A 72,089-nucleotide genomic window follows, 5' to 3' on the forward strand; every position below is an offset into this window, starting at 1 on the left:
GTCTGAGCGGCGTCCATCCCTTCATTCTAACAATGACTTACCATACGCACCGGGGTTTACAGTTCCCGTCTGCTTTGCTCCACAAATGTTTTGGTCGCCAGACAGTCCATGCTTTCTGACAGCTGTGAACTAGTCAACTCCACCTCACCAACAGGTGCAGACTCCTTCCAGCTCCTTTTCAGGCCTCCCCTACAGCTAGGTAAACCCGTTCAGGACCAATGTCTCCATAATCAGGGATAGGGGCGCTTTCCTACCCAAAGTCTTTCTGAGCCTCTGAATTCTGGGCCCCAAATGAGGATTTACCAATCCTGACAACACTGTAAATCAGTCCTCTCCTCTTCAGCCAAACTACGCCAGAACCAAAATACTCAAATGTGTTCACATCTGCCCTGTTAAATGGACCACAACTCAAATAGTCATGACACATCTCCTTTCCAGGCACTATCCCTGGTACATATCCCCCACTGCCACTGTGTGCCACCCTACAGTGTACTCTAGAGAGGGTACCTGCGTTCTGATGGTGCTTCCCTGCCCTATGTTCTACCAGGAATTTGAACTCTTGTAGGGTCAAGAACCATCTGCTTACCCTAGCATTTGTTCTGTCGTTTTAAAGTCATGGTCTGACACCAGACAAAACTTCCTGCCAAGGAGAAAATGGCATAGTGAGCCCAGAGCCCACTTAATAGCCAGGCACTCCTGGCTCCACTACAGAGTAAATCCACCCGGCAGCTGTCAACTTTCTACTAAGGAACACTATTGGGTGGTTCTCCCCATTAATCTCTTGGGGCAGAACAGATTCTATGCCTTCGCTGGAGGCATCCGTTTGGACAATAAATTTCTGAAAAAAGTCTGGAGCAACCAGCATTGCATACAGGCAAAAACCGGTTTTAAGCTCCAGAAAAGCCTCTTCAGCCCTATCATTCCACCTCACCATGACTAACGTCTTACCCTTCATAAGGTTAGTCAGTGGCACAGCAATAATGGTGAAGTTGGGGACAAAACAACAGTAGAACCCAATGATACCTAAAAATGCTAGGACCTGCTTCTTTGAGAAGGGGTGGGGCAAGGCCTGAATACCCTCTACCTTACCTTGTTCATCTGAGGTTTCACCAAACCCCTTCCCACAATGTACCCCAGGTACCTCATCTCTTCCATCACAATGGCACGCTTTTCCAAGTCCAACACAGCCTAGACTTGTGGAAGATGGAATTCCCAGTCTGTACTAAACATAACAATGTCATCCAAACACAACAAAGTGCATTTCTGAGGTGAGCTTAGCGTTTTGTTCATCACTCTCTGGAAAGTAGCCAGAACAGAATGTAACCCAAACAACATTCCTTTAAATTGTAAATGACCCTCTGCAGAGAAGAATGCAGTCTTTTCTTTGGCTTTGTTAGTGAATGTTATCTGCCAATACCCTTTGGTAAGGGCTGCAATAGTAATATATGAGGCTAGTCTCAAACTTAGTTCATCTACTTGCGGTATCGAAAATGTATCGCTTTCTAAAATCATAAAATTGCAAACTCCCCTTGGGCTTCGGCACCAACACAGTCATTCTTCAATGATATTGAGTTCAAGCATTTTCCCAATTTACTCCAATATAACTTTTCTGTGGCTCAGGAATGTGATAGGGTTTTGCACTACATAGTTGAAAGTATATTTAAAGGAATTGTATAATGTACAGCCAGCTTAAACAAGGAAAATTTTCTAACATGTCCACTCAACAGAAGTCTATTATTATTATATAGGATTTATACAGCGCCAACAGTTTGCAGAGCGCTTTACAAAATGAAGATAGACATTACAGTTAAAATACAATTTGGTACAAGAGGAAACAGAGGGCCCTGCTCGTTAGAGCTTACAATCTAGGAGGAAGGGTTGAGTTATATTATTATAATACAGTATTTATAAAGCGCCAATGGTTCGCTCAGCGCTGTACATTACAAAGGGGGACAGAACACGTGACAGAACAATACCAATACAATGCAAAACATGAGGGGTTCCGGCGCCCGTATGTCCCGACGTCACAGGGACTGGAACACGGAATCGGCCGGAGATGGCCGGGGACACATTGCGGGAGCGAAGGACAAGGTAAGTGCTGCAGGGACCCCCTGAGCAAAGCCGCATGGTAAGCCCGAGTGTAGCTCAGGGTTACCGCTCTTGGTACTCAAATTTTACCCCGAGCTACACTCGGGAATACCGCCAGGGAGGTTAAAAGAGAAAGGTTTTCAGGGATCATCTAAAAGTGGATAGATTAGGAGATAGCTGAACAGACTGGGGTAGGGAGATCCATAGGATTGCAGAAGCTCAGGGGAAGTCCTGGAGGCAAGCATGGGAGGAGGTGATACAGGAAATATGAGCTCAGTTTTAGATAGATTGAGTTTTAGGAAGTGGCGTGACATCCAATCTGATATGTTTGTTAGTAAATAGGTGATACGTGAGAAAACTGATGGGGTGAGCTGAGGAGTAGAGAGATAGATTTGTGTGTCATCAGCATAGAAATAGTATTGGAAACCATGGGAAGCTATCAGCTGACCCAAGGAAGAAGTGTAGATCGAGAATAGGAGAGGTCCAAGAACAGAACCTTGCAGGACCCCAACAGTAAGAGGAGCAGGAGAGGAGGAAGTAGAGTTGTAAGTTCTAGGAAGAAGAGGAATGGTTACTAGATTGTGTGGATTGCATCTGCTGTTAAGAGGATAGGGGGTGCTGGGTGTGTTGATCAAAGGAAAAAGATGGCGGTCCAGGATTTGGGGAAATGTCTCCAGATGATTAAACCAATTTCCGTTATGCAGGAACTGCCAAGAGGACCAAAATTTAGCTAATCCCTGCTGAACTGGCTGTATTTTGATCATACAGCTAGCTTTAGCCCTGACTCACACGTACAATTTTGGCATTTGCCAGTAATTCACAACGCACATTAAGGGTATTGGTATTTCTAGGGGGCCCCTTCACACCTTTACGTTTCTCTTCTGTGTGTCTCAGAACAAATGGCTGCAGCTCACATGTACAATTCCTACCCATTTCAATTCACTCCCTTCCCCAGTGCTCTGACCTTTACCCACCACACTCCCTATCTACACAACACGGTTATGGTTGCTAGTCCTCTGGGTAGCAATGGCAGCCCCCATAGACCTCTTAGTGGTTGTGTCCTTTAAGAGACTCCTCACAAGTATGTATGTATATTAAAAATAGAACTATCCTTCATGACCAACAGACTTGCAGCTCCGGTTTCAATTAATGCCAACTTCCCAACCAACCACATGGATCGTTGAGATTTCTCTCCCCCACATTGCTAGTCCTCTGGATAACAATGGCAGTCCCCATAGTCCTTAGTGGTTGTGTCCTTTAAGAGGCTCCTCACAAATATGTATGTAAATTAAGTCTAGAATTATCCATCACCAACCAACATGCAGCTCTGGATTCAATTAAAGCAAACTTCCTAACAAACCACGTGGACCTTTGTGGAGACTTATCTCCCCCTCATTGCTAGTCCTCTGGATAGCAATGGCAGCCTCCATAGTCCCCTCAGTGGAGACTCCTCACAAGTATGTACATTAAAAATAGAATATCCCTCGCACCAGCCAACGTAAAGCACCGGTTTCAATTAAAGCCAACTTCCCAGCCAACCACGTGGACAGTTGTGAGGCGACTTCTGTCCTCCTCATTGACCCGCATTCCCCGTCCTATTATCGACAATAGTCTGTACTCCATACAAAACAACTCTCAATCCTACACAAGGGCACCCTCCGCGTGCTCAGCCCTCTGTGTGGGAACTCGCTCTCTTTACCCTTCACCCCACCAATCGCCATCCTCCCCGCCTCCCCCGCTGACGTCACCGCCCACTCAGCGCTTCCACTTTCCCACATGACGCGAATGCCAATAAGGGAGAAACAACTACAACTCCCTACGAGCAACGGGGGAGGTTGACGGGCGGGGCCACGCAGGCCCAGAGAGGGCCGGACGTCACGTGACCCGCCCCAAACCAACCGGGTTTGAATAGTTTTTTTTTCAGCTCTCCTCTTCTTCCCTGCCAGCGGCTGCTGTGCAGTCACATCTATCTAAAATGGCGACCGTGGAACCGGTGAGTAGAGCCGCGAAGCCGGGGCCGTTATCGAATGTAGCCTTACGGTACTGGGAGCGATAGGTGGATTTAGCGAGGCTGCCGGGGGGGAGGTGAGAAGGTGCCGATCGGGGTTGGAATGTGCTGGCTGTGGAAGGAGCGGAGGGATTAAAGGAGGAGGAGCCCGGAGCAGCGTGTCTCTGAACTGAGGAGCGACTCGCACTCTCTCGCAGCGCTTCCCATAGGAGGCCGCGATGGCCACGCCTGAGGTGTCTCTGCGTCCCGAGGACGCCGCCGTTTGGGCCGCTTTTTGCCGGCTGTTCTAGTGGTGCTCGGTGGGGGGGAGGCCGCATGTTTGTCACGAGGCAACGGGCGCGAGGACAGAGCCGCGTGGCGGGCGCCTGAGGAGGAAGGGAACACGGCCGTCACATATGGAAGAGCCGAGTGCCCCCCACCATCTTTCCTGTGTCCCACTTCCCCCGCCCCCTCAGTGCGAGCCTCCTGTTTATTCAGCTGGGCACTTCCTCCTCGTGTGGTGTCACCCTGGGCTCCCTGCACCCCTAGGGGCACACATGTGAGAGGAAAAGGGGTGGGGGGCTTTGTACAAGTTTCTTTCTGTTTCTATTCTCCAGCTTGGTGAAATGTGCCTTCTCCCATTCCAGGCCTGGCACAGGCCTCTCACTAGTCTGGATAATGCCCCATATACACGTTTAGAATATGGGGTGAATGATCGGTCATGTTTTTTTTTCCTGCATGCTAGTCTCCTGTCAAGTTAAGAAGTTCCGAAAAGTCTTTAACAACAGAATAACCTTTCTGAAGAATGTATTTTTATTTTTGGGCGACTACTGTGCTGGTTAAACGAAAGTCGTACGATAAATATTTTCATACTCCCGTCTCTTTTTTGGACGATTGCTGTGTACTAACGATCAGACTATCGTACAGCCGCTTTAAAAGTGGCATTTTTTTGTACGATTTTCTTTAGGCCTCATTCACACCATGGTGCAGAGAGGTCAGTTTTTCTGCACATGTTCTGCAAGGACAAAACGAAAACAATTGTTCTCTGTGTGCCCTATTCACACAAGTATCACGTAAATTTTATTTCTGCACAGGAATCTGCTACGTTTATAAAACTCATTGACAACTGATGTGTCTGCAAGTGGATTCTGCCTGTCAGTTTTCATGCACGTGCGGTGTGATCAAGCCCTTACAGGACAGTCTGCGTTCTACCTGACCCCAATGCATCATTTTACTCTTGGGCCTCGTTCACATGGTTGCTGAGATGTCATTTTTTTCCTGCACTTAATCATTTGTTTTCTATGTGCCCTGTTTACATCACAAAACTAGTATCGCATGCAAATTTTTTTTCTGCGCAGGATTCTGCAAAGTGTATAAAACTCACTGAAGCGTGCATGAAAACGGATGGCTCTGCAAGTGAAATCTGTGTATCTGTTTTTCAGCACCTATGGTGTGAACGAGACCTAACACAATGGCGCAGAGATGTCAGTATTTCTGCACACATTCTGCAAGGGCACAACAAAATCAGTTCTCTGTTCCCTGTTTACACCACAACACTAGTATCATATGCAGATTTTTTTGGCGCAGGAATCTGCCGCATGTATAAAACTCATTGAGGCTCGCATGTAATCTGATGTTTATGCAAGTGAAAGCTGCACGTTGGTTTCCATCAGTTTTCATGCAGGTATGGTGTGAATGAGCCCTTAGGGCTACTTCACACCACAAAAACACATTCTAGATGCATTTTTGCTTGCAGTACACACCACATTCAGTTCCGATGCATTTTTGCTCTGTTCCAGTACAGTTCTGTGAAGAAAATAAGTAGCATGTGCTACTTTTTTTTCTGGACTGGTGTGAACTAGGGCCATTGGAATACATTGAAAACACTGGGTATGCATTTATTTATGTGGGGGGGAAGCACTGGTCTGAATCTGTTTTTTTTGTTTTTTTTTTTTGTTACACAATATTTTTGCAGGGTTTTTCAAATGCAGTTTTGTGGGGGGAAACATTTTTTATGCAAAAAAACCCAATACATAAACCAATATTTTTGTAAAATATAAAAGATGTTACACCGAGTAAATTGATATCAAACATGTCACGCTTTAAAATTGTGCACATCTGAAACGGCAACAAACTATGTAAATTTTATTATCCATAGGCGATGCTTTAAAAGCCTTTAGCCTGGGTTCACACTGATGCAGTCTGGAATTCACAGCGTTTTCTGTGCAAATTCTGCATCAGAATCTCACCCCGTTCATGCGAACCGCTACGGGTGTGTATGTTAAGTTAATAACACCCCGAAATCGGTCAGTAAAATGCGGTGCGATGTGCAGAATCGGATCACATAGGTGTGAATACCCATGCACTCCGATTCTAGTGCCGATCAAAAGAAGGGACCTGCACCTTTTTGGTGTGGTGTGATTAGAGCCATACAACATGTATGGCTCCAATCGCACCGCACACAAATTGCATGTGATTTTCACAGGAATGCAGTGCGGTTCCTGTGCGAATCATATGCAATGTACTGCACTGCATATATTTGAACCCAGGTTTACAGGCTACCACTTATGATTTACAGAGGAGATCTGGTTTTAGAATTAATGCCCATGAACAGTCATTTGTAGTTAGCCACTCTGATTGCTATTATAAGAGAGCCAACTGACAGCTCTAAAAAAACGGTACCGGTATGGTGCGTGCAGCTGCAGGCATCATACCATTACAATGGCTCAAACTTCAGTGACATATGGGTACGTCAGTGGAGCTGAAGCGGTTAACCCCGTTTTACAAAAAAAACCTCTTAGCTTATCAGTTCATCTTCTTTTTTTGTTACTTGGTCAGTCAGACTTCCTATCTTCACATTAGAATTCGCATTGGATGGGGCTGTGTGATTAGTGCAGTGCAATTTGAGCCCATTCATTTTGAATGAGCTCAAATCGCAAATAAGTAATGTATGCATTACTTTTGGAGACGCACTGCAACCAGATTACACTGTTTACCACATGTATTTGGGATGTCATTACAATTGACACCTACTGCAGATCGCAACTACAGTGCATTTAATGCAATGCAGGAAATGTGCACAGAACATGAGCTTTCCACGACACAATCTAGTGTGAATGGGGCCTTAGGGTGTCTCCACTCTGGATGAAGGAGTAATGTAGCTACCCTTGGACATCGGTATTGTCAGTTTGAGGAGAGGATAGAACTGAATGCATCTAACAAAATTAAAGCACCAGAATTGTGCATGCACTACAAACAGATCGCATGGTAATTTTGTACCATGCGTTCCGGTGCAGGCAAATGCACTGTTTGTGACTTGCAATTGGGGTGTAGTTAACTTTGCGCTGACGCCCGCTGCATATCGCAAGAGCAGTGCAATTGGAATGTGATGCAGGAAACCGGCATGGAACGTGGGTGCCCGGCACTGCGTTCTAGTGTAAATGGCCCCTTTAATGCTGTAGTAAACACTGCTGGTACACTTGTACTTATAATAAAGCTTACCTGTATGTACCAGGAATATTTCCTAAAAATGCAGCGTTTGGGAGAGATTTTCTGTCTCTGCAGCCTTTGACGTCACCAGTCCATGCGCTCTGAAGGCATGGCATACTCATTCCATTACTTCACAGCACTGTGGCTGTGACATGGCGCTGCGTTACTTTAACTGACAATTGTGCAGTAATGCAACACTGCACCCAAATGAAATTTACGTCCTTTTTTTTTTTTTTTTTTTTCCCCACGAATTTAACTTTCTTTCGGTGGTATTTGATCACCTGTACTTTTTTTTTTTTTTTTTTTGCGCTATTAAAAAAAGACAATTTTGAGAGAAAATATTTTATACTTTGTTATTAACCATTTCAATACCGGCAATTTTACACCTTCCTGCCCAGGCCATTTTTCATGTTTCAGCGCTCTCACACTTTGAATGACAATTGCGCGGTCATACAACATTGTACCCAAACTAAAATTTGATCATTTTCTTCACACAACTAGAGCTTTCTTTTGGTGGTATTTAATCACCGCTGGGGTTTTTATTTTTTGCTAAATTAACAGAAAAAGACCAAAAATTTTGAAAAAAAAAAAACACGTTTTTCTTTGTTTCTGTTATAAAAGTTTACAAATAAATAATTGTTCTTCATAAATTTAGGCCGAGATGTATTCTGCTACATGTCTTTGGTGAAAATAACCCAAATTAGGATGTATTATTTAGTTTGTAGGAAAGTTATAGAGTTCACAAACTATGGTATAGATCTGATTATTGATCAATCCTGAAGTACTGACAGCCAATCTAATTTCTTGAGGTCCAAGAATGTCAGAATAGTACAGATATCCCCAAATGACCCCTTTTTGCAGAGTAGACAGTCCGACGTACTTCATAAGAGGCATGGCGAGTTTTTTGAAGTTGTATTTTTTTTTGTCATTTTTCGGAAAATGAAAAAATTAAAATAATTTTCACTATTTTTTTTTTTTTTTTACATACTGTCACCAGTGCAGTACAGCGTCTTCATATAACTGGCATGGCGGTGAACAGGGACACTGACTGGTGACAGTATGAAAAAAAATATATATATATTTTTTTTTTATTATTATATTAAATTTTTTATTAATTTTTTTTTTTCATATTTTACTATGACCAAAGTAGTACAATGTTCCCATAGTAACATTGTACTACTTTGGGGAAGTGATCAGTATTTTTTTTTTTTTTTACACAATTTGCTTATAGCAAAGAATTACTTTGCTATAAGCAAGCATTTACCTGAATGAAATCGATTCATTCAGGGTTTTTTTTTTTGGTGCTTAGCTGTGATTTGGCCACATCTAATCACATGACATGTGCATGTGACCTGCTGTGACCATTCACAGCTAGACACTAGTATACAATGGATGGCATGATTGAAGCCACCCATTGTATACAACTGTCATATGACCTGCTGTGATTGGTCACAGTAGGTCACATGGTACCGGCAAGGGGGGCGGTACTCAGATCTGTCATCGGCCGTGTCCGAGGTACAAGGCCGGTGACAGATTGCGCGGCTCGGCAGCTGCGCATGTGCGGGAGCACGCCAAATGGCGTGCACCCGGAAAGCTGAAGTATTTTTGCGGCTGCCAAATGGCTATAGGCCGGGCGGCTAATGGTTAAACATGTCCATTAAAACATTTTTAAAATGTGCTGCTTTCATGTGCTTCACTGTAAGCACACTGCTTTGGATGGCTGTGCACAGCCATCCAAAGCATTGTGCACGAGCTGACAGGGAGAACTGTGTTTGCAAACCATTCTCCTTGTCGGAGATGCTCGGTAATCACCGGCTGGGACCTGGTGATTGGTGATGCCCCCTACCCGGAAATGCAAAATCGATTTTGCGCACCTGTGCCGCCCTGTAGCAGTATTTCTGCTATAGGGCGGTCGGGAAGCGGTTAATGAATTATAAAACATATCACAGGTTGTTTTTTTTTTAAATATCAAAGCTGATGATGTTACACCGAGTAAATAGACACCCAATATGTTATGCTTTAAAATTGTTCATGCTCGTGGATTGGCGCCATACTTCGGTACTTAAAAAATCTCCATGGGTAAAGGTTTAAAAATTTCTACAGGTTACCAGTTTAAAGCTAGAGGAGAACTAATGCTAGAATTATTTATTTCGTTCTGATGTTCATAGCGTGTGGTTTCAACACCGTTTCAATATGTGAGCATGGCTACGCATGCGTTCACCACTGCGCGCGAGTACAGGGGGACAGGGGCACTTTAAAACATTTTTTTTATTCTATTACTTTTTTATACTGTCCCATTTTTTTTTTTTTTTTGATCACTTTTATTTTTATCACAAAGAATGTAAACATCCCTTGTAAAAGAAATCAGCAGTGACATGTCCTCTTTATGGAGAGATCTGGTGTCAATGAGATTCCACATCTCTCCTCTACAATGTAAAGTATTAGATTAAAACAAAAGCATTGATCTAGTGCCTTAAGAAATAATGGCATTGTTTACTTTTGGTCGGAACAGGAAGTGACATCATGACGTTACTCTGGTACTCCAAGGGCAATGTGATGAGTGGAGGCCATATTTCTTCACTCATCTCAATGCCCAGCTGCTGCGATGGACAGATGGGTTCTCAGGAACCACTGGAAAGGGGGGTGCTTCCTTCTTGCTGCTTCTAAAAGTGATCTAGGAGCAAATCTGTTCAGACCACTTTTAGTAGATGGGGAGTTGCCAGCTGAAAAAGACATTACCAGGGTTATGGCACTTTGCTGCAGCCATAACCCTGGTTTCCACTTCCCAACTGATGGCGTATATATACTATTGCCAGTTGGGAAGTGGTTAATTGTAACTTCTGAAGCTGCAAGTTTTTTTGGGTTTTTTTTTTTTTAAAAGGGCTGTTGGTCAATCCAGTTCCAAAAGGATAAACATGTTATATTGTATGTGGACATTGAATGGCAACCCACTTTTTTTTTTTTTTTTATGCATCTCCAGCTTGGCTGGTCACATTCACTAAAGGTTTGACCACAAGGTGCCACAATTTACACATAATCTCCTCTTTAAGAGTGTAATAGTTTACACAACAGAGGATGCCCTGTGGACTGGTGATGAAGTCTCCCCTGGGGCCTGCTACTCTGTGGACTCAGTCGCTTCTGCCCAGAACTTAAGGATGAAAATTGCAGTGGGTTTCAGGTCAGTATCTGAAGGGCTTCAAGAAACCCCTTTAACCTAATGTTTTTCTGTAACTGCAGTTCTCGTTATCTGAGTGGAGTTTCAGTAATCTGATATAGGAGAGGTGAGTATAATTGGCAGTTTCCAGGGCGGCAAGACAGGTAGCGTGGTCCGCTTGCGCAAGGGAGAGTGTAGAGACGCAAGAATCCGGAACGGCCTCCTGCTATTTTACGGCATCCATCTCCTTTCTAAAGATGCTCTCCAGCCTGCTGGTCCATGTGTCAGTCGAGAAAGGAGCTATAAGCCTTTTAACTTCTGCACTAGCAGTTTTCAAAGAGGAGGGAGACCTGGCAGCTGCATTCTATACCTCTGGTGAACAAGGGAGCAGTGCCGCTGTAATGGTGGGAAGAGCAGGGTGGAAGCAGTATGCTAGAGGAGGACTATGGAAGCACCTCCTGGTGACTGCCTTCTGCTTGGATGAAGATTTAGCTGGCACCATCTTTTCCCTCTCTTCCTGTAATGCCACTAGAGCTGTATGGAGGAGGTGGCGCTGAATGGCCCCCTTGTTGCATTCAGCAGCGAGTGAGTGTGCCTTATAGACATAAGATAGGGTGGTTGCAGGACCCAGGATAAACTGCTTGGAGGACACAGAGCTCATCGGTGTGCAGCTTTGCTCCTCCGTAGTCATCCACACTCACCCCTCAATTTTTATTTTTTTTTCTACTATAGATTTTTGCCATTTTACAGCACAGTTTTAAGGCTTGATGTGTTTGGCATCTATTTACTTGAGGGAACTTCATCTTCCAAAATGTGTTTATATAAAAAAAGGGTATTATTATTTGTGTGTACGAACATTTTTTTTATTGTATTTCTTTCTTGAAGCCAACGTTCAAGTCAATATCCCTAGTATTTGTTGAAGACCTATATTCTTGAATACATAGAGCCCTAAACCCCAGTCCACCTGCAGTGTATTTCACACAGGCAAAATACACCTAGTGGGCAAGTAGCTGAAGGCAGTCCATTTATTTTGAAAAAATTGACTTTTTTTGTGGAGCACAATGCGCTACCATGTATTTTCACACTGTGTTGGGATACTATTCAAAATGAATGACACTGGATTGCACCAATGGTCATTACTGTGTTGCAGTAACACATGACCCCTAAAGCAGGGTATATTTGCTTGTGTTTTTTTTTTTTTTTTTGTTTTTTCTTCTCTAACAGCCAACAGGCTTGGGGAAAAAAGTGAACAGATTACCCCATCTACACAAGCAAGGTGCATGGAGGAATTCTCCCCACTGCTCCATTCATATTCTGACAGCAGGGACTCCACTGCTGTCCGAGTACGCTGATCAGCACTGCAGTGGCTCATTGAACAAGAGCTTTGCAAAAGTCCAGTTCCCACCTTAGCAGATTTACCAGTCAGTTTCTGTTGAGCATGGAGAGCCACACAGGTCAAAATGTGCCTGCTGCAAAATGTCTTGTTTTCCCAGTGCACCGCATGCGCTTCCTGTAGTCTTATATTTTATCTTGGGTAGAATAGAAAACCGTTATAACCCCTGTCAAGTTTTATTAGTCTGACTCCCCAATGAGGGCATTCACAACAAAAGGTGGTGACCATTATCACCAGAACAGTAAGTGAAGAGAAAAAAAAATCACGCAGTTATCACTTACCCAGGAGATGAGGAATCTTCCAATGGAAACAGAAAGTGAGAAGAAAAATCTTCCAAAGGACAATAATGCAACCTAAACAGATGGTGAGAAGGATTCTTCCAATAGCCAAACCTGTCACCAGATCAGGAGGTGAGAATGGAATCTGCCAGTGCATAAACATGTCACTGGAACAGGAGATGAGAAGGAATCTACCAATGGACAAACCTAGTCTGGTGATAACTGTCTGGGATTTTTCTCCCTTTGGAGAAATTTCTCAATTCCTGTTTCTCCAGAATAGGAATTGAAGGAAAATTCCTCTAGTAGGATGAAAACCATACATACCAGTTCATACTCTAGCTCAGGGGTCTCCAAACTATGGTCCTCTAGGTGTTGAGAAACTGCAAGTCCCATGAGTCCTTGAAAGACTGACAGCCACAGGCAAGACTCCCATAGGGAGTTGTAGTACTTCAGCAGCTGGAGGGCCATAGTTTGGAGACCCCTGCTCTAGCTAATCTAAATGAAAAATGTGTGCTTTAATGGTCTCCCAGCCAGACAGGAACAGTGCTGCCCCCTGTATCTGCCGTTTGATTTTACTCCTAGGGAGCTATGATGTGTGCCCGCTGTATCAGACAGAGAAATATTAATTGATGCATCAGCGACCCTGGTACCATGCGATCGCTGTAGACAGTCACATGGACAGTAGTAAACTAATTTTTTTGGCATCGTTTACTACTGTGATTTGACAGAGCATAGTACAGGGCCATTCGCAGCAGTCCTGTACCATATGTTAGCTGTGTCCAATCACAGTATTTCACACTGGCTGCAGGAACGCAGCTGCAGAGAATGAGACATGGATGTAAAAGAAAGCACAGTGAAAAAAAAAATCCTGATCACTCCCCAGAGTAGTACATTGGCACTATGGTGACACTGTACTGCTAAAGTGACAATGTGTAAAAAATATATATTTTTTTATGTTTAAACATCCTCCTCAATTCTCAGTTTTGTGTTTCTGACCATCCAGGAGTACACTTTGTCATGTTTGTTTTTGTTTCTCCTGGCTCTAATAATCGTGTTTGCCAGATCGTGGTGGTTCCTGGTCAAGTTGTTTACCTAAGGGTTTTTTCGCTCAAGACATATGACTTTGTTGCTTGACTGATGCAGGCAACTCACGCATCTTATTGCTTTTTTAGCCCATTCCTACTAATGCGGCAGTTGCGCTGGTGGTCATTGGTTCCCCTGTGGGGTTTCTTCCCACAGGGGAACCAAAGACTTTTGGCAAAAAAAAATGAAGTCTTCAGACTCATTATGCCTCTTAAAAAAAAAAAAAAAACCATTTGGAGTGTTCATTTTATGGGTGTTTCCACTGTCCTGGTGCTCCAGGGCCTCCAAAATGTGATGGTTAGTCAGGAAATTAGATCTGATTTATGCCCCTAGAAAGCCTGAAGGTGCTCCTTAGTTTTTGGGCCCCTCTGTGTGGCTAGGCTGTAAAAGAGTCAAGTATGTGGTATTGCCACATTTGGGGTAGTTGAAAAATTTATTTTGGGGTGTATAAAGTATGCCTATGCTGTGAGAGAAATATTGCAATTTTGTTAGGGGAAAAAAAAAAACTTTCTTTCTTGCATGTTCCATAAACTTGTGACAACATGACATTTTCAAAAGACTCACCAAATCTTTCAGAAAATACTTTGAAGTGTTTGATTTCCCGAATGGGGTCATTTTATGAGTGCTTCTACTGTCCTGGGGCTTCAGGGTCTTCTAAAACATCAGGAAATTAGGTGCATAATGTATGCCTCGAGAATACCTGAAGGTGCTCCTTGGATTTTGGGCACCAAATAAAGTACAACTTGGTGCATATGTATATCATTTTTCTTTTCCCATAGTTTGTAGACTTCTACTTTACACAGACTAATATACACTGTTTTGAGTTATTGTACCCAAAGAAATGTAGCCAAATGCATTTCGGTGTACATTTGTGAATACATTTATTAGCAAAATTTTAAAACTAAGAAAAACCCAGTGGAGATTTCTTGCCGGGCAATTCTGACGTTTTTCTTCTACATGGATAAACAATTATATATGATATATATTTATTATTAGTAGTATTATTTTTTTGTTAGAAAATTATGTAGAATTCCCCAGCATTATATCAAGCAGAGGCCCTAGAGAATAAAATGTTGGGTTATGCAATTCTTGTGTCGTGGTATTTGCGAAGTAATTTTTCAAAATGTAGTTGGAAAAAATACAACTTCGTTGCACACACACAATTTACTATTTAATACCTTTTTTTTTTTTTTTTTTTTGTAAATATAAGATGTTATGTTGAGTAAATGGATACCAAACATGTCACGTTTTAAAACCGTATGAGTGTACAACAGCAGCAACCTATGGTACCTAAAAATCTCTCTAGGCAGTGTTTTAAAATCTTTACAGGTTACAAGTTTAGAGTTACACAGGAGGTCTGGTGCTAGTTTGTTTTCAGTATGTTTGTGGCGATAACTTCACGTGTGGTGCGCTTTAACATTTTTAAAATTATTTATTTTTTTTACACTGTCCCTTAAATTTTTTTTTTGTAAACATGCCTAGTGATAGCAGTAGTCAGCAACAGGCACTCTTTACTGAGAGATCTGAGGTCTGGTAGACCCCAGATCTCTCCTGCCCTTAAAAGGATCTGATTGGTGTGATCAGAACCCTTCCCAAGCCAAGCCAAAAAATGGCTTTGTTTACATCTGGAGAAAATGGACGTGTCAAAATACATGTCTCTTCTGGTGAGATGATTGGGGGTGTTCGGTAAGCTGCTGTTAGTGGTGGATTCAGTCTCTGGTTCCCCAATCAGATGGGAGGGCCCAGAAAGGCACCTGAGATCAGCTTGTAAAAGCAATCCAGTGGCTAATTAGTCTCTAGGATTGCTTTTATATTACAGGACATCGCCAGTAGAAAAAGATGGGATGCCTGTAGCTGCAAGCTGAACAAAAAAAAGTGAACAACTTTAAGAGCACTTTATTCCCCTTTTTCATGCTGCATTGCAAAACATGTAGGGAAATAGTTTGCATACATTTTTGTTAGTGTAATGTTAGGAATTAAATTAAATTGCTCTTTTTTTCAAATGTGTGATCACTGAAAACTCTAACAACATTGTCTTCATTTGTGTGAGCATTTGCACTTGTGCAGTGAATTCAGATGTCATGCAGATTCATTGTGACCTGGAGATTCATTTATTGGGTTTTGTTAGCTTATCAGTAAAGAGACCAACTTTAACCCATCAATATGTTGCCATGCTTATGTTAGGAAATTTGTTTCCTTGTTTCTTTGTTCAAGAGTTCCCCTTGCTTCATGTCTGGTGAAACTGTTGTCGGCAGGACTTTAGGTGAGGGAAAACCTCGTTAACTGACCTCTGAGTGACGGCTTTAAAGTGGGAGTAAACCCATTTTTATATCTTGTATCTTTACCTGTAGGTAAAATGAATTTGTGCCCCGGTTAGGAGATATTTGCTCTTTTTGTCCGCTGGCACATGCACTCTGAAGGAACAACACTGTGCCGTGTCCCGAGACTCCCGCGTGCATGCGGGGGAGTATTGTCCGTGCGGTTTGACCAGACCAGTGGCCAGGACTCGTGAAGATGGAAGCCTCTGCAGCTGGGACACTGTACCGCTGGAGGGCTTGGTTTTAAAGTTGAGTTTCAGCTAAAAAAAAAAAAGTCTGTAGCTACAAAAACTGGAGCAATGCTTAGTAGTTTGTTAAATTCAGTTTAATTATTACAAAGGATTACCAAAGATGTATTTCAAACAAATATAAATGTGTAGGGTTTAAAAGAGAAGTTTGGCAAATCTGCTTTGTCCATCTCTTCTGGGTCACAGAAGTTCACTTGTTTCTGCTGTTCTGTGACCCAAATTAAGCCAACAGCGGGCTAAAGCTCGCTGTCAGCTGACGCTACAGAGCTGCTGCAATCTCTGTGAGGATCCTGACTTTAATGTCAGAATCCACCCAGATGCCTGAACAGCAGCAGGCTCATCCTCTCAGTGCGCTGCCGAGAGCCTGAGCCAGCCACTCCCATACCCTCCACAGCCAGGTGCTCCAGTGAACACTGGAGGGGCGGAGCATAGAGCTGTGACTGACAACTATGCAATAGTTGGGTCATGTGATTGCTCATTTCTCGGTTTTAGAGCTGGAAGGGGATGAGTATTGACTGGTTTTTTTTTTGGTTTTTTTTTTTTTTTTCAAATCCTGCATCTTTAATTTATAAGTTTAGCCCTGTGCATAACACCCCCTCAAACTAATCTGTTAGAAAAACCTAATCTAAGACCAAAATACTCACCTAAACAAATTGGTGGTCATGTTACTCATCAGGTCCCAAGCCTTCTATTTATTTAGGGCCCTTCTTGGGGTGTCGGTTGCTGTGGCAGCGTTCTCATGATTCAGAGAACTGCATTGATGATGCAGAGTGGTGGGAATGGACAGACTACAGTGCCAAATCATCGGTCACCCCCAAAAAAAACATTACATTGACCCAAAGCCATTGGGTGTAGTTAGGGATAATATTGCTGCTAAAGATACTTTGGTGCTTGGTTCTCTTTAGTGGTTTGTAAGAGCATACTTAGATTTTAAAATGGAAAGCAAATTCAATATATGAATTGTGGAGGGTCTGGTCTCTGCCCTTCGGATTTCTATTTGTAAGTGTTTTTGTTTCTGTCCTACCCTAGTAAGTGCTTATGTAAACTTTTTGCTTATCTTGGCAAACAGGCTCTAACCTTGGTAAGTTTATTAAGTACTGGCTTACCAATTCTATTTGTGATGGCTCTTTCCTAAGCATATGGGGAAAAAAGGCAGTGACATCTTTCCCACAATATCACCTGGTTTTCTCTGTTTCATGCTATCAGGTACGTGTACTATACTTTGTAAAAGGGCTTCCGATTACAAGGCTGTACGTTTTTAGGGCTGCACACATCCCAGTAGATATCCTGCATAGCTAAAATGTAAGACAGTGGGCTGCCTTTACACTAAGCGGTTTTTGAAGCGCTTTTGCAATAAAAAAGGCGCAAGAAAAGCTCAAGAAAAATGCATCCCTTTAAATTCAATATGTCTTCACAGTGGTCCGTTGCACATCCCTTGTAGTGTAAAATATCCTGCTTGCTGCATTTATGGTGCATATTTAGTGAGTTAAAAAAAATAAAACAAAAAATAGCACCTCTCCAATAAGGCCTGGTTGACACCAGTGCATTTTTTAGTGCTTTTTGAAGAAAAGCACTACAGTCCATTTTAATATGGTTTCCTATGGGGCACGTTCACATTCTATGCTTTTTTTTTTGAGCTGCTGCGTTTTTTGAAAGGATCAGGCTTTTCTAAACGCAGATCTTCAATTTTTGGTTCAATAGACTTCAATGGAAATGTTACAGAAACCACATGTAGGATGTTTTTGCCGTGTTTTTCATGCATTTTTAATCTGCCCAGCAACAAGTTGGCCAAAAAAAATTCAAAACCACACTGCAAAACAGACAAAACACAAACTGCATTGGTATGAACAAGGCCTGAAATGCATTGAAAACTCAGCAAAAATGCACAGGTGTTGCAGTTTGTCACTTTTCCTATTGGCAAAATACAGATAGTGCTATTTTCGGCCTATACATTTCGGCTGCAGATATATCTGTGCATCCCTAATTTCCACCACCTCCTGTAGTTTTCTGCAAGCAGCCTGTAGTGGGATTGAGATGTACTCCTCTGAACCCCGTTCTTCCCTAAACTGATCATCATTTGATCAAAAGGCTAGGTCTTTGAAAATGAGGCCAGATCTTGACGGAGCATGGAGTAGCATTTTTTCATAGAGACTAAATTTTCTGGCCTTCTACTCCCTTGCAACCGTCTTTCCATTTTTTGCTAACCTTAATACCAATCCTGTACTTTGCTGGGAGGCTGACACCCTTTGCTTGCTGATACTTCCCCATACACACCTAAGGAGTCATGTGGAATACCCAGTATTTCTGGGTGTGAGGGAGTATGCTTCACTCCAGCTTTGGCAAGAATAAATATGTGATCTAATTTATGTTAGAATTTCTCTCTTTACTGTTTTGGGTTTGCTCAGTAAGTCCATGTAATTTCTAATTTACACTTTTAGTTCTGTCCTTCCAAAGTAGATCTGTGTCAGAATTGCTCTGGTGCTGATTCCATTAAAAAAAGACCATTCCAGATTGTTTGAAAAGTGTTGTAGGTAAAAGCATTGTGTAAAAACACTCTGTATTTGTAATGGCACTAATGCTGGTCAGTATTTTTCATTTGTAAAGCAAAGCAGTCACTGTATCCCACCTCATTTCCACCCTTTCTTTTGAAAATGGGCATGGTTAATTTAGTTTTTGCAAATGTATTGATTTTTCTGAATGCCTCTTTTCCCCCACTGGCTCAGTATCGCTCTCTTAAAAAAAAATAAAAAAAAATATATATATATATATATATATATATATATATATCTATATATATATATATCTCTCACAATCTCACATTTTTGTCAATATTTTATTGTATCTTTTCATGTGACAACACTGATGACATGACACTCTTCTACAATGTAAAGTAGTGAGTGTACAGCTTGTATAACAGTGTAAATTTGCTGTCCCCTCAAAATAACTCAACACACAGCCATTAATGTCTAAACTGCTGGCAACAAAAGTGAGTACACCCCTAAGTGAAAATGTCCAAATTGGGCCCAAAGTGTCAATATTTTGTGTGGCCACCATTATTTTCCAGCACTGCCTTAACCCTCTTGGGCATGGAGTTCACCAGAGCTTCACAGGTTGCCAGCGGTTTAGACATTAATGGCTGTGTGTTGAGTTATTTGAGGGGACAGCAAATTTACACTGTTATACAAGCTGTACACTCACTACTTTACATTGTAGCAAAGTGTCGTTTCTTCATTGTTACGTGAAAAGATATAATAAAATATTTATAAAAATGTGAGGGGTGTACTCACTTCTGTGAGATACTGTATATTATCCATTTTTTGTTTTTTTGTTTTATACGGCCAAACGTTTTCTGATCATTAACAATGCAACACTTGCTGCTATCAGACCATATATAATCACTTTTAGAACAGTATGCATGACTGTAGATTATGTAGATTAAAGCAGTGTTAAACCCAAAAGTAAACATTTTATTATATTGCAGCTCACAAATTCTTAGATGGGGTGGCTACATTTGTTTCTGTTAAGTTTTTTTTTCCTCTATTTTCACCAGGTGATCTAGCAAGTAAGTCCATTTTTCAACAGAACACTCTCCTGTAGATATAGCAGTTATGCTGAGATAAACCCAGGGCTGTGTGTTTTTTTTTTTTTTAATTTAAACTACTTGTCCAAGGGACTAAAGCTTCGTTCACACCAATGCAGTTTGCTTTTTGTCCATTTTGCAGTGCTTTTTGCAGATGGTTTTGTGTTTTTCTATACTCACGTTTTTGACCACACTTTGCTTTCAGCCCTTCTGCATTTTTATTCTGCCCAGAAGAGAAAAAAAACTCGCCAAAAACACACTACCATGCATTTCAGCAGATTTTTCTTTTGAACTCGATCACAGCAAAGCATAGCTGTGAACATATTCCATAGGAAGCCTTGTAAAATGGACTGTAGTGCGTTTCTGTCAAAAGCACTAAATGCATTGGTGTGAACAGAACCTAAATTGGAGTCCCAATCTACTTGTCCCTCATGACATTTTACTTGTCCTGATAGACAAAAGATAATTTTAACAGTTCCCTGCCTGTCTCCAGCACCACACCCAGACCTTGCAGGGTGGTTAGTGTCGGGCTCTCAACGCTCAGCAGAAGCTCATCTACTGAGCGAGTAAGAGGAGCCAGCCCCAGTGAAATAAAAAAAAAAAAAAAAAAAAAACTTGATTCCTTCAGGCTACCCTTGCACATGAAAAGCACTTGGGTGCTCAGTACAACAGCATGCTGAGCAGCCAGTTCAATCTCAATGTAGTATGGAAATGTGTATCCCTTGAAGTTTATCCTCTGCAGCAACTGCACATGTACTAAAATTGGGGAAAACAAGCCAAGCTGGAGAAGTATCTGAAGTCACTTAACTTTTTACATGCTGGACTACAACACACACTGGGTGCTACAGCTGCTGTGAAATCTTGTATCTCTGGGGTTCAGCACTGTTAATGACAACGACCCATGCCGGTGTTCCCACTGAGCTGTCACAGTGCTGGAGCTTCTGAATCGCCACCAGAATGTGCCTTGGTTGTAGTCTGGCATGTAAGGTGACTTAGCTAGGCGTTCGGCTTGTTATCCCTGATCCTGGCGTATGTGCAGTTGCTACAGGGGATACAGATCTTCAAAGTTGTCCGTTATCAGGAGTGTGGAAATTTTTAAAAATACTTGTCAAAGGAACTTAATTAGGGTCCCAATCTATTTGTGCAGATTAAAAAAAGAAACTTTTTTTTTTTTTGCCAAGATGGAAAATATATGAAGGGTTGATGTTTTTATTAGGAAGGGCTGCTTTTAGGAATGTCTGGTGCTTTTAATAACGAAATTGGCCTTATGGCGACTTAAACTTTTTTTAATATTTTTTTTAACATTGCTGTTTTTCTCCTCCTCACCTCCCTGCCTGTCTCCAGCACAGCACCCGGGAAATGCAGACGGGAGAGACCTTGCAGTGTGCCAAGTACCGATTGGGTACTCTTCACAAATCTGGCCTTTATGGAGTGGCAAGAAAGCTTTGGAGTGCATAACTAATAGTTGTCTTGTGGACAGATTCTCCCTTCTGAGCTGTGGATCTCTACAGCTCCTCCAAAGTTGCCATGGGCCTCTTGGCTGCTTCTCTGATTAATGATCTCCTTGTCCGTTTAGGGGGACGGCCATGTCATGGTAGGTTTGCAGTTGTGCCATACTCTTTCCATTTTCAGATGATGGATTGAACAGTGCTCTGTGAGATGTTCAAAGCTTGGGATTAACTCTACTTTAAACTTCTCCACAACTTTATCCCTGATGTGCATTTATACGGAGATTAAATTACAGAAAGGTGGACTCTTTATGAATTAGGTGACTTCTGAAGGCAGTTGGTTCCACTAGATTTTAGTTAGGGGTATCAGAGTAAAGGGGGCTGAATACAAATGCACGTCACACTTTTCAGATATTTATTTGTAAAAAATGTTGAATCATTTATTTTCCTTCCACTTCAAAATTATGCGCTACTTTATATCGGTCTATCACATAAAAATCCAAGTAAAATACAATTTGTTTCTGGTTGTAACATGAAAAAATGCTGAACATATACATATATATATATATATATATATATATATATATATATATATATATATATATATATATATATAAAGCACAGCAAGTGCAACGTGAACAGGACTGTAAGCTTGCCACTTTTATTTAGTGACCGTTGCTTTCATTGGTATTCAAAGCGCTTTAAAAAGCATCTCCAATGCCACATTTTGAAGCAAGTGTAAATGAGCCCTAACTGCAGTGTGAGCTGGAGTTTGGCTTCAGTTTGATGCTTTATCTAAATTTGCTAGTCCATATTACACCCCCCTCCCCACACACTGACAATGCTGCTTTTCAAAGGTGCCCCCTGTGCTCTTTCATTGAGCGAGGGCACTCACTCATGGGGTGTGTTACTGACCAGATCACCAGGTGAAAACAGAGGTCCTTCCAGTATGAAGCAAGAGTTGGACAGGCCTAGAACATATGCCACAGATCAGCATCCCCAAAGCCAAAATGAGGATAAGGGGCTGCAGATCCGAAGCCCAATCGGACCAACCTAGCTGGGTGTAATGAAGATGGTGGTTGAACTTGAACTGAGTAAACTTATCAACAGTGCTGATAAGATCTTGGAAACCTCTGCCGCCTCTTCCCAATCCTCTTCCAGCAGCCCCGTAAGCACCACCTTCCACTTACGATGAGCAATATGAAAATGGTTAGTCCTGGCTGCCTGGAGACTGGAATTAGAGGGTAGTGACCAGCTTAGTAATATCCAGGTCTGACAGTAACCTTTCAAGGGGTGATTCTGAAAGTTCGAGGGTCAAAGTTCCAAATTGTACTTGTATAGCATGACGTAGTAGCAAAAATGTATTAAAAAATTTGTTTCATTTTATACTGGGTCTTGAGGTCATTAAAAGATATAAAGCAACTATCAATAAAAACATGTGAGAGATGAGTAATACTAAGACGACTCCAATTTGAGTTAGGGTGACCTAGAAGCTCAGGAATATTAGGGTTGTGCCACAGGGAATTTGTGGGGACACCCCAGGAGATGGGGATAACACCTTGCCCCTCTCTCGCCAGGCCAGCCAGCCAGCATCTATCAGAGAATGGTGGGAGCACCGGGAAACAGACCTAGTATGCATATGTTCTTAAATATACATGTATCCATGTGGCTACAGGGCAGCAAGCACCTCTCTGAACTCGGCTGGTCTGTGTGTACCTCCCTGAACTCAGCTGGTCCCAGTAAAATGGAGTGGCTTGTGAATGCAGCCAGTGACTGTAGACATGGATCATGTGGCTCAAATGGTAATGACTAAATGTTTGAAGGCTATGATCACTTTAAATATTTTTTGGAAAATGTTATTGATTCCATAATTTATTGAAAAGGAACTGGATACAATTTGACATTAAGCTCTGAAGAAAGTGATTATTACAGATTCAGGGGTTTTTGTTTTTTTGGTCACTTACCTACTCTGTGCATTGGTTTTGCACAGAACGGCCCCAATTCTTTTCTTCTTGGATCCCCTGCCTGTGCTCCTGGCTCCTCCCCCTTGACCAGTGACCCTAATAGCAAGACGCTTGCTATTGGGGCACTGGTGTGTACTGGCTATGGAGGCACCGGTGCATGCTTGCTCCTGATCCCCGCTCTTTCCCCATTGGCTCACTAGCTGTGATTGACAGGAGTGGGAGTCATTGGCTCCAGCTCCTTTCTCAGCCAGTTAGGAGAGGGAGACCTGGGGCAGCCAAGGCTCCCATGCATGTCGCTGGATCAAGAGAGGGGGGCCCATGTTAGTAGTGGGGGGGTGCTGTGGGGGTAGCAGCACTCAGGTTTTTTACCTTAATGTATAGAATGCATGAAGGTAAAAAAAAAAACCTTCAGCCTTTACAACCACTTTATTTGTTGGATTCCTGTCCATACTGGATTTTCCTGTAGCTAAATCTGATAGGAAACCTATGAAGCCAGTTTTTCTTCAGGATTGTAACCAAATTAGCGATGGTATAAAAATTTAGAAAGAAGGACCATTTTGTTTTTCTCCGGTAGATTTGCTGAGTTCTAAAGCTCACCTGTTTGAGATGTTATTTAGAAGGTAATATTTGTTCAGGGAAGTGATGGATGATGCTCTCCATTAAGACACCGACAATAAAATAACATTTTTTTTCATATTGGAGGTGACTTCAGAAACTTTTTCTGCAAAACCATGTGTCAGTAATAGGATGGAACGCAGATGAAAACCCAACAAATCTGACTCTGTCTCCATATCAGTATGATGGCAGATTATCTGCTATGGAGGCTTTCGTGATCGGTAAAGAATGACAGTCATTTCTCTTCCTATTCCCAAAGATACTCTGTTCAAGAGATATAAAACTACTGTCTGTAATTTGTTTCGCCTGGAGTTTTTTTAAAAATTGTGGTTCTCAAAAACCAAAGCAGTTGGCACCAATTAATTTGCCATACTCCCCTTTTGTATAGTTTCAGTGCTATGGTTCTTTACCAAAAGCTTGGAAGAGATTGCCACTTTTAGCCCACATTCAAACATAAATACTGAGTGTAGCCAAACAATTGTACATTTGTTCACATGACTTGTAGTACAGGAGCAGACTTGCATGTTTTTCACTCCAGTTAAACTCTATACAACATAATGTGCGATTCTGTCTCAAAGGTTAACCTCTTTGCTATTGATGGAAGAATGCTTTCAACGTTTACTTCATCTAAAAGTTACATTTTTTATTTATTTTTTTGTATGCAGAAGGTAACTGCCAAAATTCTTTTCTCTGATGATATATCTGCATTGAGCTCACTGTGCATACCAGCTGAGTCCCACTGCCCTTTGAAGTACTGTAGCTCTCAACTTACTATTTTATTGCCAGTCCCAAAACTGACGTGCCAGCAGTTGAAGTTGTTTTACTTTAGTGGGTGGTCATTCTTTCAGGAATAATCAAAATGTTGTCCAGCTGATCTCATATAAGAGTGCTTTTAACTTGTAAGCATGTCAGCTGATATCACTTGTTGCTGGCCCTTTGACATGTAATACCAGTCCAGTTGAAATGGGTATTTCATGGGCAAAGTATTTGTAATTCTGCTCATTTAGTCTTGTGATCCACGTCTGTGCAACACTGCACATCCAGAAAGGTCACTTTACTTCAGGGTCGCTTTTTGTTCTTTATGCAGACATTATTATGTTGGTTGTCCACCGAGCAGGCTGGAGACAGTGGTGATATAGAAAATTACAAAGTTCAAATTTGGCTGAACAGCATTACAAATATATTAGGAGCTAAAGTAGCAAATGTTTTCATTGTATTCAGCTACTTGATAGAATTTCTGCTTTTAAACAAACACTAACCACATCCCCCGCCACCCTATAGCAGATATACTGCTACAGGGCAGCAGGGGTGCGCAAAATCGCGTGTGTGTGTATATATGTATGTGTGTATAATATATCTATCTATCTTTTTTTATTTTTTGCGTTTTTCGGGTGGGGGCTTGCGCAATCCCTACCCGTGCCGCCATTCGCAGCCGCAGCTGTTTCTCACCGGGTCCTGGTGATTACCGAGGATCTCCAACAGGGAGGAGGGCTGCTTTGTTTACTAATAGTCGTCGTCCTTGTTGGCTTGGGCACAGCACAGGTATCCAGAGCAGTGTGATTACAGTAAAGCCCACACATACACTGCCCCCAGTAAAACACTCCCAGCACAGTTAACCTTTTGATCACCCCTCATGTTAACCCCTTCCTGCTCAGTGCCATTAGTACAGTGTCAGTGTATTTATTTAGTTTTTTGCACTGATCGCTCTATTGGTGTCACTGGGGATGTCCGTAACACCAAGTAAGTTCCCCCCAGTGTCAGAATGCCCGCCGCAGTCCCGCTATAAGTCGCTGATCACCGCCATTGTTGGTGAAAAAAAAATTCCAGTATCTATATCGCCATTTGTAAACGCTATAACTTTCTTGTAAACCAATGAATTTACACATGTTGTGATTTTTTTTTAATTATTATTTATTTATTTTTTTGCAAAGACGTAGCACAATACATTTTGGCCTAAACTTATGGCGAAATTAGATTTTAAAAAATTTTTTTTATTGGGCATGTTTAACCACTTGCCGACCACAGATAGCCAAATTCACCGTGGCCGGCCAGGTCTGGGGGCGCGCACCAAGTGATCTCGCTGATCACATGTTGTAAAAGGCCAGATCACTGGCAATTGTCAGAGGACTGATTGGCACCGATCATAAGGGCACTGATGATCCGTGCAGTCAGTGCCACCCGGCAGTGCTTCCTATCAGTGCATGCTCCTCAATGCACAACAGTGGAGAAAAATGACCTGTTTGCAAAATTTTATAATAGAAACAAAGAAAAACTTATAGCGCAAAAAATAAAACAGCAAGTACATACCACCAAAAGAAAGCTCTTTGTGTGAAAAAAATGATAAAAATTTTCATATGGGTGCAGTGTTGCATGACTGCACAATTGTCATTCAAAGTGCGACAGTGCTGAAAATTGACCTGGGCACGAAGGGGGTATGAGTGGCCGGTAGGCAAATGGTTAATAGCAAAAAGTCAAAAATATTTTTTTTTTCCTCAATTGTCGTCGTGGTTTTTTTTTTAATAGTGCAAAAAATAAAAACTGCACATGCGATCAAATATCACCGAAATAGAGCTCAATTTGTGGGGATAAAAAGGACATAAATTTCATTTGGGTGCAGCGTTGCATGACCGCACAATTGTCAGTTAAAGTAACGCAGCGCCGTAACGCAAAAAATGACCTGCTCAGGAAGGGGGGTAAATCCTCTGGAGGGCAAGTGGTTAAGTAGTTGATCAGTGGAATATCTTTTATCCTAACTGATCACTGCTGTTATATGCAGTTGCATAGAACGTGTGGCTAAAATAAAACCATTTTAGCTTGAGAGCATAGGTCACTGCTACTAAAATATCCAGGACTTGGGTGCCAAAATTCCTATGGACACTTGGTACACACTGAGGAAGTAAATCTAAGCCTCTCAAACATAGTTCAGTTACTGTATTGTAGACCTTGGGAGGTAAAAATTCTATCTTGTTATGCAGCCAGAAACAGGATCATAATACTTTTTGTATTTTCAAACTTGAATGGTTTAAAGAATTGCAAATGAGGATTTAATTGTGGTTACATCTACTTTTTTAAAGTTTTAAACTCCTTTTTAAAAGACATTTGTTTTTAAATGGATGCAGGTTTGCACCCGGCCCTTATGTATTTAGACAAATTTATAGTTTGCAATTAATGTATTTTCTGTTTGTAATAAAAAATAAAATCTTTATTTCACAAATAAGGGTTAATACAGTTTTCATGGGACATTCTAGACAACAATGCCTGTTTATTTTGACAGTCTTGCCCTAATATAAAATCTCTGTTTGCGATTGAATTAATTTGCAGAGCGCACTGGCATAGTTTGCTATAATCGCATTAAAATATAAAAGATACGTACACATCCCAACAAAAAATAAATGCATTTTTTTTTTTTTTTTTTTGCAGGTAAAGAAAATGTGCATTTATTTTTTGTTATTGGAGCATGTAAAGCATTGCACCAGCGATCAGCAGGTCGCTGATGCCATGCAGGTCTCCTGCAGACCTGTCAGTGCATCTGCTTCTTCGTACCTCGTACGGAGAAGCCAATACTTACTGAAAAGAAGACTCCTTTAACTATTACATCGCTGTGGTAGTTCATTGAGAGCTACAAGCTGGCAGCCGCAAAGGCTGCTGGGACTTGTAATTGTCTCATTCACAGAACACTGCAAGGCCGTGAGACGATCCCCTGCTAGCTGTCATAGTGGGGACCGGTCTGTTCATAGTGTATTGCACCATCCTGAATATGGGTGAAACATGTTACGAAAGGTGAACTTATCCTTTAATTTTTAACTCTGAGGCTGCAGAGATGGAGAATGAGGGCTGTCCTCAATCTTCTTTATCTTTTTTAAAAGCGTGATGTCAAGGGTCTGTTTAGGCCCCAAAGCCCTCCAACAGGGCTGCTAAAAAAATTGTAATAAGTGTGTAAACAATTAAAATAATAAACTATTGACACTGTCCACTCTCCTACTGACTGACACTGTCCATTTTTAAAGTAGACTAAGTTTATAGGTAGAAGTCCTTGTTAGTTAATTTTCAAAGAGGTGGAGGTCTAACTGAACAACATGAAATATTAAGTTTTGCCTACCCCCTGGTTTACAGGCTATGCAGAAGATAAAACCTGAACAAAGAGTTGGGAAAAACTATTTCTAACAGCGAACTGTTTTTATTTAGTGGTCCAGGTATTCTTTTTTGTGAGAATAGTTCAACTGTCATGCAGATTCAGCAAGGGGACTATGGACAGATCACCTGCTGAATCAGAGCAGTATTGGATTTCACTTTGTGAAATAATGTCAGCTCAGTTTGTTTCCAGAGCCTGATGGGCCCATGTTAGGTCTATGGGCAGCTGGATGTAACTGATGTTCCTGAACACCTTTTTATACCTCAGTTCAGTTTAATTTTTGTCCAAAACAATTGAAAATGTGGGGGGGGGGGTTTTCCCTTCATAATCTTGGATCGACTTGAAGGTAGTCAGGTTTAAATTGCTGCACATACAATCATATTTGACTGTTGAACATTGAAGAATTCTGTATTTAGTAAAAAGTGAAGTGCTTAGAACCGTGGACATCAACCTATGAACTAAAGGGGGCTTCAAATGCATCCGGGACATCACCAAAGGGATGTACATAATGTTCAATAATGCTTGAAGAGGACTGTGAGAAACTGCAGACTTAATACAGAAATGAGGGTCAGAGTGTAAACATGCTACAATCTTGGCTGGGAATATGCTGCATAAAACCATATGAAACTAAGAATATGTTACTGAGGCTAGTTGAGATCTGTGCTATTACCCTAACCGTGTCCTACTATTGAGTGTCCCATCCCATACCAAGGGACTGCAGGTTGGGCACCAGGGGTTAAGCAGCTGTGTGTTTGTTGTTTTTTGGGGGGGGGGGGGTGTTTTTGGTTTTTTTTTTGTTTTTTTTTGCTTCTTACCTTGTGACAGTATCCATATATTTTAGAAAGCCTTCAATTGTAAATTGTGGAACAAATGAATACCCCTAAAGTGTATTCCTACTCAAACTTTCAGAAAAGGGTTAGAATTTCTCTAAAAGCCAGCATGGATCATAATGCAGCCATTTCAGCAGGGACAGGCTGAATTTTGATCCACATATGGACAGCGTGGTTGTACACACAGGGTGGTTGATCTACCAATCAATGTCTTTGCAGCAGCCCTGTTGGAAGATGTTTTCTCTTATCAGTGCCGTTGACTATAGCTGACAGCGCTGATCAGTGTATTCGGTCGACAGGGAAGTCTCCCTGCTGTCAGAATACAATAGCTCAGTGGTTACCATTCCCCCATCCACCTCAAATGTGTGGTTGGGGGAATAAAGTGTGTTGGTTTGTGATTGCTCTGATTGGAATTTTCACTTTCTTTCCTGGTGATGTTGGTTTTACCAGATAGAAATTGATGGAAAACTTGCAGCAGGAATGCCGAGCGTGCTTCTAGTTTCTCTTTACCAAACTGTAAAATGTATTTGTGTAGCTGTTGGCCATTTCCGATCATGTTACGTTTTTGGTGAGGCACTTGTCAAAAAAAACGGGAAATGAGGGTATATCTTTTTAAGAAGGCTCCAAACCGCAGTAAATCCCGGCAGCTAATCTAACACTTACCTTCTCTATCTAAAGTGGTTCAGATTTTGTCTTTACTGCTTACACTGCCTGGGGGAGGCCCCTTAACATATCACCTCTTAGGCATAAAATGTACTTGTTAAAAAAATAAGTATATATTTGCCTCTCACATCATTTAGCATAGCTGGGGAGGCATTGCCATTATTAGAATATTCTTGGAACATCAGGCAGAAGATCCTTCAGTCCATTGCAAGAGTGTCTTCTGTTGAGGTTTCTGCTGCTGTTCAGTGTCTAGCTGGAAGGAATGTGATGTTATATGTTCCTAGGCTCTTTGGGTGGAAGAGGTGAACCAAGTATAAACCCTAACTTGTTTTTTATTTACAGGTACATTTTATACCTACTTATAGTAGGTTATTTGTAGAGGTGGAGACAGGACAGTCAGTGTAAGAAGGCCTTGCATTTTACTTTAAGATTCGCTTTAACTGCGTAGACTTGGTGGTGCCAGGCAGTGCTAACAATGGCAAGGAAGGTGCCAAGAGATGTGTTGCACTAGACCTAGTACTGCTTCCAGAAGTAGTGCAGTGGCAGCCTCCATCACAAGTTTACTTAACAGAGCTGAAGCCAGTGCTCACACATAGGCCTGAGTTCTTGGTGCATGGAAATCTTTAACCATGTCCCCTTAATGTGAAGTTGTTTCTGTACAGGTTTCAACTTTTTTTAGAAGTAGATAGAGCTTTTTGAATTGGTGTTTGCATGTCTTCCCTGCTTGCCTCAATGCTGCTATCATACAGCCTTCAATGCAGCTCTGTATCCCTCCCAGACACAGCAAATCCCCAAGGACACCATCTCTTCCAACAGCTCTGAAACCTTCTCAGCCAGATTGTCACCGAAGGCAGATCAAATTGTTCATTTTATTCATTCAGTTTTGTATCATTGCAGGAAACTGTCAATACTCAAGAAGAAGAAAAAACTGAGACTTGTCAGGAGATTGTAAACCCTGAGCACTACATTAAGCATCCACTACAGAACAGGTAGGCATTACATTTGCACAGCTTATTTTAAACTGATAAACGCTAAGGTGAGCATTTTTGCAGGGGAACGAAGCCAATCAATTTAACGGCTTCCCAAAACTGAAATATTCAAGACTTGCTCAATTAAACACTTAGATGCTTGTGTTCTCAGCCAAACTGTCAAGCCATCAAATTGCTGGGGTTTTAACTGATCATGTGCAGCATCATGGCCACTGCAGACCAAACAGGGTAAGATGGCAGCTTCCTTGGCTGTAAAGGATAGGAGGGTTTAACGTATAACTAAACTTCTTCCTTCTTTATTTTTCTTTTTTTTGCTATGAATTGAAACACCTGATAGTGTTTGATGCATGTGACTTCATTTGGGATATCCACCCTTTCGATTTTCCTATTTTTCCATTATTGATATTAAAAAAAAAAAAAAATCTCAAACTTTGGGCTACCCCCAAAAGCTTAACTTTTTGAAAGGGGATGCTAGTTTTGGTTACCCTGGAGGCCCCAAGAGATTCCCTTGGTATGCAGGGATTTCATCTCCTTTCCTGTTTTGGCCATGGGACAGGAATGAAAGGTAAATCTCCCAAATGGGGAAAAAAACAGACCGGGGTTATAATCCTTCCTTATGCTTTATCATGTGCCCATTTATTTAAACTGGGGTCACATTATACTAGTGTTTGGGTTGTTTTTTTGTCAGTAGTGGAACAGAATGGTGGCTATACACTGTACAAAATTCTATTGATTGTCTTAAAAGTATTGGGTGAAAAATGAGCCAAAAAAATCGATTGAAGAATTTGAAAAACTTCTATTGAATGAGTGAAATTTGAAAGGTGGGTGGGTTTCACATGCTGTAAAATTCGTTCAGACATCCAGGATGTTGCACCTGGGTGTTTTTTGTTTTTTTTTGGGGGGGGGGGGGTTACTTTTTTGTTTGAGAATACTGATGCCCTGCTCTCTTTTGCAAGTTCTGGGTTTAGTGTTTTATTTTAAATTGGACCACAAAATAATCAAACTTGGTATGGTCATAATTGTTGCAGATGGGCCTTGTGGTTCTTCAAAAATGACAAAAGCAAAACCTGGCAAGCCAACCTTCGATTAATTTCAAAGTTTGACACCGTTGAAGATTTTTGGGCGTAAGTATCCGTATTTATGTTGTCTTTTTTCAAATATGTTTATGTACACACTATATATGCATTTAAATGTTCTTTATGTAGGAACAAGTTAAAACACACACCACACAGTTAACCCTTTGATCGCCTTTCAGATGATAACCCCTTCCTGCCCAGTGTCATTAATACAGTGTCAATGCTGTTTTTGTAGGAGTGATCACTGTATTAGAGTCCCGCTATGAGTCGCTGATCGCCACCATTGCTAGTATAATAAAATAAATTCCAGTATATATACCGCCGTTTGTAGACTTTTTTTGTTTATGTAAACATACTTGTGACAGCATTAAGCACGTGACCGGTACTCTTTATGGATGGATCTGGGGTAAATAAGACCCTAAATTCCTCTTCTACACTTAAGAGCATTGAAAACACCAAGATCAGTATTTTTAAATTATTTGTTGTTTTGGTTTTTTTAAATTACGCAATTATGTTATGCATAAACCGGTAGTGATGTCAGATTGCCGCTTCCAGATTACTTGAGCTGTTTTTGAAAACAATCAAGCAGCTTGTTAGCTGCTTCAATTGCTTTTACAACAGAGCCAACTGCCGGCTCTAAAAAAAGAAAAAAAAAAAAAAAAAACTGGGATGAAGCTGCAGGCATCATCCCAGTATAAATGCTTGAAGTCCAGCAACATTCGAGTACATTGCTGGTCTGCAAGTGTTTTAAAATATTTTTTTTTCTAGTACGAGACACATCTGAGGTTATCTAAAAGGTTTTTTTTTTTTTTGTTTTTTGTTTTTTTTTTCCTCTAGGCTTTATAATCATATCCAGTTGTCTAGTAACCTAATGTCAGGTTGTGACTACTCACTTTTTAAGGTAAGTGCTTTATCTTTTTGTCCTAACATTTGTAAAAATTTGTATCATATTTATGAACAACTGTATTTTAACAGGATGGTATTGAACCCATGTGGGAAGATGAAAAAAATAAGCGTGGGGGAAGATGGCTAATTACACTTAATAAGCAGCAAAGGAGGAATGACCTTGACCGCTTTTGGTTAGAAACGGTAGGTTTCTTGATTTTTGTTCATTTGTTATGGGGTTTTCCTTGAATGATGGTAATCTACAGTTGTATTTTCTGTAATTGTTTTTGTGACTCTTTCATATTGGGCAATTTACCAAACCATTCCCAAACTATAGCATATATTTCAGCATCTTCTCGCAGTTGCACTTTCAAATTGTTTTTCAATTCAGACTTAATCTGTGATCACTTTAAGCTAAAAGAAATTGCCACTTGCACTGTAAAGCTGGCATTTGCAAAACCCGGGGAGCACGGTTATGCATACAGTAACTTCATTTTCTGAATTTGGAACTGTGGCACACTCCATCCTACATTTTACTGTGGGAAGAAAGAAAAAGAAAATTTGCGTTTTTAAAAACCACTGTGCCAAAAACCGTTTGAAAGAAAAACTGCAAAACTCGCCATTTTATTTTCTAGGGCCTCTGCTAAATATATATTTAGGGGTTCTAAGTAATTTTCTAGCAAAAAATATTTATTTCTAGATGTAAGCAAAAAGTGTCAAAAAGGCCTGATGTTAAAGGGCTTAAAGACCAGTAGGGAGAGGTTCCATTTTGTATTTGCATAAATGAGCCTCCTGGATTTTGGTGGTTAGCTTGTTTTTATAATTTAAATTGGTTGATTTTGTCATAAAAGCTTTTAATTCTTTACCTATTGTTACCTACGCTTAATCTGTTCTGTCTGCAGAGTATTTGTGCAAATACAACAGTAACCTTTTCTCCCATCATTGTCATTTTTTGCATTATTGAATCTACTTTTAAGTGCTTGATATCTACTTTCTTGAAAATTGCTCTCACTGAATGGAGGACTAAGAAAGTAATTCCAGAGAAGTTATTTGGATTTTACTGATACTATCCTCCTAAAGCAAATGGTAGAAGAACAGGTCTGGCTGCAAGACGTTTGAAGGACCTACTTATTCTATCAACACTTTCAATATCTGCAGATGGTTCAACCTGTAGGGTATACCCATTCCTACCAGAATGGTTTGGATTCAAGGTTGTAGCCAACACCATTATTCTAATGACTCCATATATGTGCATGCAGAAATGATGCTTGTGACATCCATGTCTTCAATATTGTTGGAAATAGACAATTTACAGTGTGCTTTAACGTTTTAAGTTATGTATGTCCTTTATGAACTGTAGGGTAAACATGGGATTAAAGGATCCATCCAAAGCTAAATTTTCAGCTTTTGGTCAGTTAAAGTGGTTGTAAAGTCACTTAGGTTAGTTACTCGTATCCTTTCTGCAGTATGTGAGGTTTTTTTTGTTTTAATTATTACTCTAAATGCTATATTTCACAGCACCGCTGTGCGATCATGTGATCTCCCTCCGCTCTCCTTCCCTGATCTAAAGAGTGGCGGGAGGGGAGATTCCCTAGCAGAGGGAGATCATGCGATCGCACAGCAGCTGTGTGAAACAAGTTATTTGGCGTCATAATTCTTTTTTTTTTTTTTTTTTTTTTTTTTTTAAATCACATACTGCACTGTATATCTTCGTACCGCAGAGCGGATACAAGTAACTAAAGTAAGATAGGTTCTCACACACTAGGAACTGGCAGGGAGGGACTTTGTACACAGTAGAATGGTGGAGGCACATAAACTGACCACAGTATCGTGAATCGGCAGCCTTGATTGCCACGGTCAGCAGTCACAGAAGGACGCAAGATCATCCCAAGTATTTTAGAAAATATAATGGGACAAATGACACTGCAGAAGTACTATGCTGGTTCTCATGCTTTAAAGGAACAGGAAGGTTTTTTTTGGGGGGGGGGGGGGTACCAGAATGTAGAGAAACTGGTGGGTCTGCTCTGGGCAGTGTCTGTCTAGTGTGCTGTAAGAAATATTTGCTGGTTCTCATGCTTTAAAGGAACAGGAAGGTTTTTTTTGGGGGGGGGGGGGTACCAGAATGTAGAGAAACTGGTGGGTCTGCTCTGGGCAGTGTCTGTCTAGTGTGCTGTAAGAAATATTTGCTGACCGCTTGTGATTTGGCTACTTTTTGCTGATTTTTGTTATCCATGGTTTCTTTTATCCATGAGTTTTCTTTATGGCATCTTTAAGACACAATATGGATGAGAGAGGAGTTTTTAATGCATTATTTAAAATTCTTGATTTACCTTTTCAGCTCATGTGCCTTATTGGAGAGTCGTTTGATGACTACAGTGATGATGTATGTGGAGCTGTTGTAAATGTTAGAGCAAAAGGAGACAAAATAGCAATCTGGACTACTGAATGTGAAAACAGAGAAGCAGTCACACATATAGGGTAAGTTGTATTACCATTTTACTAAATTATGTATGGAAAGCACCAACAGCTGATCAAGTTTGGACACTTAGAATAGTTTGCAGTGTGTTCATGATTTACTGGTAACAATATGTTCATAAATTGTATTTTTTTTTTTTTGTTCCATAAGTCTGATTTTAATGTAATGATTATGAAATCTGTACATCTTTGCCTTTTTATTATAGTTAATAAAATGTTGGATTTAGTGACTTTTACAGCCGCTGACATTGGCACTTTGTCAGCTGCTTCAATATTTTTAAAAGCTTGCTTGTTGTGTTACTTGTGCTGAACACAAGATCATCACTGCAGGTTTCCTTTTTGAGGGTGGCTACTTTTACCTTTCTTTTGCCTGTGAGCGAACTGTCCCTGCCTGTGTGCATAAGCACATACACACAGCCCCAAAACCTAGGGAATGCAAGCCATTCCCCCCCCGCTCCTCGCATATCCAGGCTTATTGATTGTCAGCAGCTCGATACTCTATCCCTTGTAACTGGCCCCATGTGAATTACTCAGTGTGCATCTCTTCCTGATAGGAAGTTTGGGAAAGCAGCACTGGGATCATGGCACAGTCGTACCAGTAAATTATTCAGAGAAGTTTATTTGGTTCATCAAAATGTTTTGACCTAAAAAATCTGAGGAGAAAAAAATTACTGTTTTTTAACAACTTGTTTTACTGTAGACTTTGAAAGTGCAAGCTTCATTACCATTCTCATTTACAGATTTAAACAGTCAGCAGTGGTCATACCAATATTTAGAATATTTAGCTTAAAACTGGTTGATTTTTGTTTGGTTTTTTTTTTTTTTTGCATATCTCTGCATTATATTATGTTTTACGGGAAAAACTTGGTTATAAAGAAAATTGTAGGTTAGCTGTGTTGAACAAATGACCCTTTAAATTTAAATGACATATATGTTTTTTGTCTTTTTTTTTTTTTTTTTTTTTTTTTTTCCTTTCTTTTTCCAGGAGGGTTTACAAGGAAAGATTAGGACTTCCTGCAAAAGTAGTGATTGGATATCAGTCCCATGCAGATACGGCTACTAAGAGCGGCTCCACCACCAAGAATAGATTTGTTGTTTAAGAAGACGCCTTCTGAGTATTTTTTTCATAGGAGACTGCGTCAAGCAATCGCGACTTGGGAGCTGTACCAAAGCCTCTACAAAAGCAGAGTGGACTGCATTCAGATTTGATTTCCACCTCAATATTGCTAAGAATTGTGAAAAGTCATTCGCCTTTTTGTCTTGTGCTAATGTTCAAATTCCCTCACTTTTTTTTTTCTAACTTTATTTTTTTTTTGGTAAGATTAAGTTATCCAATCATAACATTTCAACACCCTTCCTCCCAGTATCCACAGTGGTTGCCCAGGTTATCTCTGTAATAGTTTTTTTTTTTTGGGTTAACTACTATTACAGAATTATTTATCCAAAATGTGCGCTTGCATAACCCACCTTGAAATCTCTACATTTTGCATTGTATGCAGTTACAATAGTTTGCTGATCTTGCAAGGCGGAGGATTAAAATGCATTCAAACTTCTCTAGCGATTCATGGTTTGTTTTTATTTTTTTTTTCCTTATTTTAACAGCATTGTTCTGGCTGTATTTTGTGCTGATGTTGGCTGCTAGGTTTAATTTATTTGTTTCCCTCCTTGATAACATTAGTAATCTGATTTAATTTTTTTTTAGCTCATGTAACATTGGTGATGGATCTGGGAAAAGAAAACAAAATGGGTTGAATAAAAGTGTTATTTTGTGTGTTTAGAAACATTCTTTACATTTTTTTTTTTTCTATTTTTTTTTTTTTTGTATGCCATTATAAAGCTTTGCTGCAAGTTTATGCATTTCAGTAGAATCGGTGACCTGTTTCTGTGATTTTTCTTAAGCATAATTGTTTTTTTTTTTTTTGTTTTTGTTTTTTAATGTACACCATAATGACATTCCTTACTAGAAATAGTATGTCTTTTTGTTTTTTGTTTTTTTGCTTTTTTGCTTTTTTTTTTAATATCCTATGGTGCATTTTAACACTTTGTATTAGATTATTTTTTGCTTTGGTTATAAAAAAACAAAATGGCTCAAGTAGCAAAGCAGTCACCGTTCATAAGACAGTGTACAAAACTGTAAATAAAACGTGTACAGTGAATTGTCTTTTAGACAACTAGATTTGTCTTTTTTATTTTATTTTTTTCCAAACACCTTACCTGTGGGAAACTGTATCTGCTCCCTTCAGTTTGCAACAGTGTGCATCTATTGAATCTACTGCCCTACATACTGATGACTTCAGACTGGTTAGACTTTTTTTTTTTTTTTTTCATTTTTATTACTTGCAATTACACTAATTGCTATTTTTGTATTTTATAGTTGGATACATTTTATGTGGCATGCAAAATTCCAGCTTGTGTTGTGTTTTATGGCAATGCCTTAAAATGCCATTATTTTGGCCTTCATGCATGAAAGTTGCAGATCTTGAAACCAGTTTTCAGAACACAGTGCTGTTTTTAATATGCTCCCACAGATGAAATGGATGCATTATACTTAATTTCTCTCAGTATTTAAATGCATAGTATTGTTGCTCTTCTACCACAGATAAGGTTTTCTTGAACTGTTAGGTTACATTCAAAAGTTCATAGTATTGGTGCTCAAAGTGCATTGTTAAGCATCTGCTGGTCCCCCAACAATACAAGCCCCATGCCATTCCTTCCATAGTCCAGCAGTTGCAGTAGGTACACATGGATGTACTGTTTTGAAATATGTTGGACAAAGTATGATTTGTTTATGCTAAAACGTTGAGTGCTGGATTGTACATTTACCCCATCCTTACTTTGCTTGGTATTGAGAAAATAATTTATTTCCTCTTACTGGTTGTTTCAAGAAATCTTGTTCATATAGCAGTTCATGCTGTAGATCAGCGATCCCCCTTCAGAGCTTTGTAAGCCACACTTTAGTACCCGTTTCCCATGTATGTATGTTTTTTTCAGTTTTGTAACATTTTACAAAGCTATTTGCTGAATTATACATTTTAAATACACATTATGCTAACACCAAAGGCTCTTTAATGCATGTTTACACTGTTTAGCCATATAAACGGTTTTCTTAATTTTTGTGGTCCTGCTGTGGTTTCCTTCAGGATATACGATGCCAGTGTAAGTTGCTAACCATTCTATCAAATGTGAAGCCACACACTGATGTGCTAGTATATAATAAAATATCACTTGCTCATTAGCCAGCAGATATAATTGTCTAGAAAGATTGAGTGGGGACCAGAATGCTTTTGTAAGGTGTACTTTCAGTACAGTCTTCCTTGATTTGTTCAACATCTTTTACCATTTTAAGATTATGTTCCACTTAGAGTGAGTGCTTGTTTTTTTCTTAGACGTACAGGACACAGCATCTTTAGTTTCTAAGCATGGGTTATTTAGAGCTAACATCAGGTACCCTGAGTAGGATACTGGTAAAAAGGTGGCAAGAAAATCTCCTCTATACCCCTCCCGCACCTGAGCAAGCCTCCAGGTTTTTTCTTTTTTTTTTTTTTTTTTTTTTTTCTTTAGTCCTTTTTTTATATAGTTGGTTCTCTCAATTTCTGGCTGCACCCTACCCACTTCAGGTTCCATTCTGCAGCTTCCAGATTGGTTAACCTCCTCAGTACACTCTTTAGGGATTGTACCCAGACCCCATCTGGAGAAGACCTGCAATGTTGCTTCGAGCACTGGGTCCTGTGTGGGCACTCACCTTGGTACTTGTTGCATTAGCTTGCATGGTGCTATATAAGTCCAGGGTCCTGGTCTACAGGTCTGTTTGTGGAGGTGGAGCCTAGAATGGGCCTGGTCCTGAACATTTTACCCAGAGTATAAAGACATTTGTTACAATTGGTTTTAGTGTTTCTGCCTTCTCTGTTCTAGGATGCTAGTGCCCTAATGTGTCTGGCTGCAGCATTTCAATTGATGTATCATTTTCATTGAGTGGGATTGCTGGCTATTTAAATTTTGGTCCCTTTTCCACCTGGCCCTTGACCACAGGTTTATCACAAGACCTTAGTTTCAGTAGTTTCACTATGTGTGTGCCTTTTTTTTTTTTTTTTTATTGGCATGCTCCCTCTGTACCTGGTCAACTGGTACCAGTAGTACAGCACAGCAATCCTAGGTTACTTTAGTGGATTCAGCAGCCTGCTGTACCTGGCACAGAAGGCTTCATCTCTCCCTTTCCACAGCAGCGATGGTTGCGGCTACCCCTATCAGTCACAAATTAGCTCCTTTTAGTCTTCCCCCGAGTCATTTTCTGACTTGCTCTCACAGATAATATGCTGCTTACATTTTCCTCAATGACATGGATGGCTCTCATGAGTGATGCCAGCCTCGCTGGCTGGGGTGGAACCCTGGGTGCCTTCTTGATGCAGAGGCCATGGGCATTGGAGGAAGCTTGATTTGTTGTCTTTAACAGTAGACCTCTCAGCTATGAAGTCACCAAACAAGAATCCAGTCCAATAGTGCTAGGGTCATTGCCTACATCAACCAACAAGGAGGACTCAGAACAGACTGACTCAAAAAAAAATTTGATTTTTGCTGGAGTATAATAGCATGTTTTAGTCCTGTCTGCCATTCACATCCCAGGAAAGCTGGCAGGTAGAGTTTCTCAGCAGTCTGCCAGTATTCAGGAGAATGGGCTCCCAACCAAGAGGTATTCCAGACTTTCCCACAGGTGTGGGATGCAACATGTGGATTTTATGGCATCCAGTTTAACTGGACAGGATTGTTGCCAGGTCCTATGACCCACAGGTCTTCACTGTGGATACACTGGTGAATTTGTACAGACAGATGCATAAACTCAGGTGGAACTGGTCCTACAACTTTTCCCTTGGCAGCTCTGCAGGATTGAGATGGAGAGCATTCGGTGATTCTCATTGCACTGAACTGACCCAGGAGGACATGGTACTTGGACATAAGTCCTGGTGGACTTTCTGTGGGCCCTTCTGAATAGTCTTGACCTGTCCCAAGGGCTTGTCCACCTTATTCCTTCTCTCATCTTGCAGGTTGTTGAAGCCAAAGGATTGGGACATGGACCTATTGGTTTCTGTCATCCCTACCTACTTGAAAGCTAGGAAGTTTACTTCCTAGGATGAAATTTCCCAGTCTTAAACTAAACAAAATATGCATTCTACGTGCAATGGAAGGCTCTGAGAAGTCCTCTGTGGGACACATCCTATCTTTCCTCCAGCCTTGTCTTGATCAACATCTTGCCTTGGGTACCATCGGGAAAAAAATCTTGGCCATTGCCATTTTGTTTCAGAGACTGTTGACACCTCATTCCTTAGTTAAGACCTTCTGTGCAGGGTATTGCATATTTCTTTACCTGTCCATTCTCCTTTGACGTCTGTGAGACCTTAAACTGGTTCTCTCGCCCCCTTCATGGTCATCTTTCAGACATAACAGGGATATTCTCTTATCTGACCTTCACTTGCAATGTGGCCTTTATCAAAGCCATCACCTGCGTAGAGTTTGAGTTGGGGACTTTTTATCCTGTAATTGGATTTCTTTTTCCAGATGGTTCCTGCAGAGGGTTCCCCAATTTTCAACCCACCATTGCGAAGTGGATGAGAGAAGTCATCATTTGAGCCTGCAGCCTAAAGGATTTTCTTTCCTTCCCTTTTTAAGAGGCACTTTACCTAATCTGTTAGTTCCATGGGCTTTTCAGCATGCTGTTGTCAAGCCCCTCTTGACCAATTTGTTTGGGCTTGCTAGTTTTCTGTGTTGCCATCCCTCAGTTTGAATGCTCTTGGACATACCATGGTTAATGATCCTGTGTACTGTGCCACTAAGAAAATAAAGTTTACCTTGCCAGTAAAATATTTGAGTACTGTGCACACAGAACGTGCTTGCTGGGCATGAAAGGGGAGTTTATATAGGGAATATTCCTGCAGCTTTTTTTCAATTTTTTTTTTTTTTTTTTTTGGCCAGTGTTCGGTCACTGAAAGAGGTATATACTCCATGGTTAAAGAGTAAGGCCCTGCTGTATGAGGTTTCACTATTTAGGTACAGGCAGTGCACTTTCTGTCTCCACTGCTGGAAGCCTGTCAACATTTGAGAGACTGATGGCTGCTGTGATTTGATGGTACAGCTAGCAGTCCTAACATTTTTAGAGCAGTATCTGTCCAGGAATAAATGCCTGAAGCCAGAACCCTACTGCAGTCAGGCACCTGGTAGCCACAGAAAGTTGTTTTTTAAATGAATGCAGTGGATCCATGGGGTACCCCCCTTCCATATTCTAAATGGTTATCTCAGAAGTGATTCTAAAGGCAAGACCTGCATTAGGTAAAAATAAAAGGTCCCTGCTTAAATAACCAAGTCCTTTAGTGATCCAGGGCTGTGCCCAAGTCCAGCAGTGCTGCTCTCTTCCTCTCTTCACAGTGGTGTTTGCTCCTGCTGCTGTCAATCAAATCCTGTTAGGAGGGAGTGGGGTTCTGCTGCACTTTTTCTATAGATGCACACAGCCCAGCTTGACAGCCTGCAGGTGTGTTCCCTGAGGAAGTGGCTTCCTATAGTGATGCATAGGTGCCATGAGCAGTGGGGAGTACTCAAGAAGAGGAGACTCATGGCAATGCCATTGCACAGAGCAGGTTCGTATAACACGTTTAAAATAGTAAGCTTTCCAATTACTTAATAGCTTGACCTCTTTATATGCTAGCAGGTAAAGGTTGGTGGATGAGCTGTAGTAGCATTTCAGGTGTTTATGGTAATGTCAGATTTGCTTGATTGAACCAATGGCTATCTTTAAAATTTTGAAAATTGTCTAAAGTACAGGTATAGGAAGTACAGGGAGTCTGATTTTTAGATGCTATTTAGAGTAGGCTTTTCGTATTTGCTATAACGAGCTAATATGTTGGTCAGATCTGGGATATTCCAAACCTTTTTTTTTTGCTGCTTTAAGCAAGAGGATGCAGATTACCAATCTGTAAGAAAATATGGGAATCGGCAACATCTAAATAAAACTCTTTAAAAATTTTCCAGTATATTACTAAGCAATATAAGGCTTCTGTCACATGGGTGGTAAGTGGTTGGGCTAAGATTTTACTGCCCACCTAAAAAGCTACCATATAGTTGGAGGGAACTGTGATAGGGAAGTTTTGCATTAAATGCAGCTTGTTGTGTCCTGTTAAACTTGGTGGCCAGGAGGTGTCTGCTTAGTTGTCTTCTGAAAAATGAACCAGTGTGAATTGCTTTGTTGGTACTACTAAATTTTTTAACTTTGCCTTAAGCACTAAGGTAAAAAAAAAGTTTGTTTGTTTTTTTCTTCTCTCCCTTGGGGTCCTTGTCCACAATACTTCATCTTTCTTTTCTGTCTTTAGTGGCTGTAGCACTGAACCTTGCCCCCTCTCAATTCTGCTGGGCTGGCTCTCATCTGTCGTGTTCAGTACAAACAGAGTCCAGACTTGCAGCCTGTTTAATCAAGGAACCCATAGAAACTCGGTTTGTGAGTAATCACACCTGGAGAACACTTTCATTTATGAAAACAAAAGCTGACAACAGCACAAGCCAGATACTATGCTTGTCTGAGACAGCCAATGTAGTACCTGGTTTGTGCTAGTGGTGGGCTATTTTTTAATGAAAGCCTTTTTCTATAGCTGCAGTCATTCACAGCACCAGCTGATAGATTCTGCTAATTAGAAGCCTGCAGCTCTGGAGTCAAAGCAAACTTACCAGGAGAGCAATGTTCTATCTGCCAATTTTGGGGATAGGGGCTTGTTATTCAAGTGCTAAAGAACAGAACTGGAAGTGAGGTGCAAAAAAAAAAAACACTGCCATGTTTTTGTTTATACTTGCTATAGTTTGAAAAAAAAAAAACATAAGGGCTACTGTAAGCAAATTTTTGTGGAAAAGGTAAAATGTTTAATTGAATAAAAATAAAATTCATTAAGTTTTTATAAAGTACATAGTGATAAAAATGTTGTTAGCATATTTTATCCCTAAATTTCCTATTCGAAATGTGTATGTGATTCTATGCAGGTGTTTTATTTGCTAGGTTTCTTAGCATTTCCTGGTGATTCTGCCTGCCCTTCTTAATGGTTGTATGCAACTGCCCACATCAAGCATGGAACCAGATCTGTCCTAAAATGGTCAGTTTCCATTTAGGTCATTGCATCTTAGACTTGCAGAACTGTATAGTCATTTACAACCATGCCCAGTCCATTCCTGTTGTGCTTTGTATTGGTGTACAGGATGCTACATAGCTGCCTGTATGCGCTGGTGTGTATTCCTCTCCCTTTGTAATCAGGCTTGACCAGCTGTAGACAGTGTTAAGGGAGGTCAATCATCCCTTTAACCCTGACTGTAGTTTTAGGACTCTTCTAACCGTGCCTATGGAGTTAGAGCTAAGATGTGTGACATCAGTACAAACTGCCAAGTATCAATTTGAAGATCCAACCTAGCCCCTGAAGCAGGAGGAGGAAAAATGAAACCATGCTCACAATGACAGCTGATATAATAATGCAGAAAATGTAACATATTTACCATTTTTAAAGGGAAAACATGCTTAAGCAGGGACTAAACCAGTGTAGATTCACAAATCTATAAATGCCTGTGATAATCTGATTGGGAACAAAGTATTTTCAATGTATGGCAGGAATTGCTTTCCATTTAGCAGGGTCTAAGAAACCCAGATTTCCAGTTTTGCTGAGCCTAATCAAAAGGATCTCAGATGATGGTTCTGTTGTGATGCTTTTCTCTAGGCAGAGCAAATCTGTGCTCATTGGGGGGGGGGAACACTACTTTGTATTTGGTGAACCTTTTAATTGGCATGAGTATAGTCTGATTCCAGCTGGGTTGATGAATTCTTGAATGGCCATTCCTGTGTATTCTTAAATAGTACCAGCCCATATGATAGTAAATCAAATACAATTTCTTTTTCCTTTCATCTTTTCAAAAAAGCTAGCAGTAGTGGCAACACCCTTAACCCCTCCCCCCCCCTTAATTTCCACTGGTTAAAAAAAAAAGCAAAAAAAAACCACAAAAACATTTTCACATGCAATTGTGTGATGGAATAGGAGCACATCAGCATCAAGCCCCATCTGGAGTTTTTGAACTAAAAAAAAATGCAAACAACCTTTGAGATAAGGAGGGGGCCACAAGCGGTTTCTATCTATCAGTCTGTAAATCGGTTCTACCTATGTTCCAAGGAATGTAACCAGGCACTCAAACCACTAAATACATACATTGTAGAAAGCTTTTGAGGGTCTGTGTGGTTATTTAACTCCAGAGAAGTGTTGACCATCAATGAGTGAAATTCCATCTCTCTGCATTGAGATGTACAGCTCCAAATTTCATGGAACAGATAAAAGAGCAGACCAGTACATGTTGTAGAGAGCTGCAGCCAGGGGGAGTTTTGCAAAAACTGGTCCACACAGAATCTGCTGTAGCTGTGCATAGTAACCAATCGCCTTATTCAATTAAGCTTTGACAATATAACCTGGAAGCTGATTGGTTACAATGCATAATTGCACCAGATTTTGTGCATACCTGTTTTAGTAAATCCCCTTATGTTTTAGCATTCGGCACCCCTATCCCTGGTTGAAATTTGAGTCCAAGCGTTTCATTCACCAAAAGGTACTCCTGCCTGGAGGGTCATTTGATCCAGATTTAGTTTGATTAACCCACTGCAGTAATGTACATTAATCATCAAGGAGGAACCAGAGTTTTTGCCACAGCTGAAGCGGCAAAAAAAAAAAAACAATATGTATGCTGTGGGCAGGATTTTGCATTCCAGCCTTGTCTACCACTTACCTCCCTGGGCTAGATGTTGGCAGGCAGACTTCCAGAGCCTAGATTAGGGAAGAATTGGTCCTACAACCAAAGGTGTTTCAGGATCTGTGTGACAGGTGTGGACACTAGACATGGACTTCCTTGTTGCCAGATTCAACAAAAACCTGGACAGTTTAGTCTCCAGCTACAGCGATTCTCTGTTGGAAGCAGGCAAGATGGAGTATAGGCACAATTTATTTGATCACTCTGGGGAGGGACAGTCCATATTAGTCCAAAAATGACAATAAAAGCCAGCCATGAATGGAAGTAGGGAGACAGAAGCACAGGAATGTCAGCAACTCCGAGCAAGCCTCTTGTTAGGAGCAGAAGCTGTCTCCCAAGGTACATGCAGAAAAGAGGACATTAAAGCACCTCTAAGCGCAGACTGTTTACTATTTATTGTAGAGAAAGTGATGTAAGCAACTTATGTTTGACAATATATAAAACGGGCATATCAAAGTCCATCTCCGGTCAGCAAAGATCACTGCTTGCGCAGCTGGTCATACTAACTTGCCACTCGCCTGGATCCTGAAAACCGGTTGTGTGTGAAGGAGAGCCAGGAAAGAGGGATGGAGTGCAGCATTGGGCATGATGATGTCACTGGGCAAGTTGCAACGTGTTTCCGAGCATGCGAACTGAGAATGACCTGTCAGGCACACTCCTTTGTCAAGCATTATATGTAGGACTATAGTGCCTTCTATGTATAGCACTATCTACTTGGAGTAACCGGAAATGCACTGGATCATAAAACAATTTGTGTAACATACCAATAAAAGGAAAAACTGGATATGGCCGGAACAAGATGTAAATTATATTACTTAACCCCTTGACGCTGACGTAACACAAATATGTGGCCTCACGGAACTTAACTTTTTTCTGTGGGACTGCATATTTGCGTACCTGTCTTTGTGCTGGGAGCGTGCCGCACAGTGCGCTCCCAGCACAAAGACCGCTGTGTCACTGAGAGCCGCGGGTCCCATTCTAACGATCGGGATTCCCGATTCCAGGTCACATGAACGCTGTGATAGCCTCTGATTGACTATCACAGTGATCAGTCACTGTACAGCCCGGCCCCCTTGTTTTTCCTCTATGAATGGAGAAGAGACATACATTGTATCTCTCTAACTCCTGGCATAGAGAGAAAAAAAAAATGTAAAAAAGATAAATATTAAAAAAATAAAATAATACCTAGATCAAGGTTTGATCTAGTTCAGTGACAGGGTTAGTTTTTGGGTCGGTAAAAGGTCAGTGTCAAAGGTCAGTATTTAAAAAAAAATTGTCAGTGTGTTTTAGGTAAAAACAAAAATAAAATGTGCACTATTGCTTCTGGGCTGTATTAGGGGTATAAACAACAAATAACACACACATATATGGTATCACTGCAATCATCTAGAGCTGGAGAATTTATTAAGTGTTCTTGTATGGCAAGACTACTTACTGTTATCTCACATATATTATTATTATAGCCAAATTTACCACCCTAACTCCTCCCACAGTTTTTACACTACATAGACAGTAATATACCGAAACGTGCGGATTGTTCCCGATTGGTGTGCTATTACTTTGTGGAACGTTTTGCCGAATGGTTCACGAAATATCGGCGTTTTTGTGGTGAAATTGGTCCCATAGGAATGAATGGCGGAATGTTCAAAACTAGAGTGGGAGCTGACAAAAGCTAGAGTGTGAATTGAAAAATCAGGACATGATTTCTAAACTGCCATCACTCCCTCATTTTCAAGCCCACCTACACAAATATATCAAAACGTTCAGCTATCCCTGCTGCCACTAAAAATGTCCACGGCTAAGCCATAGTCCTGAGAGTTTTCACAATATGACCAATTGTTTGCAACTCACGCTACCCATTGACATTCATTGAAACTCCACTCTAGCCACTTCAAATTTGAAGGGCAATTTCTAAACTGTGACTGTGCCTTCATTTTTAACATTCCAGAGACATACTATGCATCAAAATGTGGGTCTGGTGATTCTCACAATATAAAGCTCTTTGCTGTAGGTTTTATAATTTTTAAACTACAACTGTTTGAAGATGGCAACCGCAAGTGAAGTGAGCAAGTTGGAGCAGTTTGTTTTTAACCGCTCTTCTCTGCCCTTGCTGTAGAGTGAGTTGCCATAGGAACCCAGGTGTGTGAGCAGGCAGCAGAGTGACAAGCCACTCCACCCAGTTACTCCGCCCACTCCAGTTGTAGACTACTGGTGGAGGCAAGAACACTTTACACAATTTCCCCAGAAATTGTAGCTTTTCTAGTTTTTCAACTACAACCGTTTTAAGATGGCAACCGCCAGTGAAGTGAGCAAGTAGTAGCAGTTTGTTTTTAACCGCTCTTCTCTGCCCTTGCTGTAGAGTGAGTTGCCATAGGAACCCAAGTGTGCGAGCAGGCAGCAGAGTGACAAAAGCTAGAGTGTGAGCTGAAAAATCAGGAAATGATTTCTAAACTGCCACCACTCCCTCATTTTCAAGCCCACCTACACAAATCTTAGATCAAAACATTCAGCTATCCCTGCTGCCACTAAAAATGTCCACGGCTAAGCCATAGCCCTGATAGTTTTTACATTATGACCATTTGTTTGCAACTCACGCCGCCGATTGACATTCATTGAAACTCCACTCTAGCCACCTCAAATTTGAAGGGCAATTTCTAAACTGCAACTGTGCCTTCATTTGTAATATTTCAGAGACATACTATGCATCAAAATGTAGGTCTGGGTCTTGTGATTCTCACAATATAAAGCTCTTTGCTGTAGGATTGATAGTTTTTAAAACTACGACTATTTGATCAATTGGTTAGTGTAATTACTATCTTTACTCACTCCACACAGTTACTCTGCCCACTCCATAAAGTTACTCTGCCCAGTCCAACCTTTTCACAGTTACTTCAGCCACTCCAACCACACAATAGTTACTCAAGCCACTCCACCCAGTTACTCCCCCCACTCCAGTTGTAGACTACTGGTGGAGGCAAGAACACTTTACACAATTTCCCCAGAAATTGTAGCTTTTCTAGTTATGGATTGTTTTTTGGTGGCAGGTTATGGTAGTAACAAGAAACACAAAGCTAAAAAAAAACAAAATTATAATTTTTTTTACTATTTTGGGCCAGTTTTCCTTTGATAATAAAAAAAACCAGATATCCATTACCATATACCACCAAATGAAAGCCCAATGTGTCCGGAAAAAAACAAGGTATAATTCACCTGGATGTACAAAGTAGTTGTGATGATATGTACGGTTTTACTAACACGTGTCAATGGTGCAAAATTGTGCACATTGACACGTGTTAGGTATTTAGATTTGTTTTACCCTTAGGCATGAAGGGGTTAATATTGTTCTGTCTTTTGAGTCTCATTGGACAAAGGACCATATAAAACCAAAACAACAATGAATATTAAATACCGTAAGCATGTATAATAAATCTATTATGTTGAATGGATAAACCATATAAAAGGAATCTATATCTAAAATTAACTCCAAACTATAAAATGACTATAGCTAGCTCCACAGAGAGAAAAATAGATGTACTGTATAGACATGTTAATAAGAATAGACTCAAAATGAACAATATTTTTAAAAAACAAGGTACAATTGGGATAATTTATCATAATACAAAATATGAGGACACAGTTTAGCTCATTGAAGAGTGTCTTGACAGTGTTGTAGGATGGAGGATTTAAAAGAATAAGAAGAGAGGTAAAGAACAAATTATGTATATACTGTATATCGCCTAAATGCTCTAAGTAGTATATGGATACAACTGCGAGTGTCTCAACATGCTAGAAAGGTGATAGGAAGGATAAACATGCTCTCATATATGCTGTAGGTGTACATAAAAGGATAATTTAGTCCTGTGCCCTTTGGAATGCTGCTTTGTAACAAACTCACCTTTTTATCACAAACTCCATGAACCTACTTGCAGAAACCTGCCTTCACAAATCTGACTTTCCCTTCCTGCTGCCCTCTCCCATGGTGGTCTCCTCTGGGCTCCCTCTCCCAGGCCTAGTGGATGGAAGGGAGGTGGAGTTGGAATCCTCCTATCCCCTCAAAGCACTTTTCAAGTCCTTCATTCACCTCCCTCTCTGTTCCTCTCCTCATTTGAAGCTCACTATTCAGTCTATTATCTCCAGTTTCTTTGCAAATTGCTGTGGTCTATCATCCTCCTGAACCGGTATCAAGCTTCTTTGATGACTTCTCTGCCTGGCTGCTGTACTTTCTCTCCTCTGAAACTCTCACAATCATTCTCAATGACTTCAACATCCCTTTTTAATCTTAACACACCTACTACTTCTAAAATTTTGAGCCTGACCTCCTCTTTTGACCTAAAACCATGGGCACACGCTTCTACTCACTCCAATGGCAACTGCCTTGACTTTGTATTCTACCTATGCACTCCTTGCAACTTTATCAACATTCCTTCTCCTCTCTCTGATCACTACCTAACAGTTAGGGCTCATGTACACTGCAGCTGTTAATCTGACGTTCAGGAACTGTTCAGCATTTTTTTCAGCAGCCCCTGAACTCTCCCTAATGTTTTCTTATGTGTCCATGTACACATAGTCGTTTTTTTGAACACACCAAACTTGCGTTCAGGAGTAGATTTTACCGGCGTTTCAAACACCAAACGCTTGTAAACTCCGTTAATCGCGTTTAGAAGCATTTGCGTTTAGAAGCGTCTTTTAACTCTTCCATATCCAGATGCTGTCCAGAGTCTTTTTTCATCATCAGAAATGCATGCAAAGCATTTTCCATGTATTCAAATGGACCTAGTATATCAGCGCAGTCAGTTCTAGGTTTCGCGTAAAGGACAAAATGGTAGAACATCTCAACACATACTGATCTTTCTGCTTCTGCTCTCTTATTTCTCTCAAAATGTCTGAAATAGTTAATTATTTACTATTTTTCAGTGCATTCTGGGCATTTGGGAAGGTCTCTTGAGGTTATCTTTTTAAAAACGCTTCCAAACACAAACGAGCATAAACGTGGTATGCAAACGCGGCTAAACTGACGGTTTTTAACCTACGTTTTCCAGCAGTCAGTTTCCATCGTTCAGAAGAGTTTTCCAAACTCCCCGTGTACATGAGCCCTTACTCATAGAAACCTTCGACATCTTAACCCTTCTCTTCTTTATTTTCTGCAACAGATTGTCTCTATAACAAAATCTAAGCCCTGTCCTGCCCCATCCTGGCCACTTCTATCTACAACAGTTTACTGTCCTCCAACATGGACACAATGGCCCCTGTCACCACACACAGAATCAGGACCCGTCTGCTACAACCCTGGCAAACAGACATTACCAGAAGCCTCAAAAAACGTAGCCGTGCTCTCGAGCATCTGCGGCATAAGATTAAGTCCCAGCATGACTTCGACCAATGTAAATCCCCACTGCCAAACAGACCTATTTTATCACTCTCATTAACACCCTCTTACACAGTCCTCCTCCACTCTTTTTTACCTTTAACTCTTTACTTCATCCTTCATTACCTCCAACCACAAACTCACTGCTCAGGAGATCGCTAATCGCTTCAAAAATAAGATTGATACAATTTGAGATGAGTTCTCCACTTTACAGACCTTACATTACTTGTCCACCTGCACAATCAATACTTCCCTTGTTTACCCAGTTACTATAGAGGAAGTCACTACATTTTTTTCTAACACCCACCTAACCAGCTGTCCCCTGGATCCTGTTCCCTCGCAAATACTACAGTCACCCTCTGGCTCTATCCTTCACTCTTTAACTCATATCTTCAATCTCTCCCTTTCTACTGGCATCTTCCCCAATTCTCTAAAACATGCGCCAGTTACCCCCATACTTAAAAAGGTCTCACTGGACCCCACCAATCTTAGCAACCTAAGACCCATCTCCTTACTCCCTTTTGCCTCCAAACTCCTTGAACGTCTAGTCTACAACCGGCTGAGCTGCCACCTCATTGGGAATAACCTTCTTGATCCCCTTCAGATTGGATTTCACCCACAACACTCCACAGAAACTGCTCTCCTAAAACTCACAAACCACTTAGTAACTGCTAAAACTAATGATCAGTATTTCGTACTCTTACTCTTGGACCTCTCCACTGCCTTTGGTACAGTTAACCACCCCCTCCTCCTCAAAAAACTCTATTTACTTGGTTTCTGTGACTGTACTCTCCGTTAGTTTGAATCTTACCTATCTCACCACACCTTCAGTGTCACTTACAACTCTACTTCCTCCTCTGCTATTGCTCTAACTGTTGGTTCTGTCCTTGGACCTCTCCTATTCTCGATCTATGCTTCTTCTCTGGATCAGCTGATTACTTCCAGGGCTGCTGTTAGATATCACAGGACCCCGTACAGCCTACCTGACAGGGCCCCCCTACCGCCAGAGAAAATATCAAAATTATATTTATGGTAAACATACACTAAAAACGTTATTAATGGACACAATCCCAACAAAATTCCTGTGAAATCTAAATGATAAAACTGTACTGAGTTAATAAAGAAAGCTCTGTATGTAATTGAGGTCTTGGGGCTCATTCACATGGATGCTGTGGCCTGCAGAGTGTGAATCAGTGGTTTGTTTATGTGGCTGGAGCCACTTGGAGCTGTTTGCAGGCAACCTATGTTACACTATGGAAATGCTGCAGGTCCTAATGTTACAGGCATATGGGTGCAAGTGTACAGCCCTGAACTCAGACAGTGAGCATTCAGGGCCACTTCCCCATGCCTGCACACTTGTCAGATTAAAAACTGTGTTCATACAGCTGCTGTGTCCCCATAGTGTAACAGGTGGCTCCAGCCACATGAACAACCCCCTCATTCATGCTGTACAGGCCAGAGGACCTGTGTGAATCTGACATTTTTGAAAAATGTTTTCCTCAGCCCATTAATTTCAATGGGCTGCCTAACATGGGAACATACAAAAATACTGCAAACATATTATTTTAAAAGTGTGTTGCACCTAACCACACAGTAGTGTGGTGCCATACGGGGCTGTGAATGCATCTGTGTTCACTAGACATGTGGAGGTGCAAATAAATATTCATGGTACCTGCACACATCTGCAAAGGGCATTGCTTTTCTGTGCTCTGCAGGAAAATGTGTGCTCTTGCATGCGTTTCTGCACCACACATGGTGTGAACAAGTTCCTAAGGGCTGGTTCACACTATAGAAACACAGTCTAGATGTGTTCTGGATGTGTTTTTGCATGCATGCTTTTTACTAGTTTTTAGTGCATTCCAGTGCCTTTTTGACGCATTCCAGTGCATTTTGGTGTGTTCCAGTGCGTTTTTGATGTGTTTTACTGTGGTACAGTATAGTTCTCTGCAGAAAAAAAATGCAGCATGTTTTACTTTTTTTTTCTGCAACCAGAACGCACTGGAACTGCAAGCACTGATATGAGCTATGACATTGACAACCATCTAACCTACTTTCTGTGCATTTTGGATGCAGAAAAAAAGCAACTGAACCACTTGTAGTGTTAACTGGCCCTAAGGGCCGTTTCACACTATAGAAATGCAGTCCAGAAGTGTTCCGGATGCATTTTTGATGTGGGCATTTACCCAAAAGGTCATAAAAGAGATTGAGACAACCAGGTGGAAGGGATCTTTTAGATATAACTTCTCTCCGGCATTGCTTACTTTACAACTGAACAAACAGATTATAATTAAACCGTCCGATAAGGGAGGTAATATTGTTGTATTGGATTGTGTCCAGTATGAACAGGTGGGGTGAAAAATCAGGAGTGGTATAAAGAAATTTCTGAGGCATGTGTAGAATGAGTGGTTAATAAATATAGAACTTTATTTGGAAAGGCATACCAGAATGGTATTGTAGATAAAAGAACTTGGAAATTCCTTAATGTAAGGTTTCCAAAACCCCCACCCTATAAGCTTGACCTAAAATCTATAAGAGTATGACCCAACCCCCGGGGCTACCCATTGTGTCGGGGAATGGTTGCTTGACAGAATCAGCTAGCCAGTTGATAGATAATTACTTGCGACCACATGTTATGGCCTTGTCTTCTTATACCCAGGACACTATTGACTTGTTGCGAGCCTTAGATTGGATTTTTTATCTCTGAAGGCACTTGGTTGGTGGCAGTGGATGTGGAGGCCCTCTACATGAATTGGGGGTTCACGTTGTGGAGGAATTCATTTCTGAAACGGGCACTTCAGCAGGAACTTATAGCCAGTCTATTCTCGGTCTACTTCGCTTTATTTTTGTCAACAACATATTCATGTTTGGGCACTCCCACTACCTCTAGGTACAGGGTGTTGCGATGGGGACCAAGTGTGCCTTTTCATACGCCAATCTGTATCTTGGGGGGGGTGGGAGCAGGATCTTTTCTCTAGAGATGATCTTCTGGAGAGCCTAAGCAAGGTTCTAGTGTAGCATAGATTTTTTTGATTATATTTTTTTGATCTGAACTGGCTCAATGGAAGAATTATATGCATTTTTGGAAGTGCTCAAAAATAACAACTTTAACTTGAAATTTACAATGAATTGCCACCAACAAACAATCAGTTTTCTGGATATACTGATTTTTGTCAATGAGGATAGAGCTTGGGCTCTACCCTATATAGAAAACCTTCTTCCGGCAATACTATTTTGGGCTGTCTTTTTGCTAGATTAAACTGTAATCACACTGTGCACAGACATCCAAAGCAGTGTGCACAACCTCACAGGGAGGAGAACTGTATTGTTTACAGTTCTCCTCCCTATCCTCCCTGTCGGAGATCCTTGACAATCACCAGGCCGATTGACAGCAGCGAATGGCGGCTCGGGTGATGTGCGCGCCCCCTACCCGGTAATGCAAAATCACATATACAGTATATACGTGATTTTGCGCACATGTGCCGCCCTGTAGCAGTATATCTGCTATAGGGCGGTCGGGAAGCATTTAACAATATCCTGCATGTTTTCTTGGCCCATGGTAAGATATATTCTCCAAGTGACTCACGATTTATTTGTTATAAATTTCACATTGAGTGTGTATACAGTGGGGCAAAAAAGTATTTAGTCAGCCACCAATTGTGCAAGTTCTCCCACTTAAAAAGATGAGAGAGGCCTGTAATTGACATCATAGGTAACCTTAACTATGAGAGACAAAATGAGAAAAAAAAATCCAGACAATCACATTGGCTGATTTGGAAAGAATTTATTTGAAAATTATGGTGGAAAATAAGTATTTGGTCACCTACAAATAAGCAAGATTTCTGGCTCTCACAGACCTGTACCTTCTTCTTTAAGAGGCTCCTCTGTCCTGCACTCATTACCTGTATCAATGGCACCTGTTTGAACTTGTTATCAGTATAAAAGACACCTGTCCACAACCTCAAACAGTCACACTCCAAACTCCACTATGGTGAAGACCAAAGAGCTGTCGAAGGACACCAGAAACAAAATTGTAGACCTGCACCAGGCTGGGAAGACTGAATCTGCAATAGGCAAGCAGCTTGGTGTGAACAAATTAATAATAATAATAATGGAAAATGGAAGACATACAAGACCACTGATAATCTCCCTCGATCTGGGGCTCCACGCAAGATCTCACCCCGTGGGGTCAAAATGATCACAAGAACAGTGAGCAAAAATCCCAGGACCACACAGGGGGACCTAGTGAATGACCTGCAGACTGCTGGGACCAACGTAACAAAGGCTACCATCAGTAACACACTACGCCGCCAGGGACTCAGATCCTGCAGTGCCAGACGTGTCCCCCTGCTTAAGCCAGTACATGTCTGGGCCCGTCTGAAGTTTGCTAGAGAGCATTTGGATGATCCAGAAGAGGATTGGAAGAATGTCATATGGTCAGATGAAACCAAAATAGAACTGTTTGGTAGAAACACAACTCGTCGTGTTTGGAAGAGAGAGAATGCTGAGTTGCATCCAAAGAACACCATACCTACTGTGAAGCATGGGGGTGGCAACATCATGCTTTGGGGCGGTTTCTCTGCAAAGGGACCAGGACGACTGATCCACGTACAGGACAGAATGAATGGGGCCATGTATCGTGAGATTTTGAGTGCAAACCTCCTTCCATCAGCAAGGGCATTGAAGATGAAACGTGGCTGGGTCTTCCAACATGACAATGATCCCAAACATACCGCCTGGGCAACGAAGGAGTGGCTTCGTCAGAAGTATTTCAAGGTCCTGGAGTAGCCTAGCCAGTCTCCAGAACTCAACCCCATAGAAAACCTTTGGAGGGAGTTGAAAGTCTGTGTTGCCCAGCGACAGCCCCAAAACATCACTGCTCTAGAGGAGATCTGCATGGAGGAATGGGCCAACATACCAGCAACAGTGTGTGCCAACCTTGTGAAGACTTACAGGAAACGTTTGACCTCTGTCATTGCCAACAAAGGATATATAACAAAGTATTGAGATGAACTTTTGATATTGACCAAATACTTATTTTCCACCATAATTTGCAAATAAATTCTTTCCAAATCAGCCAATGTGATTGTCTTGATTTTTTTTCTCATTTTATCTCTCATAGTTGAGGTCTACCTATGATGCCAATTACAGGCCTCTCTCATCTTTTTAAGTGAGAGAACTTGCACAATTGGTGGCTGACTAAATACTTTTTTGTCTCACTGTATATGTGTTGATTGTTCTTTACAACATGTGTGTACATATTGGATTGTTACTAATTGACAACATACTGTTTTTTTTTTTGTTGTGATACATGTTGCAGCATTCATAAGTCTCCTGAAGAAACCAGCAATCTGGCAAAATATGTAGAGCTGAATTTGACTAGATACGCTCTGTAAACTCTTGAATATATTATGGTGGTTTTATTGTGTTTCCTATTTGGAAATGTTTTAATACTTTATAATAAAATCTGCATATTTCTGAACATGAAGTAGGCAGAATGAACTAATATGACATTAGTTAACTCATTTCAGATTTTCCAGCTGTTTGTACACTGGATAATTATATATTAACACGATCAACAGCTTCCTTGATTGTCAAATATATATGTAGTTTTTGATAAAAAGATGTACAAGGTGAATGACTAGGTTAGTGTTTTGCGACAATAAGAACAACAGAAATTAAATCTAATGAGAGAGAAAAACACCCAATCCTACCACTCAAAGCATGCATATTTTGGAATGTAGCAAAGATGTGTGGACCAGAAAATTCAACTGCCAATTTTCCTTGTCTCTCAGTTCTATATGATGTGCAAAATACTTAGACAGCTGCTTAGGATGAAGTATAGCTCTAAATGTAACATGCAAGAGATGAGAATGCTTGTTGTCCCTGCCATCCCAAACTTTAAGGTAGGTTTAAAGTATACATTTGCTCTGTTCATTCCCTGCTTGTAGAGATGATTATTTCGATTATTGAGCTGCTTAGGCAAAATGTCTATTCTTTTGTTTAGAGGTGCTTTTTGGTGTATTTAGTTGTTTGTTTCATTTGTGTGTTTTTGCTTGTTTTGTGTGTTTGATTATTACGTATGTAGCGCTACCCTCATTAAGGGGCGCTGTGTTTCTGGATGCCTTTAAGCTTCGCACAGCCAGGCAACATGCACTTTTCACACTTGCATCCACAGCCAGTGAACAGTCCATGAGCTTGGTTTTTGCTACTTAATTAGGGGATGTAACGTGAATAGGGTAACGGAATATGGGATGCTCAACTTAATTGAATCAATGCACAAGGAAAATTTCCTTCCTATTTCTAGAAACAGATCCTGGACTGTTCTTTTCCTTGAATATGGTCAGTCATTATGGATCTGTAGCAACTGCCCCTTAGTGGAAGGGACTTGTAGCCCACCCACCCCTCCCTCCCTCCCCTGAAAGTTAGCTTAACTTGTTGCAGGCTACATGCAGAGATGTCTCCTCTCCCCTGTAGAACTGCTCCCAGCTCCAATGTCTGCAGACAGTACCAGCCCTCCTGGCTGCTCTGAAGATCTCCCAGGACAAGGACAAATGGTTAAGCACAGCACTGTCCTTTGAAAGCTTGCTACATGTGACAGTCTCTCCGTTGTAGATCCCTGGGTATGCTGATGTTCTCACGCTGTCCTCCTTGCTCCCACTGCTCCCAGGCCTTGGTCCTGTTCATGTAGTGATGCTGAATGGACCTCCTGAGCCAGCCCAAGCCCAACCCCCCTAAAACTAGGGGACCCCTCCCAGGCCACTGAAAGCCTCCTCAGCACTCCATCTTCCACCTGACTCCCATGCCAGCCTGACTCTTCCATATTTATGGGTTGGTCTCACCACTCTACCAGGGCCTCCAAATCTGGGATTGGTTAAACTCCCATAAACATGCAGATTAGGTCTGCACACTGGCTTCTGGAAGGTTCCATGGCGCTCCAGAACCAGGTGGAGGCAATAGGGTCCCTGTTAAGCCATCCAGCCTGACCTGCAGTAACCCGACGTAATTACAGACTCACACACACTGAGGCATACACAATAAATTTACTTAAAGTACTCTAGTAAAACACTAAAATGTGCTACACTTATATACTTTTTTCTGTAATAAAGGGACAATTTTTACCACAAAAACAGCATTCCAGCACCTCTGCCGGAGCACTCTCTCTCTGTCATTTACTGTGTGCTACTGTTGCCTGAAAAAAAAAAAGGACCAAGGCCACGAAGGGATCAAACTGCTGCAGCCTGAAAGAGTGGAAGGCAAAGTGATCTGCACTCCACTCCGCCTCTCCTTGTAGATTGACAGGAAACTTGTTTTGGCACCTGTCAACTCACTGTGTGACAGCGAGGTGTGGAACGGCCACATGGATGATCTTTGGATCAGCCACATGGATGATCGTTGGATCGGGTGTCAGTAGCTAGCCTGTCCAAGTTTTCTGGTGACAATTCTCCTGAATGGGGGTTGTGCTGTGCCTGCTGTGACAATCTCTTTGATGTGCTGGGATGTCTCTTTGATATGCTGGGCTGTCTCTTTGCTGGATTGGGCTGTCTTTGCTAATCTGAACGGTCTCTTTGCTAATCTGAACTGTCTCTTTGCTGGACTGGGCTTTTGATATGCTGGGCTGTCTCTTTGCTGGATTGGGCTGTCTTTGCTAATCTGAACGGTCTCTTTGCTAATCTGAACTGTCTCTTTGCTGGACTGGGCTTTTTCTTTGCTGAATGGGGCTGTTTGTCTTTGCTAGTCTGAACCGTCTCTTTGCTCGACTGGGCTGTCTCTTTTCTGGACTGGGCTGTCTCTTTGCTTGACTGAACTGTTTGCAGAATTGGGCTGTCTCTTTGCTAGATTGGGCTGTCTCTTTGCTGGACTGGGCTGTCTCTTTGCTGGACTGGGCTGTCTCTTTTCTGAATTGGGCTGTCTCTTTGATGGACTGGGCTGTCTCTTTGCTGAATTGGGCTGTCTTTTTGCTAGATTGAACTGTCTCTTTGCTGAATTGGGCTGTCTCTCTGCTGGACTGGGCTGTCTCTTTGCTGAATTTGGCTGTCTCTTTGCTGGACTGGGTTGCCTCTTTGCTGAATAGGTCTGTCTCTATGCTGGACTGGGCTGTCTCTTTGCTCAATTCGACTGTTTCTTTGGTGGACTGGGCTGTCTCTTTGCTGGACTGGGTTGCCTCTTTGCTGAATAGGTCTGTCTCTATGCTGGACTGGGTTGTCTCTTTGCTCAATTCGGCTGTTTCTTTGGTGGACTGGGCTGTCTCTTTGCTGGCTTGGGCTGCCTCTTTGCTGGACTGGGCTGTATATTTTCTGAATTGGGCTGTCTCTTTGCTGGACCGGGCTGTTTCTATGATGAATTGGGCTGTCTCTTTGCTGGACCGGGCTATTTCTATGATGAATTGGGCTGTCTCTTTGCTAGATTGAACTGTCTCTTTGCTGAATTGGACTGTCTCTCTACTGGAATGGGCTGTCTCTTTGCTGAATTGGGCTGTCTCAATGCTGGACTGGGTTGCCTCTTTGCTGAATAGGTCTGTCTTTTTGGCTGTCTCTTTGCTGGACTTGGGTTGCCTCTTTGCTGGACTGGGCTGAATTGGGCTGTCTCTTGTGGTGGACTGAGCTCTTTTTTCTGGACTAGGCTGTCACTTTGCTGAATTGGACTGTCTCTATGCTGGACTGAACCGTCTCTTTGCTGTATATTTTTGAATGTCTCTTTGCTCAATATATGGGGATGTCTCTTTGCTAAATTGCTGAAAATATGGGGATGTTTCTTTGCTGAATATATGGGGATGTCTTTTTTGATATTTGGGCATGTCTCTTTGGATATTTGGGGATGTCTCTTTGCTGAATATATGGGGCTGTCTCTTTGCTGGGTATTTGGGGCTGTTTCTATACTGGATATTTGGGGCTCTCTCTTGTTGGATATTTGGACTGTCTCTTGCTGGATATGAGGACTGTCTCTTGCTGAATATCAGGCTGTCTCTTGCTGGATATTGGGGATGTCTCTTGCTGGATATCAGGCTGTCTCTTGCTGGATTTTGGGGTTGTCTGTTGCTGGATATGGAGCTGTCTGTTGCTGGATATTGGGCTGTCCCTTGCTGGATATCAGACTGTCTCTTGCAGGATATTGGGGATGTCTCTTGCTGGATATTGTTGGCTGTCTCTTTCTGGATTTGGGACTGTCTCTTGCTCGATATTGAAGATGTCTCTTGCTGGATATTGGGGATGTTTCTTTGCTGGATATTGAGGCTGTCTCTTTGCTGGATATGGGAGCTGTCTCTTGCTGGATATGAGGGATGTCCTTTGCTGGATACGGGGACGTCTCTTGCTGGATATGGTGCTGTCTCTTGCTAGATGTGGGCTGGAAGTGCCTCTGAGCTTACTTTAAGTGCTGGATATTTCTAATGTTTTTTATATTTTTCTACATTGCTTTTTATTAACAAATTCCTTATAAATTACTTGTATAGCCCCCCAAATTATACTTGGTTCCCTTTTCTCTAAAGAGGGCAGTGCTAGGAGGTGTGTAGGGGTGGAGACTAGGGGCGGTTCTAAGGGTAGGTAGGGGGCAGTAACAGGCGTGGCATAGGGGAGGAGGGGTGAGGTCCTGCATCTTTTCTCTGAGAAAAAAAGCCCTGGATATGGCTGCTGACAACCTGTCATTGAAGTGTAAAGGACTTGGTGACCGCAGCTAGCTCAATGTAACCTTACCCTGGGTGAAATCTGACCAGACTGACTTGAAGCTTGCATAGAGTTTTTCAATTTGCTACAGGGTGATGATGGTGAACCAAACACAAAGTGAGGGACAGTAAAGTAAGTCTGTTGCTCGAACCTGTATGGGCTAAGCACAGGTTCACTTTAAGTTTTTTTTTTTTTTATGAAAAAATAATCACACCTTTAGGGCCAGTTCACACCACAAAAACACACTCCGGATACATTCCAGATACATTTTTCGTTTACAGTTCACACCACACTCCATTCCGGTTCAGTTTTGATGCAGTTTGCTGTGTTCTAATATAGTTCTATGCAGGAAAAATGCAGCATGTTCTACTTTTTTATCTGCACCAGAAACTGGAACTGACTGCACTGCTGTGATCTATGGCCACTGGTATACATGGAAAACACTGTGCACGCATTTTTGATGCAGAAAAAAAATGCACTGGACTGCATCTAGTGTGAACTAGCCCTTAATGCACTTGGGACATAAATGAGAACTGGAGGGTGATCTAATAATAAGGGATGAAGTTCGGGTCAATCATGGATTTAAGGTGAATCCATCCTGTTCAACATTCGTAGACCCACTGAACTAATGCATGATTAGGCCGCCATAGCAATCAACTATCGATATACTTCCTGGCTTTTGAACTTTTGTCAGGTGGCTTAGATGAGACAACAATGGGGACTTTGGAGACAACAATGGGGTGCCAGCCCCCTCACTATAATAGGTACCCAGTTGACATTGGTCAGTTCAAGGACCCAACTGTCCTTTCTAGGGCTACCTTTTTGTATGTGTCAGCAACAATTCTAGTTTCTGTTTAGCTGTTACGCGGCTTTTTTTGTGGTTTTATTAGGGTTTTATTATTTTCTTAAATTTTTACATTTTTATATTTTTTTTAACTTTCTGCTAGATTAAAAAACAAACAAACAAAATATATCTCTTATGACTAAGTCCCGGATTTGACAAAACGCGTCAAGAGGAAGTGACGTCATACGCAAGGAGCAGGAACCGGAAGTGTTACAGTGGCCATCTTTGTTGGGGAATCGCTGGATACCTCGGGTGTGAACTGCTTGGAAAACTGTGTGAACTGCCTGGTAATCCCCACAAAGTGGGGCTTTGTTCAAAATCGCAATTCTTAACTCTAAATGTAAGCGGATTCATTAAATTTTTACCACTTTGAATATACATGGAGGTACGTCATGGTTAATTTCCATTATATTGGAGCCTGGTAAATTTATAATTAAAGACCTGTGAATGAGGATGACATTACAACACGACCCTAACAATAAGTGAAGGAGGAGAGGAGGAGAAAGTTCCTTTGGAGGATTTCTACAAATTATATTATTAAGGCGTTGGTTTTTCCTACTGTTGGTAAGGGTATATTTGCCTTACTCACTAGAAGTGTCACGTGTGGGTAGGAGTCTCACTGAGTGGATCACTTCAGGATTTTATAATTTTCTGAGCACGAGTGATATTTATTTTTTTGGAAGGTTTCACAAGTGTTTCACTAATTTGTATCACTTAGTGTTGCACTTTTTTCTGATACACATTTGTGTGTGCATGTATGCGTATATATAGGTATATATATATATATATATATACATATATATATATATATTATAAATATATATATATATATTTTTTTTCTTTGTTTGTGTTATGTTAATGCACTATTTTGAGTTTCTTTATTTTTGAGGTTTTCAAAAAAATCATTGAACACAATCAACACTGCAAGATATATCTTTCCAAGCTTTATAATTTTTCTATTACCGAGACACTGGACTTTTATGATTTTTTGTCAATTTGCGCACATAATTATATGGGGAAGGTCTTGTTGTTTTATATATAGGTAGAATATCTGTTAAAAGAGGGAAGATTCTTTATTTGGATTAATTGATTAAACAAAATATAGGGTTGGGTCCACTGCATGTTACTGACACAGGCAAAGCTGACTTTTATCTGTATTTATTTGTAGCACACCACCACATACTTGTGCAGTAAAATATAGTGCACAGCATAAACTTTATTTGAGTTATTATACATACATAGTAACTCAAAAAGGCATTCATGTTTGGGATAGGTGCTGTGCATGACCAGTCTCTGCATATTAAGAGATGGTCTGAACAGAAGCAACCCCTAAAGTGGGTATGATGTGTGGTGCCTGCATATTTAGAGGCAGGGTCTGGGGGGGTCCAACCTATAAAGTGGGCTTGATATGAGTGCACCCTCCTGGAAAGTGGGCAGACTAGATGCAGATCATTAACAGGGTTAACAGTGTTATGGTATCCAGGACGATAATGCTTGTGAATATGCATCTAGAGGTAGGACACATCTGCCATTTCTTTCTGTAAAGTATATAGAGGAGGTAGTTGAGTTGATGACAAAGCCTTCCTCTGTTTCCTTCTCCCAGGCACAGAGCAGATGGTGATCTGCAACGGCTGCTAGTGCACCCTTTTGTATCTCCTCCTTTTCTGATAATCCTGCCATAGCCCTGCAAATTGACATGGAAGAGTAAAGTCAGCTCTAGAAGGTTCAAATCTTGGCCGGTTGAGCAGGGACGAAATTCGATCCATGTATGGGAAGGCTGATTGTAACCAAGTCGATCCATTAATTAACTTCGGTACAAGCAGCATGTTGGATTTCTAGCATGCGATTATTGCTAGCGGCTATAGCTAGCCAGAAGAATGTTTGGTCTCTTTAGTTGGTCATATCCCGCAAGTGTTCGCCTGGCAGAAATGCAGAAGCAACACAAGCTGTCTGCCAACCTCCTGATATGTGACACCTTCACATGCTGTAACATTCAGTAGAGGCTGCACCAGCAGCAGTGGTCTATCAGTGAGTATCTGTGTGAGTAAGGTATGAGAACTAGATTTGAGGAGCTAGGGCCCTTTTCATAGCATCAAGGGATGATTCACGATATGTTCTTCTTGTCATCTTTCAAAGTGGAGACTGGAATGGTGGGCCACTGTGTGGTAGGGCTTAGCGAGACAATTCCTCCTGGATCACACACTGTCGGATATCACAGATCTGGTATTGGAGAAACAGCAGCAGATAGAGGAGAAGAACTTTTGCTGTCTAAGACCAAGAAGGATCTGTTGTCTCCTGCATCCCTGTGAGGCAGAGTAAGCAGGAGGCAATGCTGGTAGTGGGGTGATGGGGCAGGGTTAAGTGGGATATTTAACCACTCCTAAACTGTCAGAGTTGTATGTGGATGGAGCTTTTTCATACAAAAATATCTACTCAATGCCCCCAGTATTTGGTACATGAAAGAGAGGGACCATAAATGGGTGGCCACACTTTTAGATCCCTGTTAAAGGTAAAAATGGTAGATTAACTGCCACCATCCCAGAGAGCTGGTAGGTGCTACAGAAGAACCTTTTGGCCATGTTTCTTGATGGTGTCACAGTCCCCTCTAGTGCCTCAGTGGCTGACCCAGTGACACATTGTAGGTGTTTTGTAACTACAACAGACAAGCCTGTGGATAAACCACATGATTGCTGATTATTTGGGGTCGAATCACTGGCTGCAGTTTGCTCAGTACAGTATATACTGAAACTGTTAGATGCAGTCACTGTTCAGGTTTCTGATAGCTGGTGGCACCAACTGGGTGTATACATGTATGGCATATGGCCAGTTTGACCAAATACCACACAATGTTTCCTCAGCTGAGACGTTTCAGGGTAAATCCTGCTTCTTCCAAGTCCTATTTGTGGCTATTGTCTCTCAGACAATATACTCTAATGGTTATTTCAAGATGAAGCCCGCCTAGTCTTTTTTTCCTATAGTGTGGTCTAACGAAGCACATTACAAACTGCTAAACTAGTTGGCGGAGCCAGCTGTCAGAATACTTGCACATGGAAGCAGGGGCGGACTGACAACTCATGGGGCCCCCGGGCAATAGGGGATCATGGGGCCCCTGTGTCCTTGCCCAAACTCAAAGAAGCCTATGAAAAAGGTCCCGGGGCATCTCATGGGGCCCCCTACTGACCCCGGGCCCTCGGGCAGTGCCCGAGTTTCCAAATGGTCAGAGTGCTCCTTCATCCAGAGTGTAGGCACCATAATACAGGAAGTGTGTTACTGGCCATATCACCAGGTGAAAACAGAGGGAAAAAAAGCCTTAAAAAAGAAAACTAATGCAGCCACCACATCCAATGTTAGTAAGCTGCAATATATTTAATTTTTGGTTTGGGTTTTAATACCTTCTTAAACGATTGGTAGGTTGTATGTACTCTGCAATCTAATAACTAGTGGTTAATTACATGAATAAAAGTAAAAATGCAGGGCAGATGGAACTTACTATGGTCTGGGACTCATTGGATCTCAGTTTCCCACTAAACCCACATGCCCTTTTCACAGTCCCACATTTCTCCAAGCCTATTAAATAGGGCAAATATTATATTTAAAAAGGGATCAAAATCTTTACCAAGTAATTATAGACCTGTTAGTTTGACATCTATAGTTGGGATGATACTGGAGAGTTTAATAAAAGACCACATAGATGAATTCTTGCTAGAAAAAAATATTTTAAGCAACAGACGGCATAGATTCATGAAAGACATAAGTTGTCAAACAAATCTGATTTCTTTTTATGAGGAGGTGAGCAAAACCTTGGACAGAGGGGTGGCTGTGGACCTGGAATACTTGGATTTTGGAAAAGCGTTTGACACGGTTCCCCACACATAGCTAATGTGTAAGGTAAAGTCTACGGGCTTGGAAAAATCTGTATGTAAATGATAGAAAACTGGCTAAAAGATCATATTCAGAGAGTAGTGGTTAATGCTTCATACTCTGAATGGTCTAGGGTTGTCAGTGGTGTACCCCAAGGTTCAGTGTTGGGACCCTTACTCTTTAATATATATATAGAAAATATAGGGTCTGGAATTAAAAATACCATTTCAGTCTTTATAGATGACACCAAGCTGTGCAGAGGAATAACGTCCTTACAGGATGTCTCCAACTTACATGCCGACCTCAATGCACTGTTTAATTGGGCAACTATGTGGCCATAAATGTAAGGTTATGCACTTGGGGGCTAAGAATATGCATGCATCATACATTCATACATACTAGGTGGTGGGAAAGGGGGGGGGACAAGTGGGGGAATCAATGGTGGAGAAGGATCTGGGAGTTCTGGTAGATCACAAGCTTAATAATGGCATGCAATGCCAAGCTGCGGTTTCTAAAGTGAGCAAAATCCTCTCTTGTATTAAAAGAGGTATAGACTCCAGAGAGAGAGATATCATATTACCCCGGTACAAATCATTAGTAAGACCTCATCTGAAATATGCAGTTCAATTTTGAGCACCAATTCACAAAAAGAACATTGGGGAACTGAAGAAAGTACAGAGAAGGGCATCTAAACTGATAAGAGGCATGGAGGAGATCAGATATGAGGAAAGATTAGAGGAACTGAATTTATTCTCTCTTGAGAAGAGGAGATTAAGGGGGGATATGATCAACATGTATAAATACATCAGTGGTTCATATAGTGAACTAGGTGTAGAGTTATTCACCCTGAGGTCATCACAGAGGACAAGGGGGCACTCTTTATGTCTTGAGGAAAATAGATTTCATCTCCAAATTCAAAAAGGCTTCTTCACAGTAAGAGCTGTGAAAATGTGGAATAGACTCCCTCAATAGTTAGTTCTGGCCAGCTCAGTCAATTGCTTTAAAAAAGGCCTGGATTCTTTCCTAGATACACATAATATGAGATATAAGTGGATACTAACATTTATAGGTAAAGTCGATTCAGGGAATATCTGATTGCCTCTCAGGGGATCAGGAAGGAATTTTTTCCCCCTCCAGGAGCAAATTAGATCATGCTTTGCTGTGTTTTTTTTGCCTTCCTCTGGATCAATTGTGTGTATAGGATTATAACGTTTCTTTTTATATGGTTTAACTAGATGGAGTTATGTCTTTTTTCAGCCAGACTAACTATGTAACTATATACAATATGCTACAGGGGGTAACCCAAAGCAACCAACCAGCAATCACCCTTCATTGATCTGACTACAGTACCAAAATAAAATCTGGTACCCATGGATTACTGTTACTTTATTCATGCTAATTGTGCTATTGTATTTTATTGAAACTGCCAAGACTTTTTAGAGTAAGTTCTTTCCCATTCTCAGCCAAGGTATATTTATTGTTATTTACACAGCTTATGTTCTATATTAGCATGTGTATAATGCATTTTATAGTCTAAGAATCAATTACTATTGACTGGATTGCTTTCTCTTGTTGTTTGGACAACCCATGTAATCTTTCACCACTAGGTGGAAACATTATACTACCAAGAATTACATGCTGCTGTAGCTGTTATACTTGTGCTGGAAAACAGGAATACATTGGGGGAAAAAAAAGTAAAAGTACACCTCTTACTATGTAAATTGTATAAAACTAACCTACTGAAGGCTTGCAAGCTGCATACCAAGTTTGCTGGCAATACCTACAGGTGCTAGGTTATGCCTGATATCACACACTGAGGTTAGTTTATTAGTCTTAGCTTCTGACATAAATACTTTAAAACTTAAATCTAGGCAGCTAAAGAAGATGCATACCTTAAATAATTGACATGTAGTTTGTTACATTTCTGTGTATCATAAAAATTTTAAATTTTTTTAAAACATTTCTTTTTTTTACCATTTTGTTTTTCATTTTTTTGTTGCATCTTAATGCTGCTGAACTCATAAAGCCAGGGTTAACTTTGGTGATGGTTGCATATCATTTTTCAGAGCAGGTCTCCTAGTGCTGAAGAGTGGGCCCTGTCTGCATAATGTGTGTTTAAACAGCCTATGTGGAAAAGGGACAACACAGCAGCACAACTGAGAGGCAGGAAGAGACCCTTGTCACACTGAAACAGGAAGTGCCTGATCAAAGAACTTCATGGCAGGATCATTAGATGATATTAAATATTGCAAATGGCATTATTACATTAGCATGTGAAAGCTTTTATCTTTTATGATATTTTAGTCATTAGATTTACATATGATTTAAATGCGCATATTTGAACTGTTTACTTCACCCACCAAAAATTATCTTTTTTGTTCAAACATTTGTGATTAATGGATGCTCTCTTGGCAGACCGCACATCAAGCTCCTGGATCTGCCTTGCAGCAGAATCACAGCTTGATCCAGAAAACACCCCCAGACTGCTGATTGGACAGTGAAGGAGCAGCAGTACACTGACTGATATTATCACTCTGGCTACTCTGCTCTCTTCTTTGGTCCTCATCACTGATCATTTGCTCTTCTTCACTGTCCTCATAGGCGCACTGTTTCAGAGCCTAAAGCGGTAGTAAACCCTTTTCTGCTACTTATTATAAAGCTTGCCTGTAGGTAAAATGAATATTTTCTAAATGTGTGCCGTGTAGGAGATGTTCACCGTTTCTGCAGCCGGTGACATCACTGGCACATACACTCTGAAAGGACAGCATAGTCATGTGCCATGGCGGTGACTCCTGTGCACATATGCGGGAGTGACATCATTGCAGCTTGGCCATTCAAATGGCCAGAGCCTGCAAACCCTGGGTGAAAGGGTAAGTCTCTTGTAATATGCTAGTATGTGATGCATACTAGCACAATATGACATATTACCTTGCAGGGAGCCTGGACATTTGTTTTCCTGCATTTATTACCACTTTAAGACTGTCACACTAGTGATCTTGTTACTGGCAGCAACTTACCAGCAACAGAATTGTTGAAAGAGCAAAGAGAAGACTCAGCTGTTCCTATAGCATCTCTCCCTCACTTGCCAAATCAATAAGCTGTCACTCCTTTACTGTTAACGCCAGCAAGCAAGATTTAGTATTTTGGCCAGCAAGGTATTGATGCTATAGAAGCAGGTAAGCATTTTCTTTACCAATCCTTCCTGCTGCTGGCAAGTTGGACTGTGCACTGTCTGTTCTGTTGGGGCTATATACAGAATCTCTAACAGGTTATGTGCCCAGACACCTAGTCATAGCCGACTACAGAAAACAAGTGCAAGACACAGCAACAGAAAGAATATTGTAGCCGAATAAAAGAAAATGACCAGTAACACAGCTGCAACAAAGCTTTCATTTGCAAATCGGACAAACCAGAACTACCAGTCTTGGAAATTCAAGATGAAAATTCTGCTAATAAGAGAAGGTACGTGGAAATGTATAAATGAAGTCAGGCCAGAACACCCTTCAGATGAGTGGATAGAGAAAGATCAGAAAGCTGAGAGCACAATCTCTCTTAGCATAGAAAATGATTAAATCACACATATAAGTAAGTGTGAAACTACTAAAGAAATGTGGGATGGATTACACAAGGTGCATGATAGAGCTAATCTCAACAATAAACTGTATTTGATTAGAAAGCTATACCAAACCAAGATATGCAGTATTACATAAGGCACACCTTATCAATGGTTGAACGTCTGAAATATATAGGAGAAGAAATAAAAGATTTTCATGTCGCAGCACTATTACTTGGTTTAACAGAAAGTTAAGAAACGCTTGTCACAGCTCTTGATGCACGTCCAGATAATGAACTGACATTTGATTACGTGAAGAGTAAGCTTGTGGATAAATATAAAAAAGAAAGCATTAATAGTGACAGTACTTCTGTCGCAGAGTCTGCTTCAAGGATGAATAATAGGAAAAAAACAGTAACGTGCAACAAGAAATATGTGAATGCTTTGCGTTCAAGAAACAAGGTAATTTAAAAGCATATTGCAGAATCTGGAAAGCTAGCATGCAAAAACAAACTAAACTAAAAAAGGACAAAGGGATTTCCCAGAGTGTCACCATAAAGATACCAGTTAAAAATGGCCTGCATGTCCCTACTCTTGAAACTAATCTTTTGTCAGTGAAGAAGCTCACAAAACAAGGCAATGTAGTGACCTTCCAAGGTGACAGTTGTTCCATCACAAATGGGGATATCTTACTTGCAAAGGCTAAAATTACAGATGAAATGTATCATCTGAACTGCATTGATGTGGTTAATACTGCCAAGGAGGAAAAACATTCACACTGCATTCACACGTTGCACATGTGACTTGGGCGCAGACGTCCTGACATAATAAAGAAATGAACCGAGAATGCTATGCAAATGAAATAAAATTTAGTTCATGGGGAAGACCGCTTGAAGACAGAGCTCCGTCATCTGCAGCACAACCAGGGGCGGACTGACAATTCATGGGGCCCCCGGGCAATAGGGGATCATGGGGCCCCTGTGTCCTTGCCCAAACTCAAAAAAGCCTATGAAAAAGGTACCAGGGGCATCTCATGGGGCCCCCTACTGACCCCGGGCCCTCAGGCAGTGCCCGAGCTTCCAAATGGTCAGTCCACCCCTGAGCCCAACTAAGCACCATCCAGCATCCCAGACTAGTAGAACATGCACGGTACAGAGGATTTCCTTCCTGGTCCAATGGATTATGACCCGCAAGCATTCCCAACACCAGGGATCATGCAGACTCCTTGAGTTTTTCATGCAGCCTGCACAGCTCACGGATTAACATGGCACCGGCACGGCATGAGAGCAGGAGCTACCGCCCACACAGCTTGGGACTGAAAGAGACTCGTCTCTAGAGATGGAGGAATCAGCAAACACTGCTATGCAATAGCCTACCTCCCCTGCTGACAGAGGTAAGAGGATTGCTAACTCCCCAGCACAGTCTCCTGCTAAACCTCCCCTTATGAAAAAGCAGCATGGTTCCGAGACTTGTAGCCCCATGGCTGACAGTCTCCCTACACAAACACTGGCAGCATTTTCAACATCAGACCACACTGCCTCAGAACATTGATTAAAGGTCATGTTACTCTCCCTGCAGACTGACCTACAAAAGGAACTACGCTCCTCTATTTCTCACCTACATGATAAAATTGAGTTCCTAGAGGAGTGGACTGAGCATAATGAGCAGCACTTATCCTCAGCCACCATTGCGCACAACGCGGTTGTAGATATCCAATATGAACAAGCAGAGCTATTACACAAGTGCACCTAAACGTTGCAGACCTGGAGGACCGCTCCAGATGAAACAATGTTAAAATAAGGGGAATACCTAAATCCATAACTCCGGTTGAGTTAGTACCATTCCTCCACCAACTATTTCTCAAACTCCTGTCCTCACTCCCGCCTCAAGACATGCTGATAGTCAGGGCTCATAGGATCCTTTAACCACAACACTTGCCACCTTCCCTGCCTAGGGATATCCTAGCCCATATCCATTTTTTCCACATTAAAGAGCAAATCATGCAGGCTGCAAGATCTGTACGATCCCTGCCTGATCCCTATTCCAAATTAGCACTCGATCTCTCTGCAGCCACATCACAAGGATTTCTCACCAGTCACTTCGATCCTGGTGGAACACAAAATCACTTACAAATAGGGGTTACGTGTAAAGCTATTAGTGACCTACCAGAACCAACAAGTTGCTATCCAGAACCCCAAAGATGGAATTAAACAGCTACATAATTGGGCCTTAATCTCTCACCCTCCACCACCAATACCTAAACCCAATCCGTCTTCAAAAATTACCAACCGCTGGGACAAGCGAGATCCACCTTAATGTCTCAACAGTTCCCTTAGTTCTAAATTGGAGCTAACTGCTGGATGGTACACAGCTTTAATTCGCACACAGTTTTTCTCCAGCTGTAACTTTTTTTTTTCCCCAGTTACTGAATTGTATACTCGGTCTGTTGTTTGCTAAGTACCATTGGGTATAACAACTCTATAGCTTCATGTACAACTTCTGAAGTTCCCTTTTCCTCTACAAGAGCTGCACTAATTTTCAGTACTTATAACTCCTATCTCTGTGTTTTGTTACTTAAAACCATCTAAGCTTTATTTGCACCATAGTGTCATCTCCTCCCACCCCTCCAATATGTCACTTGAGATCACTTCACTAAATGCCAAAGGCCTCAACAGCCCATTTAAACGCTCCCTACTTTGGCGAGAAGCTGTCTCCCAATGCGCAGATATTTTGTGCGTCCAGGAGACCAAGTTCTTGACCTCTAATCCACCACAATGTACTCATAAATTATATCCTGATTGCTTTCACACTCAAGCTAATAAAAAGGTCAGAGGAGTCATAATTGCAGTTTGCTCCTCAGTGTCCTTTGTGCTTTTCCATGTTGACAGTGACCTCTCACGTGATCTTTTCCGCATCTTTTAATAATAATCCCCTGATCATTGTTAACATATATGCCCCAAATACCCACCAGAAGCCCTTCTAAAAATCTATCATACGAAAGTTACAGCATTACCCCAAAGACCAAATTGTTATATGTGGAGACTTTTATGAAGTTATAGACCCCTCCTTAGACTCCTCTAGTCTCAAAAGAAAAATATCCACAGCCTTATCCTCCCTTCTTTCCTTAGAACACCTGTATGATCCTTGGAGATGCCAACATGGTAATGAAAGGGATTACTCTTTCTTCTTGCACACCCAGAAAACATATTCGAGGATTGACTTGTTCCTGCTCTCCAAGGGATTGCTACAAGTTTCCACTTCTTCCATAGGAGTCAGAACATGGTCTGATCATGCACCTGTGTCAATTACACTTTACCCCTTCCCGATTTAAAAATCAAACTCTATGGAGTATGAATACCTCCCTTCTGAACTCTTTGGAGACTCGGGAGCAGGTCCGATCCGAGATAACTGCCTTTTTCCATTCTGATGTTGGCTCTATTGATAGTCTCTCAACTCTTTGGAATGTCCATAAGTCTATTATCAGAGGAATCTTCCTAAAAATAGGGGCCCAGGAAAAGAAAAAAATGCACCTCCACCATTAACTTTTTTTTTAGATCGCATTCAGATACTAGAAATCCATCACAAAGCAGACCCACTCTGTAGACATCTCCGAACTACATAAACTCAGACGAGAGTTAGGATCCTATTTGCAAAATGGTTTCGATTTCTATCTTAGGAGACTTAACTGGTATGCCCAGGGAAGTAAGCCAGAAAAAGTTTTAGCCAAACAATATAAACACAATCAAAAATCCCCTTCCTCATTGATCCCCAAGGACGTAGACTTACTAATCCGAAGGACATAGCCAACTGTTTTGGTGCCTTCTACTCAAAACTGTTTAATCTTTGCCTGTCTCCTACTGAACCTAAACCCTCTCAGACAACAATTCAGAACTTTCTATCTTCTATCTTCCCTCTTTAACTTCTACCCAAGTAGAGGCCCTATCAATGCCCTTCATTACTCAGGAGCTCAGAGTAGTGATTAAATACTTTCCATCTCATAAGGCCCTGGGTCCAGATGGTTTTTGTAATGAGTACTACAAGACATATCATGAGCAGCTTATTCCATATTTATGCAACTCCCTTAATAGGTTTTTGACAACTGGAGAGATTCCTGCTGAATCTCTCGAAACTGTTGTCACCACTGTCCCCAAACCAGGAAAATCTTCTCAAGACAAAGCTAATTACCGCCCCATCTCCTTACTAAATACGGACCATAAGCTGTATGCCAAATTGTTAGCCACCCAACTTGTACAACATATGCCCCATCTCATTCATCCTGACCAGGTAGGTTGTATTCCCCAAGCAGCC

At 41.2% G+C, this 72,089-nt stretch overlaps 1 protein-coding gene and 1 non-coding gene across 2 annotated transcripts; both read left to right on the forward strand.

The window, feature by feature from the left end:
• Positions 1-3,941: 3,941 nt before the first annotated feature.
• On the forward strand, positions 3,942-36,248 carry EIF4E (eukaryotic translation initiation factor 4E). Its single transcript, XM_089680580.1, has 7 exons — positions 3,942-4,081; positions 30,168-30,259; positions 31,288-31,383; positions 32,173-32,236; positions 32,311-32,424; positions 34,559-34,698; positions 35,681-36,248. Exons 1-7 carry the CDS (start codon positions 4,064-4,066, stop codon positions 35,793-35,795), a joined length of 639 nt encoding a protein of 212 aa, XP_089536706.1. The 5' UTR covers positions 3,942-4,063; the 3' UTR covers positions 35,796-36,248.
• LOC149459889 (small Cajal body-specific RNA 15) lies at positions 33,236-33,365 on the forward strand. Its single transcript, XR_016313195.1, has one exon.
• Positions 36,249-72,089: the final 35,841 nt, after the last annotated feature.

Source organism: Staurois parvus, unplaced genomic scaffold (genome assembly GCF_062004578.1).
Source record: "Staurois parvus isolate SC_StPar_1 unplaced genomic scaffold, SC_StPar_1.0 ptg000244l, whole genome shotgun sequence".
NCBI lineage: Eukaryota > Metazoa > Chordata > Amphibia > Anura > Ranidae > Staurois > Staurois parvus.

Excerpts from the sequence above, each read along its gene's own strand:
- EIF4E (XM_089680580.1), top strand. Across the intron at positions 31,384-32,172 it reads ACCGTTGAAGATTTTTGGGC|GCTTTATAATCATATCCAGT; the intron begins GTAAGTATCCGT and ends TTTTTCCTCTAG. Across the intron at positions 32,425-34,558 it reads ACCGCTTTTGGTTAGAAACG|CTCATGTGCCTTATTGGAGA; the intron begins GTAGGTTTCTTG and ends TTACCTTTTCAG.